We start from the raw sequence: 72089 nt of genomic DNA, 5'->3' as shown, positions 1-72089 counted from the left end.
AAATGGGCACAGTAACTAGGACCACTTTCCAAGTGGGTTAATCCAATAGGGGAAATGAAAAATGCTCCTGAAAAGTGATCATGAATGATCAGGAATGCATGTTAGGGAAGGGAGTGTTAATGTGGGATTTGTGTATAGATAGTGTTTAAATGAAATTTGTGTATTCCTGTATTGCATACTGATTGCATCATCCAGAGTGTACTATAGTCTGGAAAGAGTTAATTGCTGAGAAGCTGTGATGATCTTGATGTGTGGCTGGAGCTGGGGAGTGTCCAGACACAAGTGTGTGTATGCATTACTGATTGCATCTGTTCTGTTCTGCTGTCTGCTGAGAAGTCAAGTCCTGTGTCTATTGTTTGCAAGTCTGTTTGTCTTGTACAGTAAAACTTTGTATATAGTTTTACCATAGTCTCTGGATGTCACTTCATTCTGTGTTCCACTGACTCCATCTACTGCTGCTCTGCAAATTACTCTGACAGGGAGGACCCCTGGTCTGACCTTTAGAAGGATTCTCCTTAGGTGAGGAGACAGTCTGGGGGGAAGGCTGAAGATAATCTGAAGATAACTGTGATTAATTGGGGAGAAAATGGGAAGTCTGAAAGACAGCCAATATTGTGCCAATGCAAATGAAAAAGTTGGATGGGTTTTGTAACTGCACATCAAGGTGATTCTGATCTCATCTCACTCCCCACCAGTGGAAAATATGATCCAAAGATTGACTAATTTTTAAAGAATGGAAATTTAATTAATATTGCCACTCGTTTTATGGGTAGAAATATGGGGCCTTGTCATTCAGGTTTTGTTTGTTATTGGATTAAACACAACCCCCATATAAAATGAGTTGCTTATGTAAAGCATTTGATTCTGTGCCACAAGCTATTCTTATTTAAAATTTGCACTTGAGAATATTATTATATTGTGTTTAGAGTTTGCTTTGCCCATTGTATGCAATGTTGCCAGTTTGTTAGTGAGGTACAAGACTGATAATATCAAAACCCCAGGAGCTTTGAAAGTAGCTCTGAGGTGGTCCAACAGGGCATTGCTTCACCATGAATACTACCTTGCCAATGATGATAATTTCTTCATCTGAAGCTGCCCGATTTCATTCAAACTAATAAACAATAAGAAGATAGTGGTTAGCTAAGTAGCTTGTTCTGGATCAGACTAAATTCAGGAGGATGCATGCATTTTAATGGATTTAAATGTGATACAAAAACAGAGCACATAGGTAGGTGTGTGTGTGTGTACTTAAATAGTCTGTTCACCTTCATCTACAGTACACTGAGGACTAAGATGACATGTGGCAAAGAATTTGTTAAGGCAAACATAAGGAAGCAAACCAAATTGTCAGAAATCCATTAGTTCTTGATCATGAGGTCTATTTTTATCTGAGGCAATGCACTGAATTTGAAAAGCTTGCTTTTGGGAGTACAACTTTTAGAAATCAGTCTCTAGTTCTCATCTCTTTCCCTTTTGTTTTAGAATAAAGAATTATGATCTGGGTCTTTTCTGCTTCTTTAGTCACATGCCTTCCAGACATATTGGGCTATAATTCACAGTATCCCATCACCATGATCCCACTTGAACTGGGAAGCACTGGAGGAGCTCTGTAGTTAAGAATGCAAAAAGTTCCTCTATACACTTCACATCCTAAGATTCTGTGGGGTATTGCCATGGCAGTTAAGATGGAAAAATAATCTATATATATAAAAGAGTGATGGCATCACGGCGATTCACAAAACAACAAAAGTACAGGCCCCCCAACCTCAAAATTTGACAACACAACCCATCATCCACGCCTCAAGGTTGATACAACAAAAAGAAAAGAAAAATAAAGTCCTAATTAGAGGGAGAGCAATAATTTTTTTTATCCAATTGCTGCCAGTTTAGAGGGCTAATCTCTGCCCACTTGGTTGCCTAGCAACCAAGGGACAGCCAGGTTTCAGTTCGGGGACAGGCAGATTTAGGCCTCACTTAGACTTCTTCCACAGATTATCTAATTTGCAGTGGATTATATGGCAGTGTAGACTCAAGGCCCTTCCACACAGCTATATAACCCATTTATAATCTTATATTATCTGCTTTGAACTGGATTATCTTGAGTCCACACTGCCATATAATCCACTTCAGTGTGCATTTTATACAGCTGTGAAGAAGGAGCCTCATATAATCCAGTTCTGAGCAGATAATATAAGATTAGAAATATACAGTAGAGTCTCACTTATCCAACGTAAACAGGCCGGCAGGATAAGTGAATATGTTGGATAATAAGAAGGGATTCAGGAAAAGCCAATTAAACATCAAATTAGGTAATCGTTATACAAATTAAGCACCAAAACATCATATTATACAACAAATTTGACAGAAAAAGTAGTTCCATGCGCAGTAATGCTATGTAGTATTTACAGTAGAGTCTCACTTATCCAACACTCGCTTATCCAACGTTCTGGATTATCCAACGCATTTTTGTAGTCAATGCTTTCAATATATCGTGATATTTTGGTGCTAAATTCATAAATACAGTAATTACTATATAGCCTTACTGTGTACTGAACTACTTTTTCTGACAAATTTGTTGTCTAACATGATGTTTTGGTGCTTAATTTGTAAAATCATAACTTAATTTGATGTTTAATAGGGTTATCCTTAATTCTTCATTATCCAACATATTCGCTTATCCAACGTTCTGTCGGCCCATTTATGTTGGATAAGTGAGACTCTACTGTACTGTATTTACAAATTTACCACTAAAATATCACAATGAATTTAAAACACTGACTACAAAAACATTGATTATGAAAAGGCAGACTGCGTTGGATAATCCAGAACATTGTATAAGCGAATGTTGGATAAGTGAGATTCTTCTTTAATATGAAATAATTACTGGGATAGAATAATGCAGAACAATATAATCTCTAAAACCAGGACAGTAAATAAACAGGGAAATTCCAGACAGGAAACAATCAGGGCCAGCTAACACCTCCCAACAAAGTATTCCCATCATCAAAGTCTGGCAAATCCTGTTTTCTCAGGGCCACAGACAGTAGAAGCACATAAAATATCGCAAACAACACCATTCTGAAAACAAGGGAATTCCAGACAGGAAACAATCAGGGCCAGCTAACACCTCCCAACAAAGTATTCGCATCATCAAAGTCTGGCAAATCCACTGTTTTCTCAGGGCCACAGACAGTAGAAGCACATAAAATATCGCAAACACCACCACTCTGAAAACAAGGGAATTCCAGACAGGAAACAATCAGGGCCAGCTAACACCTCCCAACAAAGTATTCCCATCATCAAAGTCTGGCAAATCCTGTTTTCTCAGGGCCACAGACAGTAGAAGCACATAAAATATCGCAAACAACACCACTCTGAAAACAAGGGTATTCCAGACAGGAAACAATCAGGGCCAGCTAACACCTCCCAACAAAGTATTCGCATCATCAAAGTCTGGCAAATCCTCTGTTTTCTCAGGGCCACAGACAGTAGAAGCACATAAAATATCGCAAACAACACCACTCTGAAAACAAGGGAATTCCAGACAGGAAACAATCAGAGCCAGCTAACACCTCCCAACAAAAAATTCACTCAGGGAGGAAACAGCCAGGCTTTAAAGCTGCAAGGCCATTACATCCTAATCATTTTTCCTAATTGCAGCATTCATACTTGCCTCCAACAAACAAAAAAACCAATCAGAAATATTGTATATTCACAACCTTTAGGAAATAATATCCCCTGATGGCGCAGCATGTTAAAGCGCTGAGCTGCTGAACTTCTGGACTGAAAGGCCACAGGTTTGAATTGGGGGAGCGGAGAGAGCCCCCACTGTTAGCTCCAGCTTCTGACAACCCAGAAGTTCGAAAACATGCAAATGTGAGTGCATCAATAGGTACTGCTCCGGCGGGAAGGTAACGCCCCTCCATGTAGTCATCCCACATGACCTTGGAGGAGTCTACGGACAACGCCGGCTCTTCGGCTTAGAAATGGAGATGAGCACCAACCTCCAGAGTCAGACACGACTGGACTTAATGTCTGGGGAAAACCTTTACCCTTTACCTTAACTACCACCAATTCCTCAATACTTGATTTCCCATACCACCAGACTTCGCCACAGCAACGCGTGGCCGGGCACAGCTAGTACTACTATAATTATGTAGTGTGAATATGCACCAGATAGGAGAAGTCTGATATACACTTTATAGACAGTTCACACTGATTGGACTGGCTATGTGCATCAGAAAATATTCTTAAGTATATGTTACTTCACTTTTGAAGCATTTTCTGATAAGGAAGTGCATTTTATAGTGAACATTAATTCATCATGTACAAGACCTCCTTATTAAAAAACACTACTACCTTTTTACCTGAGAGAACACCACTGTAGGAATCCTTTGGGCTCTTCCACACAGCCATATAACCCAGAATATCAAGGCAGATAATCCACAATATCTGTTTTGAACTGGATTATCTGAGTCCACACTGCCATATAATCCAGTTCAATGTGGATTTTATACAGCTGTGTGGAAGGGGCCTTTGTCGCAACTCTATGGTCAACTGCCAACAGTATTGTTCTGGAAGACATATAAATGCTTAAATAAATGTTATCTCTATGAATCTCTAGGTCTTCCAGCACTACTCTATAGTTAATGTCCACAAGAAGTTAGCCATAGTTGTGCTGGTGGATTTGGAAATTCCTAGATAGAACATGTTAATCAAATCCATAAATAACCGATTATACAAAAGTGAAATATGCAAATATGGAGAATCGATTACAAGCTATTTGTTTTCTTGGATCCCTGAATTCATCACCATCTTACACCTATTCAGAAGCTTCTATAAGTTCCTTCTACTTATAGAAAACAAAACAAATTAGCTCAACTGGCATCTTTGAAAGAGGTTACAAAATATTCTTGATGCAGTATTTGGATTGTCTGAAGAGTCATAATTTGCTTTTCGATCAGAGAACACAAAGCTTTCAGCATAACTTCTCAGAAGGCTTGATTCCCATGTACTTGTCTTTAAGCATCCCGATGCGTACATTTTGTCACTTCTCATTTGCTGCGATCAAGCTTCCCCCACCCTAGAATGCTAATACTATGTGAAAACATTATGCACTGTTTTTCATGCATACCTTCCAACACATGAAAACAGGTTACACAAAGCCAAACAGCATCATAGCATGGTTAACATGACTGATGTTATTTATGAGGAAGAACAGAGAAGTTGCAGCAGTTTACTTTTGCCAAAGCTTACTGGGAAGACCCACTCCTTGAACTCGATTTGCAACAACTGAAGTACACTGAAGGAAAGGGAGAAACGGTGAGGAGAACAGAGAAAGTGTGATGTTCTAAAAGCAGGTGGAAAAGTAGATTAATAGGGGATTAGCCAGAAATGTCCTTGTCATATGGGGCCACATGCTCATGTTATGTCTATTAATTTATATCAGCTGCACTTATATTAAACAAGATAATGTTTGTTGACTAACAAGTATTTCTAAATAAATAATTTGAGTGTGCTTTTTCTTCTACTACTTCTCTCTTTATTTTAAAACTATCTTGCATAGTTTTAAAACTTTCTTCCAAAGTGAATCTAAGGCTAGGTAAGATCTAAAGCTGATCTTGGAAAATTTCCTGGAGTGCCCTAGTAGCATGGCCATGAAAGCTGTCCTCATCAGAAGATAAAACTGCTTTACTGGTTCCTGAGCAGCTTGAGAGAAAGCAGGGAAGGTTTATCTTTATGGGATGGCTTTTCACTGCCATACGCTCCTCACATTGTTGCAGTTCCCATGGTTCATTTTCCTCAGCTGCACAGAGTTATCCCTGCAAGTAAGATCTTGCCTGACATGACTGCCTGCCTTCAGCACAATGAACAGACAAATAATTTCTTGATAGTAGAATGCATTGTTTTATTGCTCTTGAGCTAGTAAAATGCTTACTGGATGCTTATCATGCATTATCTACTTTAGCTATTTCCAGCATTTTTGTGCTAACTGTTTAAGACCAGTGTTAATAATACAACTGTCATGATTTTCCATTCAGTTTAGTTCTGATCCCAGCCATGTAACCCTTGGCATATATGTCTGAACCTGAATACTATGCATCTACAATTGAAGAAAGAATTTTAGTCCACAAAAGCTTGGGTAAAAACAAATTTGTTAGCCTTTGGGATATCACAGTAGTATATTTTTATACAAACAGATTTTTAATATGCCACCTAAACTAGTTTGGGCTTGCATCGATCATGAGAAAAGTTATGATACATTTGTAATTTTTTTCCCTGTCTTTCAACAATTATTTGGCAAACTTGTATCAATATCACAATTTTATTGCCTTGGATGTTTACAAGACATTCTGCTTTATTATCTTAAGCAGGCCTTGGGGAAAAATTGGACTATAGCTCCAAGAATTCATGGGAATCATGCAGCTAAATTAGTCTGAAAGCAGTTGTTAAAATAAAACAACATTCCCAAGCTCTGGTTAGAAGTTCCACCAATAACATTTTTTTTCTTTTGTTCATTCTTCTTTTTGGCTTTCCATTTCCATATGTGATCCTCTTCTGCCTTCCTGGCAGCCAGTGTGGAATATTCAGTAGTTCAGGTGCCCTTTCACACTGTACAGTTATTCCACTATGATTCCATTTTAACTCCCATAGCTGCATGAGAAGGAACCCCATGGTTTGTCATTTGGTGAGGCAAAAGAGGAACTTTTTGGGTCAGAATTCTCAATACCCTTTCCTAATCTGCAAATTCCAGGAATCCATAGGCAGTTAAAGTGAAATTATAGTGCTATAACAGTACAGTGTGAAAGGGCCCTGGTATTAATGTCCTTGCCGTGCCATGAGGTTCATTAGATGAACTCGAAACAATCATGCTTTCTCAGCCAAACCAATGTCAAACTGTTGCTGTATAGATAGATTGGTGTGTCTGAATCACCCTGATCGACCTGTGGGATGCAAATAAAATTAAAAGTCAAATTTTAGTTAATTTGTTTCTCTTTTACTGGAATGTGTATTTACAACAAACTGCCCTTATCTCATCCCTCGCCATACAACTGCCTCATAAAGAGCTTTAGAATGTTCCTAAAAGAGATTAATAAGTAAGAAATGTAGCTATATATTTTGCTTTGAAATAGCTTTTTATAATTATTGTAAGCATATGTAGAAAAGAAGCCCTGAAATCTACTACGAGGTAGTAAGAGGTTTTTAAAGGTTTTGACATACAAAAACCCTACAGTACTGTATCGCTAAGGGTTTTTACAGCAATATGATTTCATCACTTTTGAAATCTCCACCATTAACGTCAGTATTTCCACAAAGAAACATATTGTCAAGACACAGTCCCTGGTTCTGCTTCAGAGAAATTAATTGGCATAATCACATTACTGGCCGAATCACATTTTTATGGATTGTTAATATTTCCTGAGGAGTGGCTAGTGGAAGGCGACAGCTCTTCTGTTTAGTTACCTGGAAATAAACCCTATTAAACTAAGTGGGACTTTCTCCTAAGTAGGTATTAATCAGGCTTGCACTCTGACAGAATAGGAGCTGGTTTATCTTTTCAGGTGTTTGTGGTCAAGACACAATGTATGTCAAAAACATTGGTTTATGAATAAGGTTTTCTTGAGGCCTCCTAAAATGTCAGAAGCATGCTTTAAATGCTTATAGGCATAGCTATGACTAAGGCAGGCAGCACACAAATAGCAAAGGTTGTGCTGAAACTGTTCCTGTGCTGAGTGAGATTATTTGAATGTACTCCCATTTGCATCTAGAAAATTAAGGAGACAGGGAACCTGGAGGTTCTTGTTTTTTCTATAGATGAGAGAAGAGAAGCCTCTGTACATAACACTGCTATATGCATTCTGATGTGGTAGGGTTCATGTAAAAAATTTCACCATATTTACTATTTTGAGCAGACCAGACTGAAACTGGTCAATATTGCAATATTATCCCTGCTCAGAAATACTACTACTAGTAGTAGCAGCAGCAATGCATATATCATACTATAAACAGATAGAAAGTTCTGGGAGCAATTCTAAACTGATTGAAAAAAATGTTTTGAATAAAATCAATAGAGCTAGCACCACAACAAACATAATTGCATAAAACGATACTTCTTGGAACAATACCACATTGTCCAATGATATTGGATTGATTCCTAGAATTTTGGATAGAATTTGAATTACTGATGATCAAAAACTCCTGGTAAGCTGTGAAATGAGGCAACTTATATGTGATACTAGGGGTAGATTATAAATGGGTAGTGGAACGACTGCAGATTAATCTTTGTGATCTATAATCCAATTAACTAGCTATCTTGTCATGCTGCAATGATGTTGCTATAAATGAAAGTGCTATACTGACCATTAAGCACTTGAAAATATGTATCAGAGAGGGAGTGGGGGGAATCAATTCGCTTTGTCTTTTACAGATCAGAATAGATATATAGATATAGATATATAATGTGTATTTCCCTATAGATTTTTTCTGTAAAAGTTATAAATTATCTCCAAGAAATACTGTTAGAAAAAGAAATGTCAGTTATTATACCTCATATTCAAATCAGAGTTGTATAATTTGCACAATTGTCATCATTCTGAATATCAGACCTAAATCCTTCTGTTTTCTTCTAGCATGTTGGGATGGGTTTTTTTAACTGTATGCATTGGATGTGCTATTTCTGTGTATTAAAGAGATAACATAGTTGACATGTTGTGTGTGAGAGAGATTTGTTTTGCTTTCCAGTGCAGCAAAAATCAAATAACAATTTGAAATTAAAAATAATCATCATAAGTGATCACTGTAGCTGAGTATGATTATCTTCGAAAGGTAGAGTCTTGGTGGTCAGTCCATAAGTGACTGCAAAGGTAAAGCTCTGTTCAGGATCTACATGGCCTTTCAACATACACATATCCACCGCTCACTGACTGGTTTGTAGCAAAGGGCTTCCAGATTTCACAGTCCTGTCCCCATTATCACTTGTCAATCATTGGGCGACTTTTTTTTGGTTCTGGGATTCTTGGAAGAAGAATGCATGTTAATTTGTTTTATGTGTGGGGATCAATTCACAGTGACCAACATATAATCTTCACAGAAGAAAATTATAATCTAATGGCATGGATATCATGACAATTGGTGGCCTCTTATGTGTTGCAGCCTTCACCCACCTTCACAGCCATTGTAACATGTACCATATTATTAAAAAATAATATTCAGAGTTTAAAATGAATCAGCACAAAATAGCAAGAAAACTCAATCAAGCCAACTGTTGTAAGTCATACTATTATTTGTGGTGAAATCATTGCAACCTTCGATGCCCATCACAAATGTATTTCAGCAGGTCTCACTGCAGGGTTACACACTGAATCAGCTAGTGTTGAACGTATATACGTAGCTCTGGAAACGGAGGACCTTACATATCATTGCTAAATTTCAGGTGGTTGAACATCATTCATCATGGAGTGTAAATTCATGAATGGTTGGGCTGGAATTGTGTAGTTCTGAAGATGACATTGGATTACAACTCCCAGAGGTCCTAGCCAGCAAAGTCAATGGAATAGATGCTAGAAATTGCAGTCCAGGATATTTCGAAGCCTCCATGAGTACAGGGCAACAGATTATGACATGCAAAATGGAATTGTTTGGATGTGAATGTTCTGGGAAACAGGCATGCTACAGATATCATTTGGTTGCAGGCCAAAGTTTCTTGGGTGGCAGTCCATCAGGAATGAGATCACTGAGCCAAACTTTGAAGCCAATAGGATTACTCATATAATAAACTGTACTGAGAATTGTTGAAGCAGCGAATTTGGACTGGGGCAAGTGTTTCCCTGTGCAGCCTGTGAGTGCCAATCTAAGGATTCAATGTTTAACATTGCAATGTGATCCATAACATTAGATCAAGTTGCTTGAGGCAAGACAGAAAACCAGAATATTTACTGTATTTGAGAGGGAAAGGATTGCTACTCATCTTTGCTTCAGGGCCTGAAAGCACTTATAAATAACTCTTGGTCTATGCAAACTAGTAATCTCTCCTATCTTTCCTCCCACTTTTTGATAGGAAAGTCAGTTTGGGGATTTATTTGCTTACGTGGTAGTTTACTAATGAATAGACTATGAAAGACACCTGGGTTGGCTCAAATCCTTGATCTGCTAGGGCATTCATTGGGTGACTATGGGCCCATTTACTATTTGTCAGCCTGGTCTACTTGAACTCTACTTTACAGGGTAGTGAAGGCTGTGTGTGTGTATCTCCCTTTGAGTTATTTAGCAGAATGAAAAGAGACAAATTAATAAATTAAATGTGCATGCAGATGTTTTATTGAAATCAAGTAGGATTCCAGACAATTCTGTTTAGAAACAGGGTATAATTATACAGTGAAATGGTTGACATCACCCTTGAATTTGTCTGAACAATTATTTTGAAGAGCTACAAAAGGGGTGGGCATGTGGTGTGGATGTGCTTTTGTGACTTCACTGCTTTGCTTCTAAATATATCTCTTGGAATGAAAGGTTGCTTCCAACACATGCTTGACATGTCAACACTATTTCCTATCTATATGGAGAGGGCCATGGCTCTCCAGTCCTGCCAAAGCATTATGAACCTGCATGGTTGCCTCATACCAAGTCAGATCATTGGTCCATCCAATGTTTTCCAATTTGAGAACCAGGTTGCCTGAGGGGAAATCTGCCAGGGCTGCATGGTCCAAAGTGGGCATGGGCATTCCCACTCCCTCTCTCTGAAAAACAATGCTGTGGTTGACACTCTGCGCAAAAGTGGGGAAGACAAAGATGTAAAGCAACCATTTGTCAATGTATAGAAAGACAATAACGAAACTGATTATTTCTTTACAAAAGATGCTGTTGCTCCTGCACTTGCACCCTGAGGAAACAAGTCCTGAATTTATCACATGTCTTTTCTTGGCAGGTTTGTTCCCAAGAGGTTTACCATTGCCCTCCCCTGAGGCTGAGAGAGAATGTGACTAGCTCAAGGTCATCCAGTTCATTTTATGGCCTAGTGGGGATTTGCACTCTGGTCTCCAGAGTTATGGTTCAAAGTTCAAACCACTCTACCAGGCTGGTTAACATAGATCAGATAGACATCCAAATTATGGAAATTGAGTTTTCTGGAAGTACCTATGTCACTTGAATCATAGCCTTAATCACCCTAGTCAGTATTAACCAGTCCAAGTATGTGTGATGGAATTTGTTTTACAACAAATCTAGATAGTACCGGGTTGAGAGAGTTTGGATTAGACTATATACTCCTGAAAGAAAAAGAAAAAACATGTGATACATGCATAAAGGGACAGTAAAGAGTTGCAGATCCTGAGACTAAAGTCCTCACACCTTACTTGTGATCACTCAGAGTTACATATTACTGATGTTTTAAAAGAAATAAAAGGGCTCAACAAACCTTGTTTTGATCCTATTTGGAGTAATGGGTCAATGCAAAACAGCTCATTTAGACCTTTTAAAGTTTTTCATGTGTGTATGTGCCTTCAACTCACCCTTTGACCTATGATAACTCCATGAATTTCATACTGTTTCTTTAGACAAGGAATATTCAGAGGTCGTTTGCCATTATTGTTGTCTCTTGCAAAGGATTGTTACCTTGTCACAGTGCTGGAGTTTGAGCACTTCAATGATGCCATGTGCAAAACCATGAAGGGACACCCAAGACAGGAAGGTCATGGCAGAAAGGTCAGACTAAAATTCTATGAATTTCATACTGTTCCCTTAGAAAAGTAATATTCAGAGGTGGTTTGCCATGGCCTTCCTATGAAATATAGCCTACCACTCTAATATTCTTTGGTGGTCTCTCATTCTAGTACTAACCCAGAATGATGCTTAGCTTCTCAGGGGCCCTTCGAGACAGGTCCTATATCCCAGGATCTGATCCCAGGTTTTCTGTTTATCCCATATTATCTGGCAGTGCAGACTCATATAATCCAGTTTAAAGCAGAAAACCTGTGATCAGATCCTGGGATATAGCACATGTCTGGAAGGGCCCCAAGCTCAGACATGATCTGGTGCCTTCTAAACACAAGTGTAACAATAGAAACTCTGTATTTGGAGATAATTTGGTTTATTCACCACATGATAGCCAATGTATAATTAATTATGCACACACTTAGCATGGAACTGGTGAGATTTAAGAGCAAAACTATGTAGGGGATTGAGACTACTTGCTTGGAAAACATCTCATCTTCCTCAAATCCGATCTCCAGGTATGCTAGACTTCAATGTCTAGTATCTTCAGCCAACACAGTCAATGGAAGCCACAGGTTTTTGTTATCTGTTGGAATTAGCAACCTCCAAGGCCTTTCACTATTCATTTGTTAATGTATATATTTGCTAACCTGTATTTTACGTATATGTTGATTTCTCAGTTTGACTGTACAGTTATAGACATGTGATTGCACTGAGCATGTTTAGACTCAGAACTCCATTTTACATTCAGTTTGCATCAGACCTCAGTGGAGGTGGATGCTTGTCTGCTGAACACCTCATTGGAGTTGGATATGTGTCTGCATCACGCCTCAGTGGAGGTGGATGCATATTGCTTCTTTGGACTTCAGTAGAGAAGTATGACTTATGGACAGTGAGTACAACTATACCTAAAGACTATGGACTATTGATTAAGAATGATACCTTGTATGCTCAACACACAGAGAACTACATTCTATCCATAACTGAACCATAATAAGAAATGTGCCTGTATGGCAAATTAATACAAGATGTTTGTAAGAAACAAGATATCTTATTTTTCAAAGAAGACTTTGGTGTTGTTGTTTTTTTTATCTTTGAGTGCCTAATTTTAATCAAAGAGATTTTAAGGGAGTGTATATCTTTTGGGAAACTGCAATTTTAAATTCAAAGAAACAACCATCCTTTGCTAACCAAATATATTTTTGTAGTGACATGTCTTTGTCCTTGGAGGTTAAATGGCATGGTTCTTCAGTTTAACAGCTGAGCTATCTCTGTGCCATTGCATGAATGCTTATAAATTTCACTTGCTCCAAAGGGTTGACTTCTAGCAAGGTCATGCTTTTCTTGATTAGTGGTTTTCAAAAGGTGGTCTCCACATGTTCATGGAGATTCACCTTTGCCAAACGGATATGACATCATTTTTTTCTTTTTCAATAAGGTTATGATTGCCATTTATTTCTGAAGGGATATGTGCCCAGAGACTGAGTGTGGTTATTTCCAATATCATCTATCTTACTCTCAAATAAGCATTTTACCTCCCCTGTGTAGCTTTTGATAGCCTATTCCTTCTCTTTCCATGATGAGCTACCTAGACAGGAAGTCAGGTCAATTAATAAAGGGAGTTGAGCATCAAACACAGGGATCAGTAGGAATGAGCCTTTGCCTCATTATATTTAAAGCTCTCTTTTAGCTGTCTTGTGGTTGATTCCTGGCAAATAATAATAGCAAGTTAAAATCATTGCTATTTCTTTAGTCTTGTAAATATGCTTATATGAGTGTACATGAGTGTAACGCACATATAGTTTTTCTCCTGTATGTACTTTAAAATAAAAGAGTGCCCCACCGCCTTGCAATGTTGCCTGCACGCCGAGGAAAGAAAAGGCGAAGAAGACGCAGGTGACATCCATTGCGTGCATAATCTCCGGAGACAATCATTTGAAATCTTAATTGGCTGCCTTTTAAATATCATTTAAGGTCTCGTTTTCCCTGTCTCTCTCGCTCTCTGGTTAAGAAGGCGGCGTGTCAAAGTCTATCTCTTTGCTGGACGGCTCTCTCCTGCCTTTTAAGTTGCTGTTGTGTGTGTTTTGTAAAAAAAAAAAAATCAGAAGAAGAAGAGAGGAAAGACAGAAAGAAATAGACCCATCAGCCGAGGTTTGCGAGGTCGATAAAGCTTTTAGATTTGAAGATGTTTTTAGGGAGCCCATTTCCTGCGGCTAAGAGCTGTTAATGGAGCTTAAGGAATTATCTTATGACTCCGACCGGGAGAGACCTCTTTTTTCCCTTCTTTCCTCCTCTTTCTCCCTCCCTCCCTCCCCTCGTTCCCCTGTCGAGACTGAAGCTGCGGCTGCCGCGGCTGTCAAACTCTCTTAATGAAAAGTAACGCGCCGCTGATTACAGTTTTATTTGGGCCCTATGTAAAAAGGCGCTGTTAATTTCCCCTCGCCTCCTTGGTGGGTTGGAATTTGCCACGGCCCACTGCCTGACTGAGAGAGGCTCGCCTCCTTTCTCCCCCTCCCTTCGGGCCCGTCGTCTTCTCCAGAGATAGATAGAGATGGCTCGCCGAGGCAAATACCAACACTCCCCTCCCCGCATCCAATGGTTTCTTCCACTATCGCCACCCCAAGCGCCTCCAGGGAGATTCCAATGCGGCCCGGGGGGGGGGGGGGATTTTATTTTCTCTTTAATATGGATTGTAAGGGAAGTTATTGATCCAGGCCCGCCCAAGATTCATTTAGCTCTCCTTCTTTCCTTCTCTCGCTCTCTCGTCCTGCTTCATTTCAAGTAAAGCGTGCTAGGTGGAGCTGGAAAAGATCCCAAAGGTCATCTAGTCCAGCCCCGCTGCCCCGAACCCTCAGTATCCTCGGCACCCACACACACCTTTTAGGTTTACTTCTCTTTTAACTTCTCAAGCTTTTTGTTTGTGTTTAATTGTATGAGCTTTTAAAGCAATTGCATTGCCTGAGGCCTCTTCTACACTGCCAAATACAATCTAAATTATCTGCTTTGAACTGGATTATATAGCAGTATAGACTCAGGGCCCTTCCACACAGCCATATATCCCAGAATATCAAGGCAGCTAATTCACAATTGGAGCCCCCGTGGCGAAGTGTGTTAAAGCACTAAGCTGCTGAACTTGTAGACCGAAAGGTCGCAGGTTCAAATCCCGGGAGCGGAGTGAGCGCCCGCTGTTAGCTCCAGCTTCTGCCAACCAAGCAGTTCGAAAACATGCCAATGTGAGTAGATCAATAGGTACCGCTCCGGTGGGAAGGTAACGGCGCTCCATGCAGTCATGCCGGCCACATGACCTTGGAGGTGTCTACGGACAACTCCTCTTCGGTTTAGAAATGGAGATGAGCACCAACCCACAGAGTCAGACATGACTGGACTTAACGTCAGGGGAAACCTTTACCTTTTTAATCCACAATATCTACTTCAGACTGAGCCCCCTTCTACACATCTGAATAAAATCCCACATTATCCGCTTTGAACTGGAATATATGGATGTGTGGACTCAGATACTTCCGCATAGTCATATAACCCAGAATATCAAATTAGAAAATTCCACAATATCTGCTTTGAACTGAGATGTCTGAGTCCACACTATCATATATTCCGGTTCAAAGCAGATAATCTGGGATTTTATTCATCTGTGTGGAAGGGGCCCCAGTTCAAAGCAGATATTGTGGGGTTTTCAGCTTTGATATTCTGGATTATATGGCTGTGTGGAAGGGCCCTGGGTTATCTGAGTCCACACTGCCATATAATCCAGTTCAAAGCAGATAATGTGGATTGTCTGCTTTGATGATCTGGATTATATGGCAGTGTAGCAGGAGTCTAAATTGTGAACTGCTTTGTGTTCCAGTTTTAGGGAGAAAGCAGAGTAGACTAATAATAATAATAATAATAATAATAATAATAATGAAGAGACTTGAAATCCCCCCAAATGAAACATCCATAGAATCATAGAATCAGAGTTGGAAGAGACCTCGTGGGCCAGCCCCCTGCCAAGAAGCAGGAAAATTGCATTCAAAGCACCCCCACAGATGGCCATCCAGCCTCTGCTTAAAAACCTCAAAAGAAGAAGCCTCCACCACACTGCAGGGCAGAAAGTTCCACTGCTGAACAGCTCTCACAGTGAGGAAGTTCTTCCTAATGTTCCGGAGGAATCTCCTGGGTCTACATGGCCATATAATCCACATTATTATCTACTTTGAACTGGAGTGTATGAAACTTGCCTTATATATATCTGCAGTTCTTTTACCCTTGTTCATATGCATTTAAGCATTGCACTCGTCCTGTTTTTAAGTAGTCTTATCTATGAATCTGGTGTGTACTTTCCCTGCTGAGCAAATCGGGTCTTTGGACAGTAATAAAGATCGATGATAATGATTGTTATCTGCTTTGAACTGGATTAAATGAGTCTACACTGCCATATAATCCAGTTCAAAGCAGACAATCTGGATTTTATATGGCAGTGTAGATCCAGCCTTAAACACTTTTGCAAACGCCAAGATGCAAATGCTTTCTCCCATTCCATGCTTGAGGACATCATTGTACTCGGTTTGATGTGTTTTCTTGGGACTTGTGCAGGAAAGCCTTTCATAGAAGGAACCATGGTCAGTGGAGTGCTGATGCTTATATTTTATACAACCAGGAAAGACAGCCTAACATGCAAAGATCTTGAGGAAAAGGAGTAACAGAAGCTCCCCTTCGCTCTGCCTTGTTTCTCCGTCTGAACTGGCCTTTGTAAATCCCTTACTTTCTGTGCATCAGTCTTTAGATACGTATTTACTCTGAAGTAAGTCCATAAAAGCTGCTTTAGCCCTGTCTTAACAAGCCATTAAGCCCACTGTTGAATTTACCATTCAGTAATTGATTCTACTCAAGCCGGGACTGACCAACAGCACTTCAGGAGCAAGAATTCATTTCCAGACAGTTGGGATAGCATCGAGATATTGAGACCTTTTATATCCCATTGATCGCCTCGGGCTCCTTTGCGCATGCGCTGAATTCTCGGAGTTAAGGGTACTGCGCGATCCTTTCCAGTGTATCAGCCACCAATCATTACAACACAACCTAAAACTAAAAAACAACAACAGAGGGCTAAATGCCACTTTAAATCCTACTTAGACACATCAGCTCAATAGGATGCTGGTGAATAGACATACAGTATATCTACTAGTTGGAACTAACAACTGTGGTCTCTTCTTATAAAATCCAGATTCACTGTTTTGAATTGAATTATAAGGTAGTGTAGACTCATACAAGAGTCAAAGAAGATAGTCTGAATTATTTGATTCGATAATCTGAATTATACAGCAGTGCAGCTCCAGCCTGGATTTAGTTTGGTGCTTCATATCACCGCAAGAGGCGCCTTGATGGACATATAGACACACCAGCATATTGTCATTTATTAGACCAATGAAGGGATTCGCCCCAAAACTGCACATTTACATTTTTTTCCATTAGAAGAGATGTTATGAAAAGGGAGAAGATTTTTTTTCAAATAGCCACATAACATCTTGGAGATGGGGAAAATTTACCTTTAGTGGGTTTAATAAAAAAAATTGGCTGTATTTTTTATTGTATCTAGTCACGGTTTAGGTTGAGAGAAAGGCGGGATTAAAAACAGAGGGCACTTCCACACTATAACCCAGAATATCAAGGCAGAAAATCCCACAATATCTGCTTTGAACTGGGTTATCTGAGTCCACACTCAGATAATGTGGGATTTTCTGCCTTGATATTCTAGGTTATAGGGCTGTGTGGAAGGGCCCTAAATCAGGCTCCTTCCACACAGCTGTATAAAATCCACATTGAACTGGATTATATAGCAGTGTAGACTGAGAGCCCTTCTACATAGCCCTATAACACAGAATATCAAGGCAGAAAATCCCACAATATCTGCTTTGAACTGGGTTATCTGAGTCCACACTCAGATAATGTGGGATTTTCTGCCTTGATATTCTAGGTTATAGGGCTGTGTGGAAGGGCCCTAAATCAGGCTCCTTCCACACAGCTGTATAAAATCCACATTGAACTGGATTATATAGCAGTGTAGACTGAGAGCCCTTCTACATAGCCCTATAACACAGAATATCAAGGCAGATAATCCACAATATCTACTTTGAACTGGGTTATATGAGTCCACATTGTCATATATTCCAGTTCAAAGCAGACAATGTAGATCATCTGCCTTTATATTCAGGCTGTATGGAAGGGCCCCCAGTCAATAAAAATATAGTTTTTCATGGCCAACATGACAAGGAACAGAGGAGTCATCAATCCTCAAGTGGATGTGTTAAGTGCCTCCTTTCTCTACTGACATATCACCCAGATTATCAAAGCAGATCATCCACATAATCTGCTTTGAACTGGGTTATATGAGTCTACACTTCCATATAATCAAGTTCAAAGGAGATAATCCGGATTTTATATGGCAGGGTAGAAGGGGCTGGGTTTCTGTAAAGTTCAGGAGCCTGAGGCCCCTTCCACACAATGGAATAAAATTCCACATTTTCTGCTTTGGAGTATATGGCAGTGTGGACTCAGATAACCCAGTTCAAAACAGATATGGTGGGATTTTCTGCCTTGATATTCTGGGTTATATGGCTGTGTGGAAGGGCCCTGAGAGAAAAGAGGATACAAAAGGGCGACCAAAATTGGCGCCATCCACTCATTTAAAAACACCCACACTTGGATTGAAGCTTGTCGACCTTTTAAAAGGTTGGAATGTCTACCTATTGAGGGGGAAAAATGAAATACGTGGCTTGGGACAAATTGAATCCTGTCAAGCCTCGAAGGAAGAGAGGAGCCAACCCTTCTCAAAGGAGGGCCTTTCCACACAGCTATATTACCCAGAATATCAAGGGAGATAATCCACAATATCTGCTTTGAACTGGGTTATCTGAGTCCACACTGGATTTTATATGGCAGTGTAAGGCCCCTTCCATACAACTGAATAAAATCCCACATTTTCTGCTTTGAATTGGAATATATGGCAATGTGGACTCAGATAACCCAGTTCAAAAGAGATATTGTGAGATTGTCTGCCTTGATATTCTAGGTTATAGGGCTGTGTGGAAGGGCCCTAAGAGTGTTGTTATCTATGTAACCAAAAAGGCAGGACTATCTGTGGCCTTGTGGAGAGAAAAAAGCGGTGTATAAATAAACAATCATCATCATCACAGTCCTAGACACTTGGGAAGTGTTCGACTTGTGATTTTGTGATATGAAATCTATCTTGTTTGCTGTGTCATACAATAAAATAATATTGATATTCTGGGTTATATGACTTTGTGGAAGGGCCCTGAGTCCATACTGCCATATATTCCAGTTCAAAGCAGATAATGTGGTATTTTATTCAGTGATGTGGAAGGAGCCTGAGTCCACACTGCCATATAATCCAACTTAATGTGGATTTTTAACAGCTGTGTGGAAGGGGCCCCAGCACGATGTGAGGGGTTTTCTGAGGCGTCCCCTCAGGAAGGCTCTTTCTTGTCTTGGGCCAAATGGAGTCATTCCAGGATTCCCTCAGGGCCCTTCCACACAGCACTATAATCCAGAATCCCGAGGCAGAAAATCCCACAATATCTGCTTCGAACTGGGTTATCTGAGTCCACACTGCCATATATTCCAGTTCAAAGCAGATAATGTGGGATTTTATTCAGCTGTGTGGAAGGGGCCTCAGTCCCTGTGGGCTTTGGCGCCTTGAGGCTGGGCTTTGTCTGCCTCTCCCTCGCTTCTTCCCCCCTTTCTCTCCCTCTCCTAGAAGAGGAATTAACATTCCTCTTCGTCCGGCCTCTGGCTGCAAAACCCCCCTCTTCTTCTTCTTCCCCAGAGACTCCACTTTTCGCTATTACTGTCAAGTCCCCTTGACTCTTTCTTTTTGCCCTTTTTATCTATTACAACTAATTCGCGTTCTTTTGCCCTTTTCAGCTTTAAAGACGTGGCTCGCCGTAAAAAGTCTCTTCTCATGCCCCCCTTTTTTTTCCACAGAGGGGTGTGTGTGTCTCATTCCCTCTCCCTTCCCTCCCCTTTCCCCCCTGTCAAAATGAAAATTTCCCTTCAAATTATCCTGGCTGAGGAGGAGGCCAACGGTGTGGGTTGTGTTCCCCCCCCTCCCCACCCTTTTCAATCCCTTTCTCCTCATTTTCTCCCTCTCCTTTTTTTTTCTCCCTTTCCCTTCCCCAGGCCGGGGGCCCTCTTGTCTCGGCCTTTTGACAGCCCCCATCAACGGAGAGGTTCACTCATTTCGATAATATCATCCAAGAGAGCGAAAGTCAATATAATGACGGAGGGGAAAGAGGGGGAGGGGAAGGATTGCAGTCCAATTACAGCCGCTTGCCAGGAGCCGCCAAGGAAGGAAGGAAAAGGCGCCCTTATTTTCTCCACACGTTTCGTCCCAACGCCTCTCAGTTTCCTCACAGAAATAGGAGGCTGGCTGCCGAATAATGCAGTTTGAGAACGCACAGTTTGACTGAATTGGATTAAATGAGTCTACACTGCCATATCCTCCAGTTCAGCTGCATTCTGAAACTGCATTATAGGGCTGTGTAGATCCAGCCTGAGGCAAACGTCCTCTTTGAGGCGTCACCCAAAAAGCCTTGGATTCAGCCTCAGCTTTTGTTCTCTTCCTATTCCCTCGCTGAAATGAATTTGAAGGTTATTGGCACGGGGGCGCATTATTACTGTATTATTATTATTATTATTATTATTATTATTATTATTATTGCCTTCCATGTTTAAAAGTTCGAATCCGGGGAGCGGGGTGAGCTCCCGTCTGTCAGCTCCAGCTTCCCATTCGAGGACATGAGAGAAGCCTCCCACAGGATGGTAAAACATCCCGGCGTTTCCTGGGCAACATCCTTGCAGACAGTCAATTCTCTCACACCAAAAGTGACTTGCAGTTTCTCAAATAGCTCCTGACACGAAAAAAAGCAGTCTCATTCATAAACACAGCCTCTAGGGTTCTCCCGTTCCCTCCTCTCCCTCCTTGAAATAATTAGAAATGGGGCTTGTTATTATTATTGTTATTATTTAAATCTCGCTTTCCACTCTTAAAAAAAACTCAAAGCAGCATCATTTAGAACACACTTGGGCTCAGCCTCTGTGGTTCTCCCATTCCCTGCTCTGTCTGAAATAGGAACATAAATAATAATAATAATAATAATAATAATAAATTACATATATTCCCCATTACTTCTGCTGTATAGGCTTAGACCCCTTCCGCACAGATGAATAAAATCCGACATTTTCTGTTTTGAACTGGAATATATGGCAGTATGGAATCAGATAACCCAGTTCAAAGCAGATATTGTGGGATTTTCTGCCTTTGTATTCTGGATTATACGGCTGCGTGGAAGGGCTCTAAGAGTGCTGTTACCTATGTAACCAAAAAGGCAGGACTGTCTGTCTCCTTGTGAAGAGAAAAAAGCGGGGTATAAATAAATACAAATAATAATATATAATAATAATAATAATAATAATAATAATAATAATAATAATAATACAGATGTTATCTCCCTTGACATTCTGAGTTAAATGGCTGTGTGGAAGGACCCTCAAAGCGGCCTCACTCCAAGTCATTTCCGACTTTAGGGCAAAACTCTCACAGGGTTTTCTCCCCCAAATTTGTCAGAGTCGGTTTTGCTCTTGCTTCCTCTGAAGCTGAGAGTGTGTGATTTGCCCAGTGTCACCCAGTGGGTTTTCCACGGCTCTCCAATATGTTTTTTTATCGTGTCAGAAACGACATGAGAATATATTGCAAATCGCTTCTGGTGTGAGGGAATTGGCCGTCCACAGAGATCTTGCCCAGGGGACGCTTCTCTCAAGTCCCTGCAAGCTAGAGCTGACAGACGGGAGCTCACGCCGTCTAGGGAATTGAACCAGCAACCTTCAGGTCAGCAACCCAATCTTTAGGTCAGCAGTTTAGCCGGTTCAGCTCATTGCTCCACCCCCGCTCTACTCCAAGGTGGTAGGAAGCCAAGGTATTCCCTTTGTAAGGGCATCTGAGAGAGAGGACAACATGAAAGGAGAACCCCCGTCACTCTCCACAGCGCTTTTCCACGGAGTTCAAAACGACTTTCTTCCCGCTCCCATTGACAGATGGGAGGCTATCCCTAGAGGCCATACAGCCACGCAGTTATAGCGCTATGGTTCCACTTGAATTGGCTTGGGAGCTTTAGTTTATCCTTCCCTCCATGGCTCTTGAGCCCCACGATATTACATTTGCCAGGACGCAGTGGTAGTGCTGTGATCGCATAATATAAAAGGGCCGTCTCTTACGATCGCAGAAACAGGAACAACCTCCGCCAAGAGGAGAAGAAAATGTTCGCATAGGTCCGCGCCGGTGTGTGTAAATGGGATGATGCCTCGCGTCTGCTGCACATTCATTTCCAGCATATAATTTATGTCCATACACATATACAATTGCCACATCAAGCAGACTTGGAAAAGGGGAAAACGTCCAGCCTTTGGCACGAAGAGTTTTTCAGAATGGCTCCTAATTAGGATTCCTGAAGTTGGGGGAATCTGCAATTATTATTTGTTACCGAGGTGCCAGATATCGGCTCCTTAGTTTATGAACACTGGCTACTTATGGTTTCCTTCCTGGGACCAGAAACACTGTGGTTTCACGTGTGGAACCTGGGTTGGAAGCCCTTGAGAAGTCATCACATGTGGTCTGAAAGGGCTCAAGTGGAGAAAATGCCTTTCTAAAATAACCTGATGGAAGGGACTCGAGCCAAAGCACTTAAGGTGCCCCCCAAATGAAAATGTTTTTTCCCCTTCCCAAATATCTAGCCTTCAACAAAGCGACTCACTGAAAAAGTCCCGATCCAGAACTTTAATACTTAGTGTGCTTTTTATTCTCTTCTACCTTTCCTTCGGTTGCCTAAACTGCATTTCTAAACCCTCCACTGAAGTCTGAAGTTGTTGCAAGACTAGAAATGTGGGGACTGCGGGGGGGGGGGGGGGGAGTCGGGAGATCATTGGGGGAAAGGACAAATTCTTATTTGAGAGCGGTAATGGAGAAAAGGGGGGAGTTCCTCTTAAAATGTCAATCACAGATACAGGCGAAACTTCAGGAGAAAGTGCTGCTAGAACACGGCCATACAGTGATTCCGGGCCCAGAAAGCCTTCAACAATACAAAAGGGCGGTCTTTTAGAAAGTTAAATAGTGCAACTTATTTAGAAGACACTGGGCTGCTGTGAATTTTCTGGGCTGCATGGCCATGTTACAGAAGCATTCTCCAAACGTTTCACTCACATCTATGGCAGGCATCCTCAGAGGTTGTGAGGTTTCTCGGAAACGAGTCAAGTGGGGTTTATATATCTGTGGAATGTCCAGGGTGGGAGAAGAACTCTTGTCTGTTGGAGGCACGTGTGAATGTTGCAATTGATCACCTTGATTAGCATTGAATAGCCTTGCAGCTATTGTCCCTCCTGGGGTGTGTGGGGTGTGGTATTATTATTATTATTATTATTATTATTATTATTATTATTATTATTATTATTATTAATACCCCAGGGCTAAAAAAAACACCGTGAGTTTGGTTCATAGTTTCTCATATAATAATAATAATAATAATAATAATAATAATAATAATAATATACCAAATTTTTATTTATTACCCGCCTTTCCAGTGCAGACTATGGGAAGGGAAGGGAAGGGATTTCATACTATTTAATATTGGCTGGGAGGAGTGGCGAGGGGCTTCTTTTAAAAGGTGCCATCCACAATCCGTCCAACCCATTCACTCTCCTCCTTTCGCTCTAGATTGGGAGAGAGCAGGTTATTGAAGCCAGCCTTTGTAGTCAGTTTGACCCTCATCCAGCTGGGGAAAGTTTGCCAAATTGGTCTTTTCGCAAAAGGGGGGCGAGGGGGGGGCGGCGAAGGTGGTCACAATCCCACCCCCACTATTTTTCTCCCGGCTGCGCTTTCTCTTGAATGTCAGAACAGTAACGCATCCATCCTGACGCGCTGAAATATTCATAGAGAATCCAACGATTCGCTCTCCTCGTCAGCGGAGGAGCTTGGAGTTAAAACGGGAGTTTAAAACGTCAAATGTTCCATGTGAATCAATTGCTTTGCACACATTAAAGAGGGGCGGAGGAGGGAGGGGGTGGGCTTCCAAAGAGCCTCCAGGGGGAAAGCAGGGCTTCCCCAGTGGCTTCACATCCCAACAACTTAATTTCCAAAGACAACTCCCCGGCTTCTTCCGTCTACCATTATTCCCTTTGCCATTCTCCCTCCTTTACTGTAAATGGGCAATTGGAGCGCTGTCATCATCTTGGCTATTTGGAAGGCAGGATTGATTCATGCAACAGGGTCCTAGGTATTTTCTTCTGGCTTCAAACGGGGGTTTCTTCCGTGCAAACGTTTGCAGGGTCGCATCCTTAGAGTGCAGACAGACCTCCTCTTATCTGTTCCCAAGAATAACCCTCGTCGTAGGGCTTTCTTTTCGAGTGCCATTCTTCCTGGTTGCATTGAAGAGGCAGTGCAGACAAAGTGGTTGCTTTCTTTTCTGAAGGACACCTCTCTTTTGCTTGTAGTTGTTCCTCACAGTCACCAGTGTTGGGTTTCATCCCTGGGCGCAAAAGTTTTTTGTCCTCAATGAGTAGCTAGGCTAGAGACAGGGCTAAGCTGAAGGATTCCTTCCCCCACATTCCTATGCATGTTTCCCCAAAAGACTTTGTCTTTACTCTTCACTGCTAGCCACAGTCTCATCCCCTTTGATGATTTAGTAATGGAATTTCTGTGAGGGAATTTCCTCTTCCGTTTAAACTGCCCCTGGGTTGACCATGTGGTCTCCTTCATTTTAGGGTCTCTTCTGCCTTTTCTTCTTTCCAGTAAGGACACATTTTGACTCTCTCTAGGCAAAATGTAGCTGCATTGATATGTTTTTTTTTAACCTTTTACCTCCTTTAGAAGATGAGACTTAGTAAGCTAGTTAGCTCCAAGACCTTTTATATCAAGGATGTATTTCTTTTACTTCAATAAATATTTTTGAACTAAAGTTCTGACTCTGCAATCCTGAACCATACAAAGATATAGAAGCATATCCTTTGGCATCACACCTAAGTTTCTGCTGATTGAGGAGTTTACTCCTACTACTCTGCTATATTTTGGTGGAATTGCCCTAACTGAGGGTTATTTTGAGCCTAACAGCTAGCATCCGTGTCTCCACACACCATAGGACTCGCTTTTCTAAACCATTAACCCGGTGCTTAAACTGCGCTCCTATTATGGCAATTACGGCGGCTTCAAAACAAGTCTATGCTGACATGCAAATATTTCCCCTGGCAATCAAGTATCACCTTATTGACCCTAGTTATGTTTTCCCATTTACTGATCCGATGACTCCTGGAATGAATCATGGCCAAACACAAGTGGCAGTTGTGTCTGGCCAAAAATATAAAGAGGAGAAAAACATTCAGTGTGGGTGGCTTCTGAGGGAGGAAGATGGTTTGCTCAAGATGTTTGATACAGACCCTGTTTTAATATTGACAATAGAGAAAAGTGCAAAAATGATATTTTCCCAAAAAACCTCAAGAGACACTACAAGTCCAGCTTCTCATCGCTGGAATCTCCATCGAATTACGTCAGTGTCAACAGCCTTAAATCTTGGATCTTCTCCAAGGGAAAATGTCCCTAAAGACTTGTGGATGTTACCGTCTACCCCGTGGGCTCCTCATCTTTCGACCGAGGGAGACAACTGTACTCTGGTGTCCAACAGCGTTTCAAGGATGGGGTACAAAATGTCGTCCTGTGTCTTCAAGTCGACTCTGATTTACGCCATCGGTTTTCTTAGCGAGATCTCTTAACTGAGGTTGAGTGTGACTTGCCCAAGGTTTCCACAGTCGAACCCTAGTCCCCTGAGTCAAAGCTACCTACATTTATTGATAAATACCTCTGCTGGAGCCCCCGTGGCGCAACGGGTTAAACCGCTGAGCTGCTAAACTTGCTGACCAATGCGGGAGTGCGGGGAGCTCCCGCTGTTAGCCCCAGCTTTTGACAACCTAGCAGTTCGAAATTATCTTGATGGTGTCTACGAAGAGAGGCTCTTCGGCTTAGAAATTGAGATGAGCACCAACCCCAGAGTCGGACATGACTGTCAGGGGAAAACCTTTACCTTTACCTTAGCTCTGCTGTAGCCACCAGTTCAATACCGACTTACCAAGCTCAGTTCAACTCGACTTACCTCTTAATAGATCTACTAGAAAGGATTACTCCCTTAGTGACTTCTAAACATCTATAACTGATTCCTAGATATGTCGGATGATGATCGGATCACGTTTTAAGGATCTAGATACGAAGTGTAGTTTAAGATCCATTGACTTGAAGGTTGTGGCAGGGCCCTTGGCCTTCAAATGAACTGACCCACACCAATGGATGTTTCTTTCTCCTCCCCTCCTCCGCTTCTGAAGCGATTTAGGGCGGGTCTGCCGCCGGGAGTGCCAACAGACCACAAACCCGAGGCCAGCCTCTGAGAGACAAACCATTTATTCGGAGTGCACATAACCTTTTTTTCGACATAGCTTATTTGGCCAAGTTCAAATGTCGTGTTTGTTCGTGTGCGTGCGCGCGATGGTGTCAAAAGTCGGTGGAAGAAGTGCGGTTCTGTTTTTTGTTTTTGTTTTCCTCTTGTTCTGTGGGAGGAATGGGAACAATGGAAAAAGGGGGAGAAAAGAAAAGTCCGAGGAGGAAAGTCTTTTTGTTGTTGTTTTGGGGGAGATGAGACAACATAAATCTGGCATGCCACAAATCAACAAAGAAAAGAAGAGACCACCAGGTCCCAACACCCTCCCCTTTAGGGCGCTGAATCCGAATGTGGCGCCTTGTAAACAACTTGCCCAAAGTAAACCGGAAATCGGCGCCTGCTCTCTAGAGGAACGTGCTCTGGACTTAAATAACAGTGAAGACGTTGATCCCTTAAGCCAAGTGTGTGTGCGGGGGAAGACTCTTCCGAAAGGAAGTCTCTTATCTTTCTGTCCTCAAACGCGGCCAGGGACTGAAGCACGTTTGGAAAAAAGGTCGCTACTTGGAAGCCAAGTCTGTGTTGACCCCCCCATTCATTCCCCCGGACCCCGAACTCCCTCCCCATCATCCCGAAGAGGGAGGAGGTGGAGGAAGAGGAGGCGGGCGGGGCCGGTCCGTTAGGAGCAGAACATCTTGCTGCCGGCTTTGGGGAAGGCCAGGAAGTCCTTGCCGGGGTCCTGGGGCCCCGCCAGGCCCTTGAGCACGGCGGCGGCGGCGGCGGAGCGCCCCAAGGCCCCGCTCTCCAAGAGGGCGCCCTTGGAGGTGGCCCAAGACACTGCGGTGTTGCTCAAGGCCTGGTTCAAAGTACTGTGCCGGAAGAGCGGGTCGTGGAAGACGCCGTCCACCCAGTTCCTGAGGTTGGCCACGGGGGAGTCCTTGGGGGCCGGAGGGGCAGCGGGGCCGGCCGAAGAGGAAGAAGAGGACGAGGAGGAAGAAGAGGGTGCCCCCTGCTGGCGCTTCAGCATGCATGAGGGGAACTCCGCCTGGTTGAGCGAGGTGGCCGTGTGCGCCAGGGACCAGATGCGCGGCTTGCTGCCCGGCTCCAGGAGCTGCTGCTGCTGGTGTTGCTGCTGCTGGTAACACGGCTTGGCCTCGCAACTCCTCTCGCAGCTCTCCGCGGAGTCCTTGAGGCAGCCCTTGGTCCCAACACCCAAGGAGGGAGGCTCCTTGCAAGGTTCCGCCACAGGCCCAAAAGGAGGCGCCTTCAGCTCGCCCTCGGAGCCCTCTGACTCCAGCGGGTCGTAGTCGTCCAGGTCGCTCAGGCCCAGCTCCTTGTCCTCCTTGCTTCCGGGATCTGGGGGGGGGGGGGGGGTGAAGAAGGAATTTCATGAATGTACGCAATTAGCTCATCGGTCATTCATATTCACCGACTGAATCTACACTTATCATTCTTAATACAGGCATTCTCACATTGACACGAGAGAAAGTTGGCAAAAATGATGAATGAAAGTAGTCCTCGTGGACAACAAGTTAAACATGAGCCAACAATGTGACCCTGCAGCTAAAAAATCCAATGGGATTTTGGCCTGCATAAATAGGAGTCTAGATCCAGGGAAGTCATGCTACCCCTCTATTCTGCTTTGCTCAGACCACACCTGGAATCACACTGTGCTCAGTTTTGGGCACCACAATTTAAGGGGGATGTCGACAAGCTGGAATGTGTCCAGAGGGTAGAAGAGCAAGTAGGTAGCTGCACATTCCGCAGCAGCAGTGAGATTCCCAACTAAAAGAGGGAAGGTTGACTTGGTCACTATGTCGGCCCCATCGGTCACTCCACCTCCACATAGGCATGCATCTCCGTGCTCCTTCTCCGTGTTCCTTGCACATCTCAAGGCTTACTTTCAAGGGCATTAATATCTCTAGTCTTGGGGGATTGAAGGAGAAACGGAAAGGAGACTCATGCTTTCGCCCCAAGGAAAAAAGGACTTTGGGACCTACCGGCCATCTTCTCGTTTTTGAGGCCTCCTCCTCCTTGCCCCTCCCCGTCATCCTCCTCCTCTTCTTCCTCCTCGTAGGGCCGTTTCTCGTCGGCGCACTTGTTCCTGGGGGGCCAGGTCATCTTGTTCTCCTTCTTGAGGCGACGGCGGGCGTTGGCGAACCAGGTTGAGACTTGAGTGAGGGTCATCTTGGTGATGATGGCCAGCATGATCTTCTCGCCTTTGGTCGGGTAGGGGTTCTTGCGGTGCTCCTGCAGCCAGGCCTTCAAGGTGCTGGTTGTCTCTCGGGTGGCGTTCTTCCTCCGGGTGCTGCCGTCCATGGTGCCGTATCTGCAAGAGCCAGAGGCGTTATTAATACATCCAAGGTTGGGAAAAATTGCCTTTTGGGGACTACAACTCCCAGAATCTTTAAGAGGTCTTTAAAGAATGCATCTACACTGTGGAATGAATGCATTTGAACAGGGCACCACTTAAACTGCCCTGGCTCACTGCTATGGAATCCTGAGCTATAGTGGGTCGAGGAAGGTTCAAGACCTTGTAAAACTACAACTCCCATGATTTCATAGCAGGGTGCCAGGGAATTCAGTTTCCAACTTCATTCATTCTATAGTATAGAACGACATACCTGTCGTTGGGGTAGCAATCCTCTGCACACTTATTGGCAGTAAACTCCCAACGTAGGGCTCTTCCACACAGCCCTATATTTCAGAATATCAAGGCAGAAAATCCCACAATATCTGTTTTGAACTGGGTTATCTGAGTCCACATTGCCATATATTCCAGTTCAAAGACGATAATGTGGAATTTTATTCAGTTGTGTGGAAGTAGCCTAAGGGTCCTCTATGTTATCGATTGGATGCCATATAAAATCCACATTATCTAATTAGACCTGGATTATATGGCAGTGTAGACTCAGATAATCCAGTTCAAAGCAGATAATCGGTTTCGATAATCTGGATTATATGGCAATGTCGAAGAGGGCTATGTATTATTTTTGTATTTTTAAGTACTCTGCTATTTGATATGGAGTCCTGGGATTTGTAGTTAAGTGAAGAACTCTAACAACCACCATGGCAGACTACACAGAGAAGCCATTGAAATCCACAAGCATGTGGACAATTTCAACAGAAAGGAGGAAACCACGAAAATGAACAAAATCTGACTACCAGTATTTAAAAAACTCTAGAATCAGGACAGTCAATAAAGAAAACCGAGGAATTCCAGTCATGAAACAATCAGGGCCAGCTAACACCTCCCAACAAAGGATTCCCCCAGGCAGAAAGCAGCCAAGCTTTGAAGCTGCAAGGCTATTCAATGCTAATCAAGCTGGCCAATTGCAACATTGACACTTGCCTCAAACAGACAAGAGTTATTTCCCCCACCCTGGACATACACCAGGTATTTAAACCCCACTTGCTTAGTTTCCAACAGACCTCACAAACTCTGAAGATGCCTGTGGGCGAAACAGCCCGGAAAACTCACAGCAATTCGGGCCAAGAAAGCCTTCGACAACACACCAAAGCTCTTCTGGCAGAGCAGGCGAAGGGAACGAAAGGAACTACAACTCCAGGAGCATTGAGGCAGGACAAAGTGGTGCCAAATTGCATTAATTCTGCAGCACAGACACATCCTCAATTCCTAAAAAATGTAGATTTGGATTTAGGCCCCATCTACATTGTCATATAATGCAGTTTAACTACATTGAACTGCATAATAAGAGGCTACGCTGCCATACAATGCGGCTCAATCCAGTTAAACTGCGTTTTATGGCAGAGCCTTGGTTCACAATGTATTTGCACGGGAGAAGGCATGTAGATGGGCTCTAAAAACATAAAGCAGTTATTTAAAAGGATGCGGAAACACCATCTAGGTTTCTTCGGAAGTAAGGCTTCTCTGGGGTTTGCTTAGTAAAGGAGCACAGTACTTATACAGCATTCGTGTTCATCTGAACCGTGTTCAGTGAAGCTGACTTATTGTCACAGCCGGCTTGTGTGCATCGGGTTGCAAGATGGGAACATAGAGGGAAAATAAAGCCCATTTTGCTGCCTCTCCCCCCTAGAACACACCCAAGTCACCTTGGGGGTGTGCAATCATTAATAAACATATACATTTCTATGATTAAAGGTAAATTTCTCACCTACCCTTTCCTTCTGGAGTTTTTTTTTTTTTTGAAACGCACAAGACATTGGGCTACACCTGAATATTTAATGTACACCATCCAAGGAAAGGTCAGCAACACCCACCGGGCTTAAAAGGTTGGAGTAGTGTAGGCTTTTTTTTTTTAAAAAAAACGCCACTCCAAAGCATTTTTTTAAACATGATGCGTGGGGATGGAGGGAATAACTCGCCCAAGCCTCCCGTGTAAAAGCGGGCAGAATACTGGGATGTGTAGTTTGGTGAGGCACCAGTACTACTGGGCAAGGAAAAGGCTACAGCATTTGCAAAATCAAAAGCTCCCAGGATTCCTCAACATTGAGCCATGGTATTTAAAAGTGGTGTCAAACCGCATCCATCCTGCAGTGTAGACTTACCACAACTCTGTTGCTTAAACCACCAAGATGATTGTTAAAAAAATTGCAACTTGTTGGGGTATCTGAGCCGTTAGGCCCAAAATAATCCTCAGTTGGTGGTGATTCCACCCTAAATATAGCAGAGTACCAGACCTAAACTTCATAACCAGCAGAGTATGTGTCAGCAGCGGAAGCCTGCAAGCAGTTGAAGTACTACACATGGTGCTACTTGACTTCTGAATCAGTGAGCCAACACCAATAGAAGTCTTTGAAGACAATCCAGGGTGTCTAAGATATTCTCAAACAGAGGAGATCAGCCCCTTACTCAAACATGTGGACACAAAGTACCATATAGTGAAGAACACACATGAAGAGGGATTTATGAGGCTGGAATACTGCAGATCAGAAGATATGTTGGCAGACATCCTGATGAAGCCCTTAGGACAGTGGTTCTCAGCCTGGGATCCCCAAATGTTTTGGCCCTCAACTCCCAGAAATCCTAACAGCTGGTAAACTAGCTGGGATTTCTGGGAGTTGTAAGCCAAAAACATCTGGGGACACCAGGTTGAGAACCACTGCCTTAGGACAAGCAGAAGAAGATGCTGAACCTGATAGACTTGAGCAGTCAAGGCTGAAGAAGGGGATTTTTGGGTTTCCTCCCTGAACTGCACAAGTCTCTTGTGTCATCAAGTCCCCAGTCCTCAATGAGTAGCTAGTCTAGAGACAGGGCCAAGCTGAGGGATTCCTAACCCAACACAACTACTTCTACGTTGGCATAAAACTCTTCCACCCTCTACCAACGAGAGACTGCCTTGTCTCTTCCTTCCGTTGCCAATCAATCCCAGTGGCGCATGCGCGATGGGCGTCTCTATGCAATTAAGACGGAGCCATTGGAGTTTTCTGCGAGGGAGTCAGAGTCGTTGAAAGGAAGAGAAGTGATACAAGATCGATCACCGCAGCGCCCAGAGCGCTGGCGTTTAGAAGGCGCATGCGCAGAGAAAGGTCCAATGCTCTCTTAAGGGCATCCATTCTCCAATCCAAAATGATGGCAAGTCCCCGTTCAGTTAAATTAATTGGATCCACGGGGTCGGGACCAATCTCTTATTTTAATTACTTTCGGAAACATTGCAGCCGAGGAATAGACAAACTGGGAAAGTTACATGGTCTGGGGTAGGGAGGCGGATCCTGGGGGGGGGGGGGGGGGACCATTAAGAAAGGAAACTTTTCCAGTCTGTGGGTCTTATGCTTAAACAGTCAGAAACCAAGTCCTGGCGATGGATCAAAGGCTGGAGGGAACCTCAGCCTTTGAGGTTCCAAGAAGTATAAACAAACAAGCCTCGTATCAGTGCAAACATCCGGTTTATTTCATCCGGACACAACACAAGCCTAACCTGTGATCGCCACTTTTGGAGAGAGAGAAGGTGGGGAAGAGATAATCTCTGTCCAAACTACTGGCAGTTTGGTAACTGATTTCACCGAGAAGTGTAGAACTTGTGGCTTTACACAAACAGTATTCTACTCCCATTCGGATCCTGTCCATCTAGGCTGCACACTTTCGCTTCTTCGGCCACATTGTATAATGTAGGTGCACTCCAGGAGTCAAAAGGTCTTCGATCAGGTGCAGAAATCCTCACGTTTCCCGAGTGGGGCCTCGCAATAACCCATTGCTGTGGAGGGCCTTACCTGTCGTATTGGTACTGGCTCAGCGTGTGGTCGTAGGGGTAGTAAGCAGCCGCCTGAGTGATCCCCGCATGCGCAGAACTGCCCCCGTCCTTGGACTCAAAGCTGTTCTGGAACACGAAAGCCAAGCACAGCGTCATTCAACAAGCCCTTTGAAATCCTATCAGTTTCAGGGAAAGGGGTTAGAGCACTTGTTGGATACTATTAAGCTAATTGAATTAAATTGGAAGCTAAAGCAGCACCGAGTTCCTGTTCTGGGACAAATGGGGCGTGGGTGTTAATTAATTAACTAATTAAGCATTATTGTCACTGGAAAAGAAAACAAACTGGTGACATATTTTAGAGGGCAGATCCTTGGCCCAATATGTTTCAGATACTCAGAAGCAGTTAAGCAGCCTTAGACTGATAACATTTTTTGTTGTTGTGTGAAGGCTTTCATGGCCGGAATTACTGGGAATTTTCCAGGCTATATGGTCATGTTCTCTACTGACGTTTCGCCCACACCTAGTCTTGTGTTGTGAGGGGTTAGAAACTAGGCAAGTGGGATTTATGTTTCAGTCGAATATTCAGGGTGGGAGAAAGAACTCTTATCTGCCAGAGGTAAGTGTGAAGGTTGCAATTGACCAGCTTGATTAGCATTGAATAGCCTGGCAGCTTCAAGGCCTGGCTGTTTCCTGCCAGGGGGAATCCTTTGTTGGAAACGATTTTTGTTCATTGGTTATAAATATAGTTTCCAAATTGGGTCTATCATAGAAACACAGAAAATGTTTATTAAACTGAAAAATAATTGTTGCTGCAGGGCATCCTGTTTGTTCAATGAATATCTCATCTGAGACTCAACCAATTCAACATAGTTAGTGGCAGCTACAAAAAATGAAGCTTCTGGAGTATAAAAACTACTTTCACAGTAGGTACCGCCCACTTAAAAGGGTCAGTTTTTGTTACATAGTATAATTATTCATGCCTTAATTCTGACAATCCCTGCTCCTACTCCCAATGTAAACAAGATTTATTGTATACATTGGACTTTGCAAAGGGACCAAGGGGAAATTACTAGGAACAAACAAGGGTCAAATATGGCATTGTCATGGACAAAATAGTGGCATGCCTGTAATCAACTGGGAAGTGCAGTATGACATTTGGGGGAGGGGGACTCCTGGGTATAGATGTTGTTCCACATTTAAAGAAAACCATGACAAATCTAATGTACTTGCAAAACCAAAGTTGCCATGCATGGGTTTTTACATGTGACAAAGGCAAGGAACTTCCTCCTTGCTGGATCCATGCAGATAGCTTCTAGCAGTGGTGTCTCTTGAAATAAGTATTTGGTAACAAATAGTTCATAATGAACTTAAAGCAAACCCCCACATCTTTTGCTATTAGATGTCACAAACCAGTGTTGTGGTGTATAAAGTTGTGGAACCTCTATGCAGGGGCTAAGTTCTGGGATTTTTCAGTGAAAGACAACTACTTCCTTCCAGCCTCCTTTGATATTATCTATCATCTTCTCTGTTCTTTCAGAGGTGAGCCTCAGTTCTCACTGAGAAGTAGCTAGAGCATCAACAGCTTTTCTTAAAAGCGAAATGGAATTGTGAGTTATCATTCTTGCAATGTGAAGTGCAAGCGTGTGAACACACAGAAATGGATTGACACAGCTGTCTGAACTTTTTGAGGCTATGAGGATTTCCCCCATGATCCTGTCTCCTGATACTTCTGCATTGCAGGGGGTTGGATGGGATGGTCCTTGTGATCTCTTTCAGTCCTATGATTCTACTAGCTGGGTTATTTATGTCTTTCCATGTAATGATGGACCATAGTTACCATAATTTTTCATGCTACCTAGAGAGGATGGAGAGCCTACCTTCAAAATATTTGCTAGGCCTCATGTCACTCACTAGGCCCGCTCTGTACTACCCTCTTGTTACAGACTCACTTCAGTGGGTCATTTTCAGGAAAATGGGAAAGACAGACCGAAGGATTCTAGTTGCCTTTAAGATTTATGTAGAAAAGTAATGTAGTCTGAAATATGGTACTAAACTCCCCACCACCATTCACATAGATTTGTGATGTCAGCCATACATTTGCATGGGAACTGCTATGATAAGCTGTTTAGAGGTTTTTCCAAACAGATCCTATACCTTCATTCACTTCACATTTGTATTAATTTTTTTCTGTAAACTTGCCCCCATAAAACTAGATAAACACAACAGTCATGTATTATTATTATTATTATTATTATTATTATTAATAATAATAATAATAATAATAATAATAATAATAATAACACTCTGTCTGTCTGAATTCAGAAGTCCCAGGTAGCTTGAGAATGAACATGTCAAGCTACTCTGGGACTTCCGAATTCAGACAGACAAAGTGTTGGAGCACAATACTCCTGACCTCACAATCGTGTTAAAAACAAAGTATGGATTGTTGATGTTGGAATCCCAGGGGACAGCAGAAACAACTAGAAAAGCTGGCATGATATGAGGATTTAAAGATCGAATTGCAAAGACTGTGGCACAAGCCAGTCAAGGTGGTCCCAGTGGTGATTGGCACACTGGGTGCAGTGCCTAAAGACCTTGGCCTGCACTTGAACACAATCGGCACTGACAAAATTACCATCTGCCAGCTGCAGAAGGCCACTTTACTGGGATCTGCATGCAATATTTGCAGATACATCACACAGCCCTAGACACTTGTGAAGTGTCTGGTGTGTGATCCAGTACAGCAGTCAGCAGAGTGTCTGCTGTGGACTCATCTTGTTGTGTTTCAAATAATAATAATAATAATAATAATAATAATAATAATAATAATAATAATAATAATAACTTTATTTTTATATCCTGCCACCATCTTCCCAAAGGGACTCGGGGCAGTTTACAAGCAGGACTAAGCCCAGAGTTTACTAACTAAAAACACATTTAAAAACATAATAAACATATAACAATCTAATTAAACAATTGAAAACAACAGAGTATAAAAACAACATTAAAATAATCAAAGATCAATAATCAAACTAGAAATGGAGAACCAAGAGATTACTAGAGAGGTGTTCTCTCTAGAAATCTCTTGGTTTTACATGACTGGAGGAAGTTGATCACAGTCACACTGAAGGACCTAAAATTTCCTAGAGAGGGGTTCTCCCTAGGAATCTGTAAGGTCCTCCATCAGGAAGGAGGAAGTTAACCACAGAATTGAATAAAAAGTTGGAACTTAAAAAACTAGACCCCAAGTAGCCTTGGCCAATGCTACTGAATGGTGATCCTCAAGCCATTGGCTGCCAATCCATGGTGAATTTCAAAGGGAAGAAAGAAACAATTGAAGTTAGTGGGCAAAATATGGCACTGGTCCTTGGCACAACAGATGGCTTGAGACACATTTTCCTAGGTTGGGGTGTCAAACTCATTTTCATTGAGGATCACGGAGCCTTATTGTTGCCTTCAAATGACTGTTGACTCAATGGATTGAGAATCCACATAGACAGAGTGCCACCAAAATGTGTTTACATCCTGGTCAGTGCTCTTTAGTTTTTACCCAGTTTGGGTTCTCAGATGTTACTGAACAACAACTCCCTTCACTTTTGATTATCTGCTATGTGGAATTGGAATAATGCGAATTGAAAACCAACAGCACTTGTGGCTCTGAGGTTGGGGAAAGGTTAAAGGGCATTTTAAAGTCAGACATCATATTTACAAGCCTTTTATCTAAAATTGAACCCTACTATCCTGATGAAGCAGAGCAAACTACAGCCTTCCAGATGTCACTATATCACAACTCCCATCAGCTTTAGTCATAATGTTTAATTATGGGCAATACAGGAATTATAGTTCATAAAATGACATCTAGCTCCTTTTATAATCATGGTTATCCCTCTTACATCCGAGGTTTGGACTTTTGTAGATCTGATTATTCTGCCTAGGATTCTTTAGGTCCTTCAGTGTGACTTTCCAGGGGAAGTTGTATTGGAGGAGCTAGAGATTCCTAGAGAGAACAAAACAGTTTGACAAAATTTCTGTTCCTGGTTTCAGAGTATTACTTCCTATTTAATTGTGTGGTAGGTACTTTAAAAGTAGTTCTTATACTCTAGAAACGTTGTTTTTGTGGCTGCCACATACTAGGTTGAATTGGTTTAGATATTAATTGAAAAACTAGTGTAAAACATGGTGCAGGGTGTCCCGCAAAAAACAAAGTTTGGGCAGTTTAATAAACTTTTCCCATGCTTTTATGATAGAACCAATTAGAAAATGACATTTATAACACAGGAACAAAACAATATTACACAGTGTTATTCTCAGATGTGATTAAAATGTCATAGGAGGTAGTGGGTGGGGAAGGAGGATTCATTAGGATGTTGTAATGTGTTTGTTTTGTTAGTTATTTTAGTATCTATATTTGTCTCCTGAACTCACTGTTGCTATTTATTTTTTAACTTTTGTATTGCACCTTTTAAACTTGTCTAATGTGGAATGTTAGCAGCCTTGAGTCTCATGAGGAGAAAGGCCGAGTAATAATAATAATAATAATAATAATAATAATAATAATAATAATAATAATAATAATAATATACAATAAAAAGATTTGATTAAAAATGTTTTGCCTCGGATTCTTTCCGTCCTCCAGTGTGACTTTCCAGAGGAAGTTGTATTGGAGGAGCTAGATTCCTAGGCCCCTTCCACACTGCTCTATATTCCAGGATCTGATCCCAGATTATCTGCTTTAAACTGGACTATATGAATTCCCACTGCCAGATAACCTGGAACAAACAGATAATCTGTTGGAAAGTGCTACCTCCCAAGCCTCTCACTATTTGTTTGTTAATGTATATATTTGCTAACTTGATTTATATGTACAGTAGAGTCTCACTTATCCAACATTCTGGATTATCCAACGCATTTTTGTAGTCAATGTTTTCAATACATCGTGATATTTTGGTGCTAAATTCGTAAATACAGTAATTACTACATAGCATTACTGCGTATTGAACTACTTTTTCTGTCAAATTTGTTGTATAACATGTTTTGGTGCTTAATTTGTAAAATCATAACTTAATTTGATGTTTAATAGGCTTTTCCTTAATCCCTCCTTATTATCCAACATATTTGCTTATCCAACATTCTGCCGGCCCGTTTATGTTGGATAAGTGAGACTCTACTGTATATGTTGATTTTCCAGTTTGACTGTATTTCTTTGGTGTGGGAGGGACTATAGACATGTGATTGTACAGAGCATGTTCAGACTCAGGACTCCATTTTGTATTGAGTGTTTGCATCAGACCTCAGTGGAGGTGGATGCATGTATGTGTTTGGTCTTCAATGAAAGCAGATGTATGTGCTTGGATTTCAATGGAATAAGTTTGCTTTAGACCTCAGTGGAGGTGAATACAGGCATGTATGCTTATGGACTTCAGTGACTACAACTATACTAAAAGACTATGGACTATTGATTAAAAATGATACCTTGTGTTCTCAACACAGAGAAGCTATATCTCATCTGTAGCAGAACTTTAACAAGAAATGTGCATGTATGGTGAATTAATACAAGATATTTATGAGTAAACAAGTTATGTTATTTTTCAAAGAAGACTTTGTTTATTTATCTCTGAGTGCATATTTTAAACTAAGAAGTTTCAAGGGAGTGGAAATGTTTTTGGGTAACTGCAATTAAAACTGCAACTGCAATTTCAGCTTAAAAGAAACAACCGTCTTCTGCTTACCAAATATATTTCTGTAGTGACATGTCTTTGTCCTTGGCAGTTCAAAGACATGGTTCTTCAGTCTAACAGCTGAGTTACCTTTGTGCCATTGCATGAATGCTTGTGAATATCACTTGTTCAAAGGGTTGACTCCTAACAGGGCCATGCTTTTCTTGACTAGTGGTTTTCAAAAGGTGGTCTTCACATGTTCATGAAGATTCACCTTTGCCAAACGGATATAACATCTTTTTTCTTTTCAGTAAGGTTATGATTGCCATTTATTTCCAAAAGGAAATGTGCCCAGAGACTGGGTGCAGTTATTTTCCAAAATAATCTGGGATCGGATCCTGGGATATGGGGGCAATGTGTAAGGGGCCCTAGAGAGAAGAAACAGTGACTAATCATCAAATCCACCATAAGTCAAACCAGCAAATGTGGAAGGAGGGGACCATAAATCTTAAAGATACTGCCACATTTTTCCTGACCGCCCCTTTCCTCTAGAGTCTGGGGTATATCGCTAGGGTTTTAGCACCACTGGGATGCTGCGCTTGCGCGTTGGCGGTTGCCCCGGGGGCTTACCAGAGAGTAGAAGGCGGAGGCTTCGGTCCCGTAGGTGACGTAGTTGCCGTAGCCTTGGCTGTTGGCGTAGGGGTTCCCGTAGACCCCCAGGGCGGCGGCCGAGTTGAGCTCGTGCCTGGCCGTGGCCAGCAGCCGGCTCTCGTAGACCGGGCAGTAGACCGGCGCCTGCGCAGAGGCCGCCGCCGCTGCCGCCGAATCGGTCAGGCTCCGGCCGCTGGTTTCGCAGCACGTGGTCAAGGAGTTGGTGGTCATCAGGAACTGGACAGACAGACAGACAAAAAGAAAGAATTGAGGGCCTGCTGAGGCGCGGCTGCAAAGGGGAAGGCGTCCTTCTCCGATCCAGTCAGCTTTGCACTGCTGAATAACTAACTGCCTTTTGGCACCACTTGAACTGCCATGGCTCAAGGCTATGGAATCCTGGGATGTGTTGTCGAAGGCTTACACGACCGGAATCACTGGGTCGCTGTGAGTTTTCCAGGCTGTATGGCCATGTTCCAGAAGCATTCTGCCCCGATGTTTTGCCACATCTAGGGCAGGCACCCTTAGAGGTTGTGAGGTGTGTTGGAAACTAGGCAAGTGGGGTTTATATATCTGTGAAATGTCCAGGGCGGGAGAAAGAACTTTTGTCTATCTGTGGAACGTGTGAATGTTGCAATTGGCCAGCTTGGTTAGCATCGAATAGCCTTGCAGGTTCAAGGCCTGCCTGCTTCCTGCCTGGGGTAATCCTTTGTTGGGAGGTGTTAATTGGCCCTGATTGTTTCTTGTCTGGAATTCCCCTGTTTTCTGAGTGGTGTTCTTTATTTGCTGACCTAATCCAACCAGAGAAGTCAGCCATAGCAGAGTACTTGCTGAACCAACCTGGACACACACAGCATATTATTTGAGAACACAGAAATGCTGAAACACTCTGATAACCATCATGTCAGACTACACAGAGAAGCCACTGAAATCCACAAGTGTGTGGACAATTTCAACAGAAAGAAGGGGCCGGGCTGTGGCGCAGCTGGCTAGTAACCAGCTGCTATAAATCACTACTGACCGAGAGGTCATGAGTTTGAAACCCGGGTCGGATTAAGCCTCCGACCATTAATAGCCCCGGCTTGCTGTTGACCTATGCAGCCCTGAAAGACAGTTGCACCTGTCAATTAGGGAAATTTAGGGACGCTTTATGCGGGAGGCTAATTTACAACACCATAAAACCGCCAGCAAAACACGAGGAAAGGAATGCGGAAGTACAGCCACTACTGGACGGTGAAACAACAGCTCCCCCTGTGGCCGGAATCGTAAAGCTGGGAAAATATTAAAAATGCCTCTGAGTCTGTCTAATGTATGATGTTTGTCTGTTGGCATTGAATGTTTGCCATATATGTGTTCATTGTAATCCGCCCTGAGTCCCCTTCGGGGTGAGAAGTACCAGTATTAAAAAAACTCCAAAATGAGAACAGTAAATAAAGAACAACACTCAGAAAACAGGGGAATTCCAGGCATGAAACAATCTCTCAACAAAGGATTCCACCAGGCAGGAAGCTGCAAGGCCATTCAATGCTAATCAAGCTGACCAATTGCACCATTCACACTTGCCTCAAGCCCTCAAGCGTTCTTTCTCCCACCCTGGACATGCCACAGATATATAAACCTCACTTGCCAGGTTTCCAACAGACCTCACAACCTCTGAGGATGCATGCCATAGATGTGGGTGAAGAAACGTCAGGAGAGAATGCTTCTGAAACATGGCCAATACCGCTCAGAAAACTCACACCAACCCAATACTAGATTTGCTGTTGGCTGTCTTGCATCTCACCCAACCCCACTCTCCTTGGGGACATCTACACTGTGGAAAGGATACAGTTTGTTGCCACTTGAACTACCAGGGCTCAATGGTAATGAAATTTTGGGGATTTGTAGTTTGGCGAGGCACCAGCGCACCTTAGCAGAGGGCCCTTCCACATTGTCCCAGGGCCTTTCCACACAGCCACATAACCCAGAATATCCCCACATATCTGCTTTGAGCTGGGTTATCTGAGTCCACACTGCCATATAATCCAGTTCAAAGCATATAATGTGGGATTTTATTCAGATGTGTAGAAGGGGTCTAAGACTATTTATTTACATCTAGTTTAACTCATGGATGGGCTGTGGATGAGAAAACAGGAAAAGAGGTTGGGAACAGAGAGGTTGCGTTAGCTTGTGAGAAGTATCATTTATCACTGTCAACAGGTAAATACTTGTTCTGGGTCCCAGATTGTCTGTTTATCCCAGGTTATCTGGCAGTGGGGACTCATATATTCCAGTTCAAAGCAGATCATCTGGGATCAGATCCTGGGGTAAAAGGCAGTGTGGAAAAGCCCAGAGAAGGCTAAAGACCTTGCAAAACGACAACTCCTACAATTCTATTGAATCCAGCCAGAGCAGTTCAAGTCCTGAACCCTGCAGTGTGAAGGAAGGAAGCACTTTAAGGTGGGTTTCTTCTTCTTCTCCTGTTTGCTTGCCATGAAATGCCTCTGATACCCAATAGGATCTGCTGCCTAAACTGGAGAACGTGGACCTTTGATGGGAATCAGCCCCACACCCCCAAACACTTTCAATAGACCCCGTTCCTGCAAACCCATCTGCTCGTAGAGAGGGATCGGCTAGGGCTGGAAAGAGAGCGCGGAGGAAGGGAAAAGCGTGGAAACGACCCGATCCCGGCGGCAGACCTTCTTACCTGAGGTGCGGATGAATAGGGATATCCGAACTGGGGGTAGGACATGGCAACGGGGAGGGGGATCCCAGGTTCCAGGAGCGATCAGGAGAGGCGTCGGGGTCCGCTCTGCCCTCCTCTCTCTCGAGCGTCCGAGGGGCTGAAGGGGGGCAAACACAAAACAAAACCAAAATTCATGGCCCTGAGCCTAAAAATGCATGGGGAGGAGTATCTCTCTCTCTCTCCCCCCCCCCGAAAAACATTGATCAGACCCCAACACGGCTCGCAATCTTTCTAAAGGAGAAGCGGGGCGGTTCTGCAACACGCATCACAGCGAGGCATGACTGCAGTTGGACTAGGTCTGTGTGTCTATATAACATACATATACATATACCACACACACATACACACACAGTTGGGTAGCGAAATATATGTATATACTAGCTTGGGTACCTGGGTTATTTGAAAAAGTCAATTCTTAACTGTACAAAATGCATAAGGTTGTGGGTGAACTACAACTCACACCACGAGTTAACCCCCAGAAAATCCATCAGTCCTTAAAGTTTGTTATGTTGGGCAAGGCTGCTCTAGATGCATCATCGGTGGGGTTCAGTGTGCTCTCTGGCTGTAGGGTAAACTACAACTCCCACGACGGTGAGTCAGTCCCCTCAAACCCCTCTAGTAGATTAAATTAGTCATGGGAGTTCTGTGTACCAAGTTTGGACCAAGTCCATCATCGATGGAGTCACATTTTCCCTGGTTGTGGGTGAACTACAACCAGAGGCGGTCCAACCATAAGGCGAAATAGGCATTTGCCTGTGGCGCCATCGTCCCGGGGGCACCATCGTCCTGGGAGGAGGGCACCACTCTCCACCTCCTTCTCTTTCGGGCCTTCCAGCGGCCGCGCTGGGCCTTCCGGCCGGCGCAGACCCACCTTCGCACCACGCAAGCCCACCTTTGGGGCCTTCAGAGATTGTGAGGTCTGTAGGAACTTAGAAGCTAGGCATGTGGGGTTTATATATCTGTAGAAGGTCCAGGGTGGGAGAAAGAACTTTTCTTTGAAGCAGGTGTGAATGTTGTAATTAATCACCTTGATTAGCATTTAATGGCCCTGTGGCTTCAAGGCCTGGCTTCTTCTTGCCTGGGAGAATCTTTTTTTAGGAGGTGTTAGCTGTCCCTGATTGTTTACTGTCTGGATTTCTTCTGTTTTCAGAGTGTTGTTCTTTATTTATTGTCCTGATTTTAGAGTTTTTTTTAATACTGAGGGCTATCTGGGTTATCTAAGTCCACACTGCCCTATATCCCTGTTCAATGTTTAGTGCTAAATTTGCAAATATAGTAATTCCTACATAACATTACCATGTATTGAACTGCTTTTTCTATTGATTTGTTGTAAAACATGATGTTTTGGTGCTTAATTTTTAAAATCATAATATAATTTGATGTTTTATAGGCTTTTCCTTTATACTTCCTTATTATCCAACATTTTTGCTTATCCAACGCTTTTATTTTTCAGTGATTGGTTTGGGGGGGCGCCAAAATTCTGTTCGCCTACACTTGAAAAATACCTAGGGCCGGCTCTGACTACAACTCCCAGAAAGGAAGGTCAGTTCCCCTCAAACCCCTCCAGTAATCAAATTTCGGCATATCAGGTATGTGTGCCAATTTGGGTCCAGATCCATCAGTGTTTGGGTTCACAGTTGTTGGGAATCACCCTGGACTACTCAAGTCTAAATATAGTCAGATAGATGATAGAATTAGATTGAGGGAATCCTTTCCCTGTTTCAAAGCATGCCTAGATAGGCTTTACTGTGTTTCCCTCTATCCTGTTTACGTCACATCCCTTACTTTGAAGTTAGTAGAAATGTGAATCTTCAGGAGACTAACTTCTCATTGGTCAGAATATCCTTTATGGCCCCAATAAACTGGACCATGAGGTTGGAACCATTTTGGTTCATTCTTCTCCCTTTGTTCTTCAAGCTAACAACACCACCTTGCTGCTCCTCCAGGCAAGATGTAACTATCTAGATGTTTGTTATTTTTCCTTTCTTATTTTTCCTTAGAAACTAGTCTAGAGTAGACTAGACAGCTCCCAAGCCTTTCTATCTACAATGGAATTTTTTTTACCTGCATAAATGCTTTTTGAACTTTTACTGAGACTCTGCACTCCATTGCCATCCTAAATAGACAAAGGCTTCTCTTTGCTCACCATGTGTAAGTAACTGCTGCATTTGAAAATTTACTTTTGCTACTCTGCTATATTTTTGGTGGAATCTCCCCCAGAGAGGGTTAAATTGAGTCTAACCGCTCAGAGATTACCCCAACAACAGTGCTCTCTGGATGTAGGTGAACTACCACTCCCCCAAATCGAGGCCAACTTCCCCCAAAGACCTCCAGAATTTTTTGCTGGCTATGGGGAATCTTTGTGCCAAGTTTGGTCCAATTTCACCTTTGGACTTCAGAGTGTTCCTTGATTGCAGATGAACTATAAATCCCAGTACATACAACTCCAAAATGTCCAGGTCAACTCCCCTCAAAACCACCAATATTCAAGTTTGGGCATATTGGGTATGCATGCCAAGTGTGGTCCAGATCTATCATTGTTTGGTTTCATAATGTGCTCTGGATGTAGCTGAACTACAACTCCTACAAATCCCTCCAAAGAACACCAGTATCCTTTGTTGGTCGTGGGGGTTCTGTGAGTTCCAGATCCATTCTTGGTGGAGTTCAGATGTTCTTAGATTGCAGGCAAACTATACATCCCAGTACCTACAACTCCTACAAATCATGGTGAATTCTCCCCAAACCTCTCTAGTATATTCAGTTGCTGATGAATTCCCACATTCCTCCACAGGAAACCGTTCCCAGAGGTCTGTTTTGCGCAGGCGCGGAAAAGCCGAAGGAGGGAGGGGAGCTCAGTACTTTTAATTAGAAATTAATTAATGAGCTGCTGCCTCCATATCCATCAGTCGGACTAAGTTACAAATGAGGCCGAGCGAGAGAGAAAGGCGCGCTCGGCTAGGCTTTGGAAAGAATCAGCTATTGAAAGGAGCTCCGAGGCGGACAAAACCCAGCACAGAGGACGGGGAACCGGCCTGATCTGGGGTCCCCTCGTCTCCCGATCCCCGCCGCCCAAACTCCTGTGAAGGAAGGAAGGATAAAAGGCGCAGGCAATTGGGAGGAACATCCAATCTCTTCTTCTTTTGCTGACTGCTGGCCTAGGCATTGAAAAAGCAGCTTCATTCGACTTCTTTTTTTTTTTATAGAGGTGGCTATTTCGTCCTTGCTTCGGGGATACCCAGCAAAACGAGGAGGGAAGCACACATTTGAATGGCCTGTTTATCGCAGGAAGAACAAAAGGGACCCGGCTACTTGACAGTTCTTATCATTACCCTCAATACCCGCTGAGGCTTATGCAGACTTGCAGGACTTTTTAAAGCATTTCCTGCACATACATTGGGCAATGTCCTCTTGTAAGCCCTACAATTTAGACCTAAGGAAACAAATGACATTTAATGTATTTTTATACACACACACATATATATGGACATGCATACACACACAAACACACACACACATGGCCTATTGGGTTAAATGGGTCAGTTGGAACTAAACTTTAGACAGATAATTATCTCAGGAATATAACATAAATGGAATTTACTGTACACACACACATACACACACATATATATATACACACACACACACACACACACACACGCATACACATACATGGTCTAGTGGGTTAATTGGGGCAGTTGGAACTAACATTTAGGCAGATAATTTCTCAGGAATAGAATATAAATGGAATTTGCTACACACACAAGCACATGCATACACACAGGTACATGCACACATACATGGCCTAGTGGGTTAATTGGGGAAATTGGAACTAACATTTAGGCAGATAATTTCTCAGGAATAGAATATAAATGGAATTTGCTGCACACACACACACACACACACAAGCACATGCATACACACAGGTATATGCACACACACATGGCCTAGTGGGTTGATTGGGGAAATTGGAACTAACATTTAGGCAGATAATTATTTCAGGAAGAGAATATAAATAAATGGAATTTACTACACAGACATATGTGTGCACATGCACACACACACATGGTTTAGTGGGTTAATTTGGGTGGTTGGAACTAACATTTAGGCAGATCATTATCTCAGGAATATAATATAAATGGAATTTCTACATACACATACACACACACACACATGCATACATATATATGCACACACACATATACACACACACAGGGCCTAGTGGGTTAACTGGAGCAGTTGGAACTAACATTTAGGCAGATCATTATCTCAGGAATATTTTGATAGCATTTCTGCAAGTTAACAAAGTGAAACTGTACAAATCTATAAGAACAGCTCTCAACTGTTGTGTTTTGGTTAATTGTAAAGGATGTGCATGTTTTTTTTGTTTTTAAGACTCCAACAATAGCCTTGTAGGACAGTTGAATGTTACCAGGTCTGTCTTTACATCTTGCCCAAACATCCTAGAATCAAAGTGATAGCATGAAGGGACATCCTGGTTCCTAGCTTAGACTATATTATTTCACTATTACTACCATGAATGCATTTGATTTCACCTGTTTGGAAATCTAAACACAACCTGGCCTAGTAGATGCTTGGATAGGAGATCAATAAGCAATGGCCAGGAGCTCCAGATTGGTCCAGGCAAGGGATGATACTGGGGAGCTGTGGTCAAAGTGGATATTAAGTTTGATGGGCTGAGTCAATGTAAGGCTGTTTCTATGTTCTTTGTAGTAAAACTGGTCTGGTGCTGTCTTTCAACATTTTGAATGATGGTGGTGATGCTACATAGGAGTTGTCTTGATCTAATTGGGTGTCTGGCAAAGTACTATGTGCTACTGAATAATTTTAATATTTTTGGGAGGTTATGGGCCCAGATCATCGACTTGGCATGTTTTTTTCTAGAACTCATATGAAGACAGCTACCTCAAGTGTGCTATCCTCTCTCTGGTCCCTTTCCTCTCATGTTATTCCTCACATTTCTTAGAGAAAATAAACTGGATTTAACCCCTTCCTTTTCAATCCATGTTCTTCATCTGATACATGAAGAGCCACAAAAATTGTTTAAACAAATGTTTATCACTAAATACTGAGTTGCAATCTAGGATAATCTACTATCCATGCCATATAATCTAGATCACCTACCCTCTCCCAATATTAACTGTTAACTCTGTCTTTCAGTGATCACCTTAAAATCCCAGGAATAGGTTACATTTATGGTATAATGAGGTCAGACAGTTCCATCCTCTTTTTGCAACAAATGAGATTGCTCTTGCCTAGACAAAATCAGGAGGCAGAATTGGGCCTAGTTGAGTTTCTCATTGTCTGCGTACCCCTGTCCTGCTTCTGTTGGAGTTATACGTTAACAATAACTGTTGATATTTTAAACAGTGTGGTTTTAAAATAGCTATTAATCCCAGAGGTGCGTAAGAAAAACAACAACACAAGCAATTCCAAAATCCAAACACAGGCAATTAGGTCATAGGAGGATGTCTAGTAAGTGAGTAAACATTCTAGTTCTCCAGAGGGATGGGTTTGAGGCATTAAAAATCTTCTCTCTTACTACACATATCCATCTTGTTATTTTAACTGTTGAGAGGATGTAAGAGGGAGAAGTTCACTCTTTCCTCATTTTGATGGATTTGCCTAAGTATATATCTGTTACCATGAATTCAATCATTCATGCATGAAATATTTTGTAAAATACAGAAAGCAAACCTTGGTTTTGCCATTTTATATAAGGGACACCATTTTACTATGTCTTTGTGTGCAATAGGACTTAAACAGATGTTGGTATCCACAGGGAACCTGGAACCAAACCTCAGTGGATACCAAGGACCCTCTACATTGGGTAGCCACTACATTGGATTCATATTCAACTTGAATGTATAAACAAGAGCACATAGAATAAGTTAATTTCTTGGAAGTTCACCAGACATTAGGAATGAGAATAGATCTGTAGGCTTAAAGGCCAAATCTAGTTCTAAGTAGAGTAGACACAGTGAATCATGACATACTTGCCATGTCAACACTTGGGTAAATCTGATGGATTCAGTTGATTTACTCTGACTCAGACTAATGGTTGAATATTGCTTTAATAATGTTTTAGCAAAGTGGAAGTAATGCTTGACATTTTTGATCCTTTGGCTAGTCCAAGGTACTGATATGCTTATTTGGAAGACTATTCCTTATTTCATTGGGATTAATAGCAATATGTCTATTAAGGTCTTTGGAGTTGGATTGCTGCTGAGTACTGTATATATTTTGGACAGTCTGGAAGAGTCAAAAGTCCTGAGCCTTTAGAACAGGGGCAGGTATTTTGTAACACCCTAGATGTTGTTGGACTACAATTCCCAGCATAGTCAATGGTATAGAAAGCTGCATTCAACAGTCTGGGCTATAAACTTAAATACTGTAGCCTTTGGGGCCTTAGAATCTCTTGTGGCCTCAGCTCCTATGAATTTGTTCATTCCTGGCATTTTAAGTTGAGTACACGGACAAGAGCATGCATGACAAGTTATTTTCTTGGAAATTCACCAGATTTTAGGGGTGAGAGCAGCTCTGTAGGCATAAAGGCAAAATCTAATTGTTAGATACTAATCTAAATTTTATCTCAGCCCATCAGAGTCCTGGGGCCAGGTAGAAGAAAGAAAGAGCAATAAAAACGCTCAGATGAAAACTTTTACAAACAAATGCTCCTTAAATATAATTAAATCCAGTGTTTAAGCATGTTTAGCGTGGTGGGGAGGAACTCAATTCAGTTTGACTTCCAAAAAACCCCAAGGTTTTGAGGTTACACTATATCAGTTTGTTGTTCTGGAAAGTGGAATGAACAGAAGCTCAGCTGCAATGTTTGTGTTCTCAGTGGTTCTTTCCCGAGCACACAAACAGTGTAGGCCTCTGGGTAAAGGGGATGGTAGCTTGCATGGATTGTATATGTAACCTATTAGTTCCCCTTAGCCATGGGATAGGTAGACCAAGATATATATGAGATGAGAATCATGCAAGTCCCATAGATACTATTGGAGAGCTAATCCCAGCAGCCTAGCCAAGACAACTGGGAGCTGGAGTCAAAGAACATCAAGTGCATGCATAACATGAATCCCACAGCTAATGTAAACTCACTGCCAACTATGTTTATTTTGAACAAGGCTCATTGGAATTTACTTCTAGCCTCTTGGGTTAATCCTAGAACAACCTTTGACATAGCTTGTAATTATGTACACAGTTATTTATGAATAAATCCCTGGTCAACTCAGTGGGGCTCACTTCCTGCATAGAATCACATTGGATATAGAATTCTCTCTTAATAGTAAACAGAAGGCAATATTTTTCATCAACCTACTATTCCAAAGTAAGTGATCACAGAGGGGATAAGAAGTTAAGCTGGTTAGCCTTGAAATGATACAGTACATATTTAATAACCACTATGTAACACTGGGCTATAAATGTCATTTCCTATAATTGGTTCTATCATAAAAACACACCAAAAGTTGATTAAACTGCAAAAACTTTGTTTTTTTGCTGGACATCCTGCAGCATATTTCGATCTAGTTTTTTAATGAATATCTCATAGAGTCTCAACCAATTCAACCTAGTTTGTGGCAGCCACAAAAACCAAGTGTACAACTTTCAAAGTAAGCACCATGCAACTAAATTTGAAATAACCCTTTCAAACCAGGAACAGAAAAGTTTTCAGTTTTTGTTACATTGTGTTAATTCCAAACATGTTTTTACTAGTGACATGTGTGCCCTAAGATCCTTATGGAGGAGGACTTTAAACAATCTTCTTAGGCTTAAGGAATAAAAGTAGGAAGCTGTTTAGAAAGACTAACACTGCCAGTGAGTACCTTCCTGCCCTATCGCTTCAAGCCAGGCTTTTCCTTCCAGAACTTGCACGCCTGGATATATACAAACAAGGGTGGCTTGAACCTTGGACTGCTGGAGAGTCAAGAGTCAGTTGTGGAAAATCTACCCAGTGACTTAGGACAAGTCACACTCTCTCAGCCTCAGATGAAGGCAAATACATCTTGGTCAGACTTTCAGCCTTGCAGCTTCAAAGCATGGCTGATTTCTGCCTGGGGGAATCCTATGTTGGGAGGGGAAAACTGATTGTTTCTTGTCTAGAATTCTCTTGTTTTTGACTGTTGTTCTTCATTTACTGTTCTGATTTTAGAGTTTTTTTAAAATACTGGTAGCCAGATATTGTTCATTTTCATGGTTTCCTCCTTTCTGTTGAACTTGTCCACATGCTTGTGGATTTCAGTGGCTTCTTTGCACAGTCTGACATAGGGGTTGTGAGAGTGGTCCAGCATTTCTGTGTTCTCAAATAATATGCTGTATCCAGGTTGGTTCATCAAGTGCTCTGGTATGGCTTACGTCTCTGGTTGAGTTAGTCTGCAATGCCTTTCATGTTCCTTGATTCCTGTTTGGGCAATGCTGCATTTCGTGGTCTCTATGTAGACTTGTCCACAGCTGCATGGTTGGTCAGACTTGCTTTACAGTCACCATAAGTCGGAAAGGACTTGAAGGCACAGGTTTTCCCCTGACATTAAGTCTAGTCGTGTTTGACTCTGGGGGTTGGTGCTCATCTCCATTTCTAAGCCCAAGAGCCGGCATTGTGAGTAGACACCTCCAAGGTCATGTGGCCAGCATGACTACATGGAGCGCCCTTACTTTCCCGCCAGATCTATTGATCTACTAACATTTGCATGCTTTCGGACTGCTAGGTTGGCAGAAGCTGGGGCTAACAGTGGGGGCTCACCCCGCTCCTCGGATTCGAACCTCCCACCTCTCGATCAGCAAGTTCAGCAGCTCAGCGGTTTAACCCGCTTCACCAGAGCAGGCGGACACTATACAAATATGTAAATATATATATAAAATAGAAAAAAAAAATAAAATAGAAAAAAAGAAAATAGAAAAAATATATAAAATACATAAATATATATAAAGTACATAATATATATATATAATATATTAAAAACATAAAAAATTGGGAGAGGGGAAATAAAATGGGAAAGTCTCAGAATGGGAGTCTCTTGACTGGGGAAACTTGCAGTAGGCCAGTTAGCCAGACTCTCCTTAAGAGTTTGCAAGCGGTGTGAGTGTGTTTCTAGCAGGGAGGGCAGCTGGGGCTCAGGGAGAGGAGGCGAGGAAAGGAGTGGAGACTTGCTGCCTGGGTTCAGACATGCGAAGAGCCCCCGGGTCAGCCTCTAATTAATGATGATGTTGCCTCCTTCTCCCCAGCTGGAAGACTCGCTGCCTCCCAGGGACGAATCTGCCGGCTCTGACAGCTCGATTGAGGGTGATGGATGACTATCTGGAGACCGCAGTACACCGAATATTATTATCATCATCATCGCGGCGGCGTAATTGCTATAATTTACCGAGGCAACGCTTGGGCTCCGAGAGGACCGAGGGGAAAGCAGCTTCCCGGAGAGGAGGGGAGGCCCCGATCCCTGAGAAAGAAGAGAGCTTCCTCGGGAGTCAGACTCTCCCGCCTGGTTCCCTCCACGTTACAAAAGACAAGGCGCTAGAGCTGGATTTTCTACCCTAACCCTCGACCCCATGCCTCTAGCTGGATTTACACTGCCACATAATGCATCCTATGAGTGTGAACGCTGATAATACAGTTCGAGCTGCATTGGATGGGTCTACACTGAACATATGATGCGTTATTTGGCAGTGCAGCCTTCCCTTGTAGCAGACCCAATTGCGTTGGCACACCAGATGAGAACGTAAGCCTTTCGTCTAAGGCTGGATCTACAATGCTGTATACATGCAGATATGCTCAGCGTAGACCCATATAATGCAGATCAAACTGCATTCTTTGGCAGTGTAGATCCAGCCTATGTCTGCCGCCACAACTGTTTCCACATGGGGTTGTTGTATGTTTTCCGGGCTGTATGGCCATGTTTTAGAAGTATTTTCTCCTGACGTTTCGCCCACATCTATGGCAGGCATCCTCAGAGGAAACGTCAGGAGAGAATACTTCTAGAACATGGCCATACAGCCCGGAAAACATACAACAACCCTGTGATCCCGGCCATGAAAGCCTTCGGCAACACATTGTTTCCACATAGGAGCTTCATATTTTATTTTGAGCCTAACAGCTCACTTTACCCAATAAAGAGTTATGGGCCCAGCGGTATAAAATCGTCGGCTTGGGGTGTTGTGTAGTTTTCGGACGGTATGGCCCACTTCTAGCAGCATTTTCTCCTGACTTTCCCCTGCATCTATGGCTGTGAATTGTTCATATATAGAAACGGGAGGAAAGGACAGCGATCTTAAGATAAATAAGATCCATAAACAATTGAAAGCAGAACGGGTTGATTCATCCACCTCCATTGGCACACACCTTGTGCTCTCCTACTCTGGATGATTGGGGTGAGGATGGGGTACACCCCCCAAGCTCCCCCAGGAGCTCAGGATCCAGATTTGGACCATCCTGATTGTTTTAATTCGCTTCACAAGTGTTCGGGTGGGTTTTTTCGGGGTGTCCCTTCAACCCCGCAAAAGGATCTCAGCAGCAAATTTGACGGGATAGGAGAGAGATGCCTTTTTCTCCTGCAGGCTGCAAACTCTTTGGATTGCTGTGAGTTTTTCGGACTGCATGGCCATGTTCCAGAAGCATTCTCTCCTGACGTTTCGCCAACACCTATGGCAGGCATCCTCAGAAGTTGTGAGGTCTGTTGGAAACTAGGCAAGTGGGGTTTATAGATCGGTGGAATGACCAGGGTGGGAGATAGAACTCTTGTCGGTTTGAGGCAAGTGTGAATGTTGCAATTGGCCACCCAGATTAGCGCCTGGGGGGCAACGGAAGCGTGCGCCTTCTCTCCTCTTAAAGGGAAAACGTCCAAATGGGGCGCTTAGTGTCAGAGAAGGATATACAGGTCCAGAATCCTCCTCTGGAAATCCAAAGGCGCGGGCAGAGAGGATCTTGTTTGGTTCTGAAGCCAGGCAGGTCCTCCCTCCCTCCCTCTCTCCCCCTTCCTCCCCACTCTCTGCCACACAGGATGTCATTTTAAATTGGGGCCAAGGGCCACTGAACTTTAGCCAGCAGAACTGGCGTCTCCAAATGCGCCCTGAGCTCCCTGCCACATGCCTTTTTCTGTTTGGATGACCTTATCCTTGTCGGGACTCTGGAGAGTCTCCTTGGGTGGGTCACACTCTCTCAGCCTCAGAGAAAAGCAACGGCAAACCTCTTCTGAACAATGTGTTGCCGAAGGCTTTCATGGCCGAAATCACTGGATTGCTTTGAGTTTTCCGGGCTGTATGTCCATGTTCCAAAAACATTCTTTCTTGACGTTTCGCCCACATCTATGACAGGCATCGTTAGAGGTTGTGAAGTCTGTTGGAAACTAGGCAAATGGGTTGTCGAAGGCTTTCATGGCCGGGATCACAGGGTTGTTGTATGTTTCCCGGGCTGTATGGCCATGTTCCAGAAGTATTCTCTCCTGACGTTTCGCCCACATCTATGGCAGGCATCCTCAGAGGTGTGATGTCACGACCTCTGAGGATGCCTGCCATAGATGTGGGCGAAACGTCAGGAGTGAATACTTCTGGAACATGGCCATACAGCCCGGAAAACATACAACAACCTAGGCAAATGGGATTTATATATCTGTGGAAAGTCCAGGGTGGGAGAAAGAACACATGTCTGTTTGAAGCAGATGTGAATGTTGCAATAGGCCACCCTGATTCGCATTGAATAGCTAACCAGAGAAGTCGGCCATAGCAGAGCACTTGATGCACCAACCTGGACACAGCATATTATTAGAGAACACAGAAATGCTAGACCACTCTAACAAACACAATTGCACGCTGCACAGAGAAGCCACTGACCTCCACAAGCATATGAACAATTTTAATAGAAAGAAGGAAACCATGAAAATGAACAAAATCTGGCTACCAGTATTTTAAAAAACTCAAAAACCAGGACAGTAAATAAAGAGCAACACTCAAAACCAGAGGCATTCCAGGCATGAAACAATAACACCTCCCAACAAAGGATTCCTCTGGGCAGGAAGCAGCCAAGCTTTGAAGCTGAAAGGTTACTCAATGTCAATCAAGGTGGCCAATGGCAACATTCCCAGTTGCCTCAAACAGACAAAAGTTCTGGACCTTCCACAGATATATAAACCCCACTTGCCTAGTTTCCAACAGACCTCACAACCTCTGAGGATGCCTGCCATAGATGTGGGCGAAGCTTCAGGAGAGAATGCTTCTGGAACATGGCCAGACAGTCCGGAAAACTCACAGCAACCCTTTTCTGAACAGATCTTGCCAAGAAAACCTAAAGGCACACAACAATACCAATCTCCGCATTTTATGTCTCCGGCGAAGGATCTCACCTTCTCTTTCCAAAGTATATTAATAATAATAATAATAATAATAATAATAATATGGATTTTTCCCCCTGTGCAAAAGGTTGGGCCGCTTTTCACTCCCATCCCCCTCCTCTCCTAGCTTTAGTCCTGGAAAGTTGATCTAACCCGCACTGTTTCAATTGGGTGGAACAGTGTGGTTTTCGGGTTGTACGGCCGTGTTCTAGCAGCACTTCCTCCTGAAGTTTCGCCTTCATCTGTGGCTGGCATCTTCAGAGGATCCTAACTGTCCCTCTTTTCCTCCAGCTTCCCTTGCTTCCCATTTAAGGTCCAGAGAAAAAGGGGAAGGATGCGTTGTTTTGGGTTCTTCTTCTGACGGCGCAGAAACACAACCTCGATTTATTAACACAGCAAGGAACGGCGCCTCGCACAAAACGGAGCCACACTCTGTCCCACACTCAGGGGGACCTCGGTAAGAAAAGGAATGACTAAGTATCACCCACAACAACAGCCCCAAACAAAATGCCCAAAGGTGTGGTTCTCTTTCCGCGCCATCCCTCCGCAAACTCACCAGTTAACAGAAGTTTATTGACATGTATATAGATTCTTCTTCTTCTCAATCATGCCTATAATTTCCTCGGCGTTGAATCCGCAAGGAAAGCGCAGAGACTTCCTCGGGAGGAGGAACCTTCTCTCGGCTCTTATTATATTTGTCTTTCGAGCGTAAAGCCGGGCTCCTCTGCTTCCAAGCAGTATGGGAAAGAAGCTCGAAGGTACCGAAAATCCTGGAAATTTCCTTGCCCCGAAGAAACTCGAATGCCAACCTCTGCGGAGTCCCAACTGCAAACCCGCAGTGGAGTTTCCGAACAGTTTGAAACAGCCTTGCATAACCCATTGCGTCACACTTTCCCGAGCGAGTCCCTCTGGGCGAATTTCCCCCCGTGAAAGAGACATTGCACACCAGTCGGAATGATTTGTCCTGTTCGGTCAGACTTGATAAGAGGTTGACCCCCTTCCCCGATTGCCAAGCCTTCCCCAAATGCCAACAACAGGGAGATATCTGTTGGCCAGCGGGGTTTGCTTGACTTCTCCAAAAACTCACTTTACTTAGACGTCAGGCTGGATCTCCACCTATGTGGTCAATACAAATCCATACAATGCAGTCCGAACTGGATTTGGCACTGACCATATAATGCAGTTCAAAGGGCATTATTTGGCAGTGTATATCCAGCCTCACTCCCCTACAAATTGGTTTCCGAAGTACCAAGAAGTCCAAGTTCAAGTCTATGCGAGTATACACACATTATACAAGTATATCTCCGATTGTGCGATTGCGGCACAAACAATTACCACCATGAGCTTGGCCATGTTCCAGAAGCATTCTCTCCTGACGTTTCGCCCACATCTATGGCAGGCATCCTCAAAGGTTGTGAGGTCTGTTGCAAACTAGGACAAGGGAGATTTACATATCTGTGGAAGAAAGAACTCTTGTCTGCCTGAGGCAAGTGTGAGTGTAGCAATTGACCAGCTTGATTAGCATTGAATAGCCTTGCAGCTTCAAAGCCTGGCTGCTTCCTGCCTGAGGGAATCATTTGTTGGGAGGTGTTAACTGGCCCTGATTGTTTCTTGTCTGAGATTCCCCTGTCTTCTGAGTGTTGTTCTTTATTTCCTGTCCTTTATTTACTACCAGCCTCCTTCGGAAGAACTGAATTCTCGGCAAGTGAGGCCCCAGCTACACTGGCATATACAATCCAGATTATTTGCTTTGAAGGGGATTATATAGCAGTGACCTCATCTGCTTTAATAATCTGGATTATATGGCAATGTAGATCCAGGCCCCCTTCTACACTGTCATATGAATTCCAGATTATCTGCTTTGATCGGGATAATCTAGCCCTGCAGAATCACCTGCTTTCATAATCCGGATTATATTGCAATGTAGATCCAGGCTCCTTCTACACTGCCATATGAAAACCATATTATTTGATTTGAACTGGACTATATGGCAGTGTAGACTATCATCCAGTTCAAAGCAGACAATCCGAATTATATGGCGATGTAGATCCAGCCTGAGCAGAGTTTCCAGGTTCCCTCTGGGGACACGCTTTATCTTCGAGTTATTCTCATCTGAGGCCCTTTTCACACAGCTGAATAAAATCCCACATTATCTGCTTTGAGCTGGAATATATGGCAGTGTGGACTCAGATAATCCAGATCAAATCAGATACTGTGGGATTTTCTGCCTTGATATTCTGGGTGATAGGGCTGTGTGGAACGACCCCGAGAAAGGAGAAAAACGCCTCGGATCCTGCCTCCTACCCAGGCTGGATCTACATTGGCATAGAACTGCATGATTTGTTCAGTGCAGACCCGTATAATGCAGCCCGAGCTCCGTTGTATGGATGTACATTGGCCATATACTGCAGTTAAATGGCAATGTGTAGCTCCAGGCTCGGGAAGAAACCCTCTATTAACTATGTGTTGTCGAAGGCTATCCTGGCCGGAATCACTGGGTTGTTGTTGAGTTTTCCGGGCTGTATGGCCATGTTCCAGAAGCATTCTCTCCTGACGTTTCGCCCACATCTATGGCAGGCATCCTCAGAGGTTGTGAGGTATATATTCCTCTGCGGATGCCTGCCTCAGAGGTATATATTATATATATCTCCTCAGAGGATGCCTGCCATAGATGAAGCTGCAAGGCTATTCAATGCTAATCAAGGTGGCCAATTGCAACATTCACACCTTCTTCAGACAGACAAGAGTACTTTCTCCCACCCTGGACCTTTCACAGGCATATAAACCCCACTTGCCTGGTTTTCAACAGACCTCACAACCTTCCTTGCTAAGTTTCTCCATACCTCACACCTCAGAGGATGGAGCCTCCGGTGGCCTAGGGGATAAAAGCCTCGTGACTTGAAGGTTGGGTTGCTGACCTGAAAGCTGCCAGGTTCGAATCCCACCGGGGAGAGTGTGGATGAGCTCCCTCTTTCAGCTCCAACTCCATGTGGTTACATGAGAGAAGCCTCCCACAAGGAAGGTAAAACATCAAAACATCCGGGCGTCCCCTGGGCAACGTCCTTGCAGACGGCCAATTCTCTCACTCCAGAAGCAACTCTGGTTGCTCCTGACACGAGAAAAAAAACCCCTCAGAGGATGCCTGCCATAGATGTGGGTGAAACGTCAGGAGAGAATACTTCTGGAACATGATCATACAGCCCGGGAAACATACAACAACCCTGAGACCTCAGAGCCTCTGAGGGTGCCTGCCATAGATGTGGGCGAAACGTCAGGAGAGAATACTTCTGGAACATGGTCATACAGCCCGGGAAACATACAACAACCCTGAGACCTCAGAGCCTCTGAGGGTGCCTGCCATAGATGTGGGCGAAACGTCAGGAGAGAATACTTCTGGAACATGGTCATACAGCCCGGGAAACATACAACAACCCTGAGACCTCAGAGCCTCTGAGGGTGCCTGCCATAGATGTGGGCGAAACGTCAGGAGAGAATACTTCTGGAAAACATACAACAACCCTGAGACCTCACAACCTCTAAGGATGCCTGCCATAGATGTGGGCGAAACGTCTGGAGAGAATGCTTCTTGAACATGGCCATGCAACCCAGAAAATTCACACCAATCCTCTATTGACTTCCTTTCCTTCCAAGAGTGGCCCTTTTCCGCAGGTCAGTTCCATAGACTAAACTGGACTTTCTGCCTCCCAAACTTTTTCTCCACCCAGAAGTCAACATCTCGCTTCCTTGGGACCTTTTCGTCCTAGGAAGTTGGGCTCCTGGCCCCAGAGACCGCGGGAACTGTGACAAAACCTTACCTCGAGGTTGTGACAAAAGGTAGGCGATTGTGAGGCGGGATAGAATTGAGGGGGGGGGGTATAGAAGAAAGGCAGCCTTTCCCAGCAAAGGAAGGCAGGGAGAGCCGCGGGACTGACTTCCCAGGTAGGTGGGCGCCTCTCCCGTTCTCCCTCCCTCCTTCCCGGTTACCTGGCGTCAATCGGGGCCGCGCCTAGGCTCTCCGGGGCAACGCGGGCTGGTCTCCATGTCTGCGCCTGGCTCGCACCGGCTGGCTTTGCGGGGCGGAGAGGCGGCGGCGGCAGCGGCGGAGGAGGAGGCGACGCGCTAATGGAGACATCGCGCGGCGGAGAGGAGCCCAAGCTGGAGTCAGTCAGGTCCGGAGAGTGAGTGAGCGAGCGAGCGAGCGAGCGCCTCCGGTCCCCAGGCGCCGCAATCGCTTTGCTCCAGCCCTCCACCGGAGGAGGAGTGACGTGGGAAGCGCTGCCCTCCTTCCTCTTCTCTCCCCCTCCTCCTTTCCCTCTCCTGGGCGCAACTTTCCCAACCTGGGTCAGCCCCTCGCCCTCCTCCTCCTCCTCCTTCCAGGAGAGCCAGAAGGGGCGGATTCTCTCCCCGAGTTACAAACATCCCACCGAGAAACGACCCCTAGTTAAGAACAGGACGTGAGAGAAAGCAACCTCTCGGAAAGGAAATTCATTCCTGGAAGAGTTATCACGGGGAAAAGGTGTCTCCGCTAAAGCTTTCTCCCCAAGCCTTGTTTCCGCGAGCCAAATTCGTTGTCCAAGGCTTTCATGGATTTCTGTGAGTTTTCCATGCTCTGAGGAGCCCCGGTGGTTTGTTAAAGCACTGAGCTGCTGAACTTGCAGACCGAAAGGTCGCAGGTTCAATCCCGGGAGCGGAGTGAGCGCCCGCTGTTAGCCCCAGCTTCTGCCAACCTAGCAGTTCGAAAACATGCCAATGTGAGTAGATCAATAGGTACCGGCGGGAAGGTAACGGCGGTCCATGCAGTCATGCCGGCCACATGACCTTGGAGGTGTCTACGGACAATGCCGGCTCTTCGGCTTAGAAATGTAGGTGAGCACCAACCTCCAGAGTCAGACATGACTGGACTTAACGTCAGGGGAAACCTTTACCTTTACCTTACGGCCATGCTTTAGAACAGTGGTTCTCAACTTGTGGGTCCCTAGGTTGTTTTGGCTTCCAACTCCCAGAAATCCCACCCAGTTTAATAATAACAACAACAATAATAAAATAATCAGCTGATGACCCAAAATGCAGACTCTGCAAGAAAACCCACGAAACCATTGATCATATCCTCAGCTGCTGTAAGAAAATCGCACAGACAGACTACAAACAGAGGCACAATTATGTGGCCCAAATGATTCATTGGAACTTATGCCGCAAGTACCACCTCCCAGCAGTAAAGAACTGGTGGGATCACAAACCTGCAAAGGTCGTGGAAAATGAGCACACAAAGATACTGTGGGACTTCCGAATCCAGACTGACAAAGTTCTGGAACACAACACACCAGACATCACAGTTGTGGAAAAGAAAAAGGTTTGGATCATTGATGTTTCCATCCCAGGTGACAGTCGCATTGACGAAAAACAAAAGGAAAAACTCAGCCTCTATCAGGACCTCAAGATTGAACTTCAAAGACTCTGGCAGAAACCAGTGCAGGTTCTCAGCCGGCATTTGGAAACAATAGACATTGACAAAATTACGATCTGTCAACTGCAAAAGGCCACCCTACTGGGATCTGCACGCATCATCTGAAAATACATCACACAGTCCTAAACGCTTGGGAAGTGTTCGACTTGTGATTTTGTGATATGAAATCCAGCATGTCTATCTTGTTTGCTTTGTCATACAATAAAATAATAATAAATAATACTGATACTTTATTTTTCTATCCCGCCAGCATCTTCCCAAGGGACTGGGGCGGCTAACATGGGGGCGCAGCCCAAAACAGAACAAAGTATAACTGTTTAAAACACATGTCAAAAACTAAAAACAAAGATACAGGATTTCTGGAAGTTGAAGGCCAAAACATCTGGGGACCCACAGGTTGAGAACCACTGTTGTAGAACAGGTATGGGCAAACTTCAGCCCCTTGTGTGTTTTGATAGGCCGGTAGGCTGTTAGGAATTATGGGAGTTGGAGTCCAAAACACCTGGAAGGACGACGTTTGCCCATGCCTGTTCTAGAAGCATTCTCTCCTGACGTTTCGCCCACATCTATGGCAGGCATCCTCAGAGGTTGTGATATCCATTGGAAACTAGGCAAGGGAGGTTTATATATCTGTGGGAGAAGGAACTCTTGTGTGTTGGAGGCAAGTGTGAATGTTTCAATTAATCACCTTCATTAGCATTGAAAAGCCTTACAGCCTCAAAGCCTGGCTGGTTCCTGCCCCTGGGACTCCTTTGTTGGGAGGTGTTAGCTGGCCCTGATTGTTTCATGTCTGGAATTTCCCTGTTTTCAGAGTGTTGTTCCAACGACCACTACGTCAGACTACTCAGAGAAGCTATTGTAATCCACAAGCATGTGAACTATTTCAACAGAAAGGAGGGAACCAAGGAAATGAACAAAATCTGGCTCCCAGTATTTAAAAAAACCCTCTAAAATCAGGACAGCTAATAAAGAACAACACTCTGAAAACCGGGGAATTCCAGGCATGAAACAATCAGGGCCAGATAACACCTCCCAACAAAGGATTGTATGGGCAGAACGTCAGGAGAGAAAAGAGCCACACAGCCTGGAAAACTCACGGCAACCCCACGATGCCCATGTTATCTGAACAAGGCATTGTTTGTTTTTGGATGTTAGGTAATATGTCATGCTATTTATTAGAAAAAGATCCGTCTTTGCTTTTGTTTTTTTTATGAATGCTCCCATTAGAAAATGCATGTGGACGTGGGTGAACTACAATTCCCCACATCATGGGTCAATTCTCCTCAAACCCCGTCAGTTTTCAAAGTTGGCCACGTTGGGTCTGTGTGCCAAGTTTGGTCCATACTGGCTGGGTTCGGTGTCCTCTGGATGCGGGTGAACTACAACTCCCAGAATGCAATATCAATTACCTCCCATTTCCCGCCTGTGTTGTAAGTTGGCCATGCTGTGTCTGTGTGCCCCAACCCCGCCTGTATTGAAAGTCTGTGTGCCGAGTTTGGCCCAGATCCGGTTCAGTGTTCTTGGATGTGGGTGAACTACAACTTCCAGATTCCATGGTCAGTCACCCCAAACCCTGCCAGTATTCAAAGTTGGCCTCTTTTGGGTATGTGTGCCAAGTCCTGTCCTGATCCATCGTGGCTGGGTTCGCAGTGCTCTCTGGATGTAGGAAACTACAACTCCCCAAAATCAAGGTTACTTCCCCAGTCTCCAACTCCTCCAGTATATTCTGTTGTTTCTGGGGGTTCTGTGAGCCATGTCTCATCTAGGTCCATCACTGATGGGGTTCAAAGTGTTCTTTGATTGTAGGTGAACTATAAATCCCAGCAACTACAACTCCCAAATGTCCCAAATTCCTTCCAAATCTCACCAGTATTCAAAGTTGACCATGTAAGGTTTGTGTGCCAAGTTTGGCCCAGATCCATAGTCGGTTGGGTTCAGAGTGTTCTTTGGATGTAGGTGAATGACAGCTCCCCAAACTCAATTCCCACCAAAGCCTTCTAGTATTTTCTGTTTGTCATGGAGGTTCTGTATGCCAAGTTTTGTCCAATTCCATCAGTGGGGTTCAGAGTGCTCTTTGATTGTAGGTGAATTATAAATCCCTGAGCTGCAACTCCCAAATTTCAAGGTCAAGTTCCCTCCAAACCTCACCAGTATTCAAAATTGGCCATGTAGGGCGTGTGTGTCAAGTTTGGTCCAGATGCGTTATCAGCTGGGTTCAGAGTAGTCTCTGGATATTAGTGAACTATAACTCCCAGAATCTAGGGTCCATCAGTCCCAAACCCCTCCAGTATGTTCTATTGGTCATGGGGGTGGTTTGTGTGCCAAGTTTGGCCCAGATCTGTTGTTTGTGGGAGTTACAGTGCTCTCTGAAAGTTGGGACCATCATGGAAAATACATACATACAAACATACAAATATACAAACATACAAACACTGACTTTTATTATATACTAGCTTGGGGACCCTGCGGTGCCCGGGTTATCAGTAGATGGCATTGTGTTGTTTTGGGTTGTGAGGAAATATCACTTAAGTTTGGTCCAGATACATTGTCGGCTGGGTCCAGTGCTGCCTGTTTAAGGGTGAACTACAACTCCCAGAGCCAAAGGGCAATCACCCTGAAACCCTGCCTGTATGCTCAGTTGGGCATGATGAGGCAGTGTGCCAAGTTTGGTTCAGATCCGAAGTCAGCTGGGTTCAGTGCTGTCTGTATAAGGGTGAACTACAACTCCCAGAGCAAGAAGTGAGTGAAGCTACTTGGTCCATCATCTCCCAATCTCCCTCAGGATGGAAAGGGGTTCACGGGAGTTCTGTGTGCCAAGTTTGGTCCAGTTCCGTCACTGGTGGGTGTCGCAGTAGCCTATGGGAGTCGTAGCGATTGAAAATACTACAAATCCCATCACCCATGGTCCCTCGCCCCGCAAATGGCACCAGGACATAAAGTGCGTCATGAGGATTAAGCGTGTCAAGTTTGGGACAGGTCCATCGTTCCTGTTGGTCACAGTGACCTTTGATAGTGGCGGCCAATCAGAATGCTGGCACATACTCGCATACCCACAAACATACATACATACATACAAACACTGACTTTTATTACATATATATAGACTAACTTGGGGTGGTGGTGCCTGGGCTATTAGAAAAAGGCATTGTTTGTTTTGCGATGTTAGATAATATCACCAGATCCTCATTGGCTGGGTTCAGTGTTGTCTGGATAAGGGTGAACTACAGCTCCCAGATTCTCAGGGCAATCACCCCGAAACCATACCAGTATTCACAGTTGGCCATGTTGCGTCTGTGTGTCAAGTTTAGTTCAGATCCTTTGTCAGCTGGGTTCAGGGCTCTCTGGACAAGGGTGAACTACAGCTCCCAGATCCGAAGTCAATCACCCCCAAACCAGGTCTGTATGCACAGCTGGCTGTGTTGGGTATGTATACCAAGTTTGATCCAGATCTAATGTCAGCTGGGTTCAGTGCTTTCTGGATGCAGGTGAACTATAACTCCCAGAATCAAGGTCCATTCCCACTAACCCCTGCAGTATGTTCAGTTGGTCCTGGGCAAGTTTGGTCCCAGTCCATCATTGGTGGGGATCACAGTATCAGTGAAGGTACTGCAAGTCCCACCATCAGTGGCAAGTCTGGTTCAGATCCATCCTTGGTTGGATTAACAGTGCTCTCTGGATGTAGGTCAAGTACAACTCTTGTAAATCATGGTGAATTCTCTGCAAATGTCTTGTTCAGTTGCTGATCAATTTCTCTGTTAACTGTGTGCCATAGGAAGGGGTAGGAAAGAGTTAAGGTAGAGGCAGTGGGAGGAGTCATGCAAAGTAAGGAACACTGAGATGTCCATTCTGGAGGAAAAACAGAACATCTAGGAGGAAATAGTCCCAGCATGAAAGCCTTCACTTGGGTGGGGGGCGGGGGCAGAATGGTGTTTGTGGAGGATATTGGCAGGGTTTGGGCTACATGCTCATGGCGCTCACTATAACCTGCATGTCAGTGGAGGAAGGGCCATTGGTGTCTCCTGTTCAGTGGAAGCTATAGCTGTTTGTGGAGGCGGGGGCTGTCTGTGTAAGTGGACACCTCCTCTACATACACACATACACATTTTTTCACTTTTATTATGTCTATATACAGTAGAGTCTCACTTATCCAACACTCGCTTATCCAACATTCTGGATTATCCAACGCATTTTTGTAGTCAATGTTTTCAATACTTCGTGATATTTTGGTGCTAAATTCGTAAATACAGTAATTACTACATAGCATTACTGCGTATTGAACTACTTTTTCTGACAAATTTGTTGTTAAACATGATGTTTTGGTGCTTAATTTGTAAAATCATAACCTAATTTGATGTGTAATAGTCTTTTTCTTAATCCCTCCTTATTATCCAACATATTCACTTATCCAACGTTCTGCCGGCCCGTTTATGTTGGATAAGTGAGACTCTACTGTATATGGCTGGAGTTACACTTCAAAAATGTGCCTGTTCCAACTTACATACAAATTCAACTTAAGAACATTAAGAACAAACCTACAGAACCTATCTTGTTCATAACTTGGAGACTGCCTGTAGTCACCTTCAGCATTAGCTTCTCACCGGGAGCCCTCAATGGCGTAGTGGATGGTAAAAACATCAAAACATCCGGGCGTCCCCTGGGCAACGTCCTTGCAGACAGCCAATTTTTGGCCAATTCTCTCACTCCAGAAGTGACTTAAGTCGCTCCTGACACAGAAAAAAAAAAAAAAGCTTCTCACCACCATAGCCCTTGAAAGGAGGTTGGTAAACTTGGAGTGTGGAGAGCTTGGCTCCCAAATTACAATCCCATCCCTTCATGGAAATGGTTCCTTCACTGAAAATCTTTCAGTCATACATTGTTTTGCCTGACCTGTTTCTTTCCCTTTCCTCTCCTCTCCTCTGGGTGCCTAAGCCTGTGTAGGGTGTTTAAAAATGATGGACTCAGTTTCAAAGTGGGACATGTCACAAGGAAACATGTTACAATGATAGAAAACGTTTTGAGCTGGAAGTAAATGTCAAAAAATATCTCCACTAATAGATAATATCTCATCAGGCATTAGGTTGCAGGGTCTCCATCTTGCAGATGACTGAGGTGAGGAGCTGTTTGTGCAGTGGGAGAGGCATCTCACAGAAACAATTTGAAATTCTATTTCCTACCCTTTTCAGTCGTAAAGATTTTATTTGTGGGCAGTTTGTGGTTGCAAAATTAAATCTGGTTTATCTTCTTGAAACACCATGTATTTCTAAACAATTAATTAATGTTTGACATTAAATTGGCTAGAAATTTGGTAAATGAAGGAACATTTTGTTAGGGGTCAGAATTCTTAAGGTGAGGCACCAGCACCTTTGGGCAGGGAAGATTAAATACATTGTGAAACTACATAAGCCTTGGAAACTTACATAAGCCTTTCTGGATTCTGGGAGTGCTAGGTCTTCTACTCAATTTAGGGAGGCTGTGGTTGAGGTGAGAGCCGAATCTGGTACTCTGTAATTCCCATTCCTCTCTCTTAGGGCTCTTCCATACAGCCATATACCGTATATACTCTAAGATAAGCCAAGTTTTTCAGCCCTTTTTATGAGCTGAAAAAGCCTCTCCTGGCTTATAATTGGGTCAAGGTCAAGCCGGTGGAGCCTGGAGGCCGTTGCTTGCAATATATGATATATTTATCTCTCATCTTACCCTCCCTTATCAGTGTTTACTTTTCCAAAGCCTCCCTCACTCTTAACCAAGGGAATGTTTGAAAAGAGAAAGAAGCCCTTGTAAGCCAGGAAATATATATATATATATATATATATATATATATATATATATATATATCCATTAATCTTATAAAAGCATTTCCCCCTGAAATATTTGTTAATATCTGCTACAGATATATAGGCATTTTCCCCTGCAAGCTTTTTGCAATCCCTATGTGCCTAAATATTTGTATCTATCTATATACATTAATTTTATATATGAATTTTCCCCTTATATGTTTGCAAGGCTTTGCAAATCCCATATACATATAGATATCTAGAGATTTCCATATACCTGTATATCTGTATCTATGTGTATACATTATTTTATATATGATTTTTTGCCTCACATGTTTGCAAGTCTTTGCAAATCCTATACAGATATAATTATCTCTATATAGAAAGATGTCTAGATAGATATATATGATTATAGATATATAAGGCTTGCAAATATTGCAGGGGAAATGCACACACACACAGATTTCTAGATAGATATAAACATAAATATATAGGGCTTGCAAATATTGCAGGAGGGAAATGCACATATATAGAGAGAGGATTTGCAAACATTTCAAGGGGAAATGCATATGTGAAATTAGTATATATAATTATAGATCTATATCTAGCTCTCCATTGTTTATGTAGACACTGAATGTTTGCCTGTTACTATGTTGGAAGCTGGCCTGACTACCCATGGGGAGATAGGGCAGGGTACAAATGAAATTATTATTATTATTAAGTTATTGTTAATACCATATTGTTTTTTGACACTACTTTCCCCCTTACACAGCTATTTTACTATTTTTCTTTGAAATACGGTAAATATTCAAAAATCTTTAACCTACTGATGCCTCAATACAATTTCATTGGGATCTATTTTCATTTTGAAATTTACCAGTAGCTGCTGCATTTTCCACCCTCGTCTTATACTCAAGTCAATACGTTTCCCCAGTTTTCTGTGGTAAAATTAGGTGCCTCAGCTTATATTAGGAACGTCTTATACTTGAGTATATATGGTAATTCAGAATATCAAGGCAGATAATCTACAATATCAGCTTTGAACTGGGTTATCTGAGTCCACACTGCCCTATAATCCAGTTCAATGTGGATTTTATACAGCTGTGTGTAAGGAGTCTTACTAACTACATGATGATCCATGCAGTTGTTCCAGAAGCATTTTCAAACGATTTTCAAACCTATGTCCACCATAGCTTGGGTGTCAGGTGAACCAAGACCTCGGAGGGTGTTGACCTCTAATCATGAAGTTGGCTTTTATTGTTGTTCAATGCCATTAAATTTTAAGTTTTTTTTTATCTGAGACACTTGAGATTAGTGGGATTTACTTCCATGTCCATGTCCACTGAATTAAACCCTGTAGCTGTTGTTGTTGTTGTTGTTGTTGTTGTTGTGTTCTTTCAAGTCATTTCTGACCTATGGCAACCCTAAGGCGACCCCGTCACAAGGTTTTCTTGATAAGGTTTATTCAGAAGAAGTTTGCCATTACTTTCCTCTGAGACAGAGAGAGAATGAATTGCCCAAGGTCACTCAATAGGTTTCCATGGTCCAGCGGGTAATTAAACCCTGCTTTCCAGACTTGTAATCCAGTGCTCAAATCACTACACCATGCTGGTTCTCATTTGAGCATGTATGTTTGGAAGTAAATCTTACTGTATTCAGTGTTGACTTGCTAAGCTCCTAATGACTTGAGGCCAAGATATCTGAGAAACCTCCTATGAGCCTGTGAGAAGTTTGAGATCTTCAGAAGAGGCCTTGTTGCATGTCACAGCATCTCCTGAAGTTTTGTGGGTACATCTAACAGGGCTTTTTAAAAGTGGTGGTGTGACTTCCTACTCAAGGAGGTTAGGCTGGTTCAATCTCTTCTAAACTTCTGACGGGCAGCCAAAATCATGCTGTTTTGCATGACATTCAGTGTTTGAACTCCCACTACGAAATAAAGAGCCAGTCACAAGAAAATGGGCCATTTTCTGACCTATTTATTGGAAGAACATTTAATAACCTGTAAAGGGAAAATCTGTAAACACATAAAATGTAACTCAGTGAGCCTAGTCCCTGGGCCAGGTGTCACTCCCTCTGACCACCTCCAAGAACATGAGTGCACCAAGGATCCCAAAGGCCAACCAAAATTCTTAGTCTGCACCTGTTGTAGCTCAGCCTGAGCTGGAATTAGAATCAGACTTTGGCCCCATCCAAGACTTTGATTATAGGCCTGCAATCCAGCTGCGGGCACCTGAATTGGTTTCTACAGAGGACTCTGAAACCAGGGATGAACATTCCAATGAGCAGTCAAGGCCAGTTCTGACAGATGAGTTTGTTAGCCTGGAGGAGAAGATGGACGGTTTTGACAGAAGAGGGATGTTTACACAAGGGCGAAGTGAAAGGGAGTTTTGGAGACGAAGTCAGTGTTTGGTTCACAGGCGCGTTAATGAGCAACTTCCTCATGAGATGAACAGCACTCCCTAGCCTTGAAATCTTCTTAAATATTCGTTGCTTCCTTTGCACTGCAGAGGTGTCAACTTTACAATTCAAGTGAGAAAGATCTCTCTTCGTGCTCTTGCATTCATGTATTTCAAGTCAAGATCCTGCCTTGTGGATTTGAAGTATCTCCTGTCTTGTCAACCTTGTTTCCAATTGGACCTTCCTGATTCCTTGCCTTGTGGATTATAGTTTCTTGAAGTACCTTGAGGTTGGTTCTTGCTCCTTATGGCTTTCTGCTGTTTCCTGCTTGGAAAGGGAATTCTGTGTGGACTACCTTTGATACTTCTTGTGGGACTTAGCACAGTTACAGTTTGGATTAAATCCGCGATAGACTTTCTTGGTCTTCAGTTTAAGGACAGTTAAGTATATTGCTGGGTGGTTCATCCACTCTGTTGACTTTTAACTATACTTTCATCTACTTTATTGACTTTGAACTCTGTTTGCTTGTTTTACTTATATTCTACAATAAACAGCTTGATTGCTTAAATTCTGGGCTCCAGTGTGGTTTTCAAGGTGCCTATGTAGCCTTGGGGTGCGATAGCACCTCTCAGACGATCATAGTTGGAAGGCCATCCTGAGGGTGCTCCCTCTCAGACCACAAAGTTTGTCAAGAGTGAGACTCCTCAATCCAGCCCCAAGGGTAGCTCCCATTTTTTTTGAAGACCTCTATTTATCCTTTATCATTGTCTTCTTTAGCAACATTTATATCTTTACCTTTTATTTAATTTATATCCAAGCTTAGCCAAGGTTGCTTGGTGAGTTTCACAAGTGGAGTGGAGACTTAAATCTGGCTTTCCTATTCCCAGATGAACACTCCAACTATCTCATTAACTGTCTTGTGACAGGAATCTCTTCAACCCAAGCAGTACCTAAAAAAAGATGCTATGCTTCTCTAGTAACCTGAAATAGTATAATCAATGGAAGATCTTATCTCATGCCCAAAGCATAAATGGAAGCTAAGGAACTTCTGACCAGGTTACGGTATGGCATGTGTTGATTTTAGAGGAACCTTGAATGACACAGTGAAAATTATAGTCACAATCAACAAAGCCATATCATTCACGGGAAAGGGAAAGGAATGTGTATCATTAAATATTGCAACCTTATGGATCCTGCTACCATGTACATGGCATCAAATTAATCTCAATCACATTTACATACATGTAAGCCTCAATATCCAAAAGGCACCAGATCCCGTCTGGTCTTAGAAGCTAAGCAGGTTCAGCTTTGGTTCATACTTGCATGAGAGAACACCAATAATACTAGGGTTTGTAAGGCTACATTTCAGAGAATGGTACTTCTGAGTATTCTTTAAGAAGATCTTATGAAATTCCTGAGGTCACAGTAAGTTGAAAGGCAACATGAAGGCACACACACACACACACACACACCTGCTTAGGAATGCAGCTTGTCTTTTTGGAACTGGAGTCTAGTAAGCACTGAAATGGGCTTGCTAATGCAGGCATTTATGCCAAAGAATTATTAATCTATGTTAAAGTTACATCTGTGACCTTAGGAGGGAAATTTATTTAGAGCTAGGGTTTGTGGAGTGTTGCAGTCTGTCACTTCGGATGATTTGTCTTTCTTGCTGTTTTTGTTTTTCTGTTTAAAAATGGGGACAAAAACTAAGGTGAAAGCCCTACTAGAAGCAGTAAGTAGTACCAATGGCACTGTAACTCCAGTCCTATGTGAACTGACCTGATAGGGAATCCCATTCAACTTAGCGCCAACATATATATTCAGTAGGATTGTGCATTTTGGCTGAACCTTGCTCTGTTTCTGCTGGCTGGATACTGCGCAGCCAGATGGAGTTTTTGGACCACAGCTGAAATACGACTAAATCTGGCCCATTGGCTGTAATTGGGGGGGGGGGGGCTCCCCAGGCTTCCCTTCATTTCATTTTAGGCAATTGCATCGTTTGTCTTTATATACTTCATTTAGACATGAATTAAAAAGGATCAGAATTAAGATCCCATTCTTTCTGCGATCCTTTCCCTTTTGGTCTATAGAGGAGACCTGGGTTAAAAAAAGAGCTTAAGATATCACTCTTTCTACAACCCTTTTCCTTTGGTCTGTAGAGGAGACTAAAACTATTTCTACTCTAGAGGATACAGGTGCTGCAGGCAGACATGTTCTCTCCCTGCACACAGCTTTCCAAGGCATTTTAAGGAGGCTTCCCACTTCCCAGGGAAGAGAGATCACCTGGAGCCATCCTATCCTGGACTTCCTTTAAAAAGACCTCTCTTTTCTCTTGATTTGCACTGTAGGCCCTGCCTGGAATGAGCCTTCCCCACCCCCCATGCCTTTCTGCTTCAGGTTTAATGCTTCCTTAAAGTTGTTTCTATTTTGTACTGTAGAGGAGAGGTAGTAGTTTTCTGAGAATGAGGCTTTTTTTTGTTTGCGAACAAAATGCGAACTAGCAGCAATCCAAATATTCCCAAAGTACATCAAGCCAAGAGAGCCAAAATCCACAGCAGTACTTCAAACATAAATCCATAAACAAGAAAACAGGAACTTTTCCAAGGTAAACCCTTCAAGGAGAAAAAGGCAAGTACCAGAACAGGAAACTTGAGAATACCTGAATCATGAACTTGAGAGCAGAGACAGGAGAGCCATCCCATATTGCAACGTTATCTCCTCAGAGTCATGGAGATAATGACTAATTAAAATAATGACTAATAACCACCTAATTTAAGCCTGTCCAAATAGCTATGAGATCATGCTGAATGCACCTGGATGTTAAGGTCTTATCACAGATTCTCTGAGAACGCTTAATGTATCTATTTTTCACTCCCTCTATTTTCAGGCCTAATCTGGCTTCTCAGGAAAACTTCCCATCAGCCAAAGACTGTTTCTCAAGAGAACTGGAATTTTCACTTTCCCTGGTTGCCTGGGAATGAGCACAGAAATCCAAAACATTGGCCTCGTCTGCCTAAAATTTCTCTCCGAACACCGACAGACTCCTCCCTCACTTTGAAACCCATCAAACCCCTTGTCCTCTGAAATGTCAGAAAAATCATCTGCCGCTTGCTGAGCTACAACAATCTGGACCAGCATGAATTGACTCTTGCCAGTTAGGATGACTGAGTGAAAACAACTACAGCTCAAAATATTCAGTTCACACAATTTGTAAAGTTGCATTCAAATGAGCTTCATTTTTTAATTCAACATCATTCTCTTTTTACTGTCAAGGGAGACAAAGGAATGTATTTAAAAACAAGAACCCCCTAACTTTTACATAATATTCTTGATGGGAAAGCAGAAGGTAGAAGAAGAGACTAGGAAAAAAACCTCTAGCTCTCAAACAGCACTTGGTGTATATAGACATGAGGATTAACTGGGGAAGCAGCCACATCTTTATTGCAACTCCTGGAGCTCCCTAGTGGCTATGTAACTCTTTTTCCTGTTCACCTCCAAATAGCAACGTTGATCCTAATGTACAAGGACCTGCAAAGAGGGACACTTCTTTTCTTTTTCTTTACACCAAGTTCATGATGAGCTGCTGAAAGGACTGAAATACATTAGAAAGGCCTTGAGGGCTTTCAGACTGAAAGGGAAGGTATTAATTTGAACAATGATGGCAGCACATATATTTAAATATTAACTATTTACCTGGCATCGACTTACATTTATCCAAACCTACCTAAGTATAGAACTGTCGAGCTTTTACAAGCATGTGTGGTGAAAGGAAGAAAACATAATGTTGGTTAGTGCTGGATATTAAAATAATATGTTTTAAAAAGCAGTCAGGAAATGGAAAAGTTCTTGGGCTTCAGTTTTATACATATCTGAATACTCAAGTCACCATAGTTAGAAGTGATGTTATGAGTCAGATGCCAGCCAATATAAACAAATCAGTTTATTGCAAAAACAACACAAAGGAGCCTAAGAAACAACCAAAAGAGGCTCAAAAACACTTTCTCTTCAGTGTGAGATGATAATGTCCAAAAAGAACTTGAAAAATCCAAACTCAGAATATAATCTGGATTATCCTGGGAAATAATCCAGATTAAAACAAATTTAGTTGAAAAAGCTGGAAACTTGCTCCACCTGCTGGTTAGAGCTAAACAAACGCAGGAAAGCTATCAGTAGTTACCCACAGTGACCAACGGCCACACAATGCCCCAAAACGTAGTTAAAGCTAAACCACGTCGTAAAGGAGAAGTCACAGCCACCACATCTGGTCCACATCATTAGGGAGAGTCACAGGCTTCGAGTTCCAGTCCAAATCGTCAGGGGGCAGCCAGAGTCACCGAATTCCAATCCAAATCGTCAGGGAGAAGTCAGCGTCACCGAGTTCCAGTCCAAGGTAAACACAAAGAGCCAAAGCAATAGAGGTAAGCCGGCAGCTAATGCATAAAACCAACACAGGACAATCCAGCACAAGCCCACACAATGCCAGCCCCCATTGGTGGCTTAAAAACCCGGTTTAACACTTACATCCCAAAGCAGTCTTCCAAACACATCTTTGTAAACAGAGATCCCGAAAAGTGCCCAACAAAACACCTTGCCGATTGCAAAGTTACAACAAGCTTACTTTTATCTACAAGTCCTCCTCCGAACTTGAGCCAGCCAAGGCCCCATCCACAGCTGGTTGCTGCAAATCCTCATCAGAGCTGGAGTTGCCCAACGCCCCACCTCCA

The 72089-nt window shown here is 43.1% G+C and overlaps 1 protein-coding gene across 2 annotated transcripts; it reads right to left on the bottom strand.

The window, feature by feature from the left end:
• Nucleotides 1-26199: 26199 nt before the first annotated feature.
• irx4 (iroquois homeobox 4) lies at nt 26200-57996 on the bottom strand. Of its 2 annotated transcripts, none has more exons than XM_003219816.4 (6): nt 57715-57996; nt 41354-41489; nt 38650-38907; nt 32382-32488; nt 28190-28518; nt 26200-27545 (listed from the first exon to the last, which is right to left on the bottom strand). In XM_003219816.4, the coding sequence occupies exons 2-6, from the start codon at nt 41396-41398 to the stop codon at nt 26869-26871; spliced, it is 1416 nt and encodes a 471-aa protein (XP_003219864.2). In that variant the 5' UTR covers nt 41399-41489; nt 57715-57996; the 3' UTR covers nt 26200-26868. The 2 variants fall into 2 exon arrangements, with proteins under 2 accessions (XP_003219864.2, XP_008107096.2); XM_008108889.3 differs by lacking the exon at nt 57715-57996 and adding an exon at nt 54287-54841.
• Between the last annotated feature and the right edge of the window lie 14093 nt (nt 57997-72089).

Source organism: Anolis carolinensis, chromosome 4 (genome assembly GCF_035594765.1).
Source record: "Anolis carolinensis isolate JA03-04 chromosome 4, rAnoCar3.1.pri, whole genome shotgun sequence".
Lineage (NCBI taxonomy): Eukaryota > Metazoa > Chordata > Lepidosauria > Squamata > Dactyloidae > Anolis > Anolis carolinensis.
Note: the sequence above shows the minus strand (reverse complement) of the source record. Positions and strands in the feature narration are given on the sequence as shown.

Excerpts from the sequence above, each read along its gene's own strand:
- irx4 (XM_003219816.4), bottom strand. The coding sequence starts at position 41,398 with ATGTCCTACCCCCAGTTCGGATATCCCTATTCATCCGCACCTCAG. Across the intron at positions 38,908-41,353 it reads CCTATTCATCCGCACCTCAG|TTCCTGATGACCACCAACTC; the intron begins GTAAGAAGGTCT and ends CTGTCTGTCCAG. Across the intron at positions 32,489-38,649 it reads CCTCCGCCTTCTACTCTCTG|AACAGCTTTGAGTCCAAGGA; the intron begins GTAAGCCCCCGG and ends TTCGTGTTCCAG.